Consider the following 60,948-nt stretch of genomic DNA (forward strand, 5'->3'; position numbering starts at 1 on the left):
AGATATTCCGAGCTACCATCTCCTAGCGGAAAGACCCAGTAACCAAATGCTCCCTGGCCTCCATCTGGGTGAGTAGCGACCACGAACGGATCAGTGCCGTAGTTCGGAATATGACCTGCAAAAAATGTATACATGATATTCTGTTAAAGACCAAATCATTTCTACTAGTCCAGATAGTCCACAGCAAAGCACAAACTCCAACCCGAATATGTCTCGCTAAGCCAGGCTCAATCCCATTAAGCCAAGTCCCAAATAACAGAATTCGGTGGATTGATATTAAAAACAATGTGGACTGTCTGCCAAAATACCTTGGCCAACGGGCAATCAAAAAAGAGGTGTTTGATAGTCTCATCTCGATCGCAGAAACTACACCTAGTAGGTCCTGACCAATTACGCTTTATTAGGATAGCTCAGAGCCCGCTAAGGCAATGTGTGTGTGCATGGGTTTGTTCTAGTTGTAGTGTAGGTGGAACAGGCGTGCTTCCCTTATGAGGATTACACTCTGGACAATGGCATAAAACGTAATTAGTAGTTTTCTTAAACCGAGATTGTTCATTAACTTCAGCTGAAGACAAAAATGCGTTGGTCCATAGTAATTGAACTGCGTGAGCACTTAATTTAAGTCGAGATCTGAAACCATTTGCCGGCAGAAAGTATCCCCACTCATTTGTTAACCAATTTCTGTTGCCATGATTCCGCGTGAACTCCTCCACATCTGCATTGCAGTGTGTTAGTTTTGCTTTACCGAGTTGTTCGTTTGTACTAAGTTCTGTTCAAGATCAATGTATAGCCAGTCAGTCAATCAATCCTCTTTGTGACTGAAGCCCCTGCTTGCCTGCCTCTGGTTGATCTTTATGCAGTAGTCGTGGTTACTGCTTTTATTAAAAACTTTTTTGATGAATAATTCTGTAGTATAATTTCTGTGACACATATTCTACATTTTATTGATCAAATTGATAGTCAAAACTTGATCCCTAGAATACATGGCACGACAAAAGTTGAGACGGATGTAGCAACAATGCATTGCTTTTGAAGAAGTTCATCACATCGGTTGAGCAGAAGTTGTGTCCGACTCGAGATTGCCAGTTATAATTAACCTCAAAGAAGGGGGAGAAGGCATCAAATTGTGAAGCTGCCCCTGTAGAGATACCAAAAGCCATTTTGCCAACACGCTTTCAGCAGAGATTCGTTTGGCAAGGTTGCCCCCATGTGAACTCTCCTCTAGATCTCTGCATGCATGGCAGTATTACTAGTTTTCTTCCCCCGATCGTCACTGGTAGAAAAAGGGTCTATAGTCTCGGTTCGTAAGGACCTTTAGTCTCGGTTCCTGAACCGGGACTAAAGTGTCGGTACTAATGCCCCGACCCTTTAGTCCCGGTTCAATCCAGAACCGGGACTGATGGGCCTCCACGTGGGCAGTGCGCAGAGCCCAGTCAGGAGACCCTTTGGTCCCGGTTGGTGGCACCAACCGGGACCAATAGGCATCCACGCGTCAGCATTTCTGTGGCTGGGGTTTTTGTTTTTTTTAAAGGGGGGGGGGGGGTTGGGGGTTTTGGGGGGTTAATTTAGGTGTTTCATATATTGTCACTACAAGAAATATGTCAACTTATGACCTTCTGTCAGTGACTCTCAAAGAATTGGTCATAAATTTATGACCATTTTAGAGCAATTGGTCAAAAGCTGTTCAGGGGGCTCCAAACCCTAAACCATTGCGACCATTTTGGTCAGAAAGGTCGTAATTTCCTTACACGAAATGCTCACAAAGCAAACAGTGCTAGTCCGCTGCCCTTATTTCTAGTTGTTAATGACCAATATAGATGGTCATAGCCTTGTAGATTGTGGTGGGTTGTGATGACTAGGCGCCATCTCATCAGTTTTGCCTATGTGTCATGTCCATGTGGCAGTTTTTGCCCTAGGTTGTGAAGCAACCTATATTTCTATCATTCCCAAAATCCCAAAAAAATCTCATAAATTCTTTGGGGCATATCTTCATCAAATATGTAAAAATCCTTCCTTGCCTAGTTCAAAACTAATTCAACAATATTCATTTTCCTATTCTGTTCACAACAACACTTTATGAAGGAAGTGCTATTTATATATTCTTGATTTCCCTCTGAATTTTTGGGCACTCTTTCCTATCCAAATCATTACCGCATGACAAAATTCAGCTCCATTTGCCTAGCAAATCTTCCTCGGCAAATTTCCAAAGTTTTTGTCCACTTAGAAGCATTGTGAAGGAAGTACCTTTTTTATATCTCTAAATGACATGAATTTATACAGTTCCTTCATATGCCCAAATTATCACCCTCCTCCAAATTGCAGCTCAGTCAAATCATCTATGTGAGCCCAGGTTCAATTTATATTTTATGGCCAAATTGGCACGTTGCAAAGCAAGTGTTATATATACCCCTCCTATTACCCTCAAACTTTTCGGGCACTCTTCCATACCCAAATCATTGCCACATGCTAATATTCAGCTCAATTTTCCTAGTAAATCTTTCTCGGGAAATTTCCAAAGTTTCTACCTCGAGAGAAGCTTTGTGAAGTAAGTACTAGCTAGGCTTACCCAAATGATCTGAAAATTTACCAGCGCATGACCATACCTAAGTAACTTACCTACACCAATTTTGAGCTCATTTCATTCATCCAATCTCTCTCACTAGTTTTCCCAAGTTTCTGTCCATAGAAGAGCATTGTGAAGGAAGTACTACTTTGGCATGTCCAAATGGTATCAATTTTCTACAATGCTTTCCTATGTCCAAATAACCATCCTCCACAAAATTTCAGCTCACTCCATTCATTATTTTGAGCCTAGCTTCAACATTCATATTTTTGTCCAGCGTGGTACTTTGCAAAGCAAGTACCACCTAGGATCCTCCTTTTGAGCTAAAAATTTGTGAAGACATTCTTCTTAGTAGATGATCATCTTCATCCAAAACTCATGCCCATTGGCCATGTGCATTTCCCATACCGCTAATCAAACACTTGGCTGCTAATTCATGTTAGAGCATCGATCGGTCTCCTCGTGAGAATCTTATGTTGTAATTTTCTTTCTAGCACCAACCTGGGGAGTTCCCAACCTACTAGACATGCCTAGGCCGCCTAGAACACATGGCAACATTACGGTCACGCGGTGACCACGCGACGGGCATGCGAGTTTACGCGCTCTAGAGTTGGGGCCCTCGGCCACCGCCCAAACCTCGACGTATTGCCACCAAACCATGTATTTATGATTAAATAGGTCCTTATGTAACTAGAAATGATTTTTGGAAAAAATAAATAGCAAACTATGAGGCAGCTGCAGTTCAAATTTGACTCGCTTCCAACTAAATCGGCGAAAATTTGTCTTTTTCACGAGAGGTGGATCAAAAAAATTTACACCCAACCATTTTGTCAATTGTGCATCAAATATGGACTAGTATTTTATAAAAATGATTTGGTCCAATTTTGCAACAATTATTTGGTAGTTCCTTCAGAAAAAAACCTCCTTTCGGGCACTCGAAAAATGGAAAATGGTTTTTTCGTCCAACTAAAATGAAAACTTCCTTAGACAACATTGTTTGCCATTCCAATATGCACTCTTGTGCACAATATGAGATCATTTGAACAAACTATGCCATGAATGTGGCCATAAGATTGATCATTTGGCTTGAAAGCCATTGATCTCCACACATGATAGCTCGTTTTTGAGAACACTTTTTTATAATAATTGCCGTATTACAAGTTTGTTATTTTTCCTAGGAACTTGGACACATATGATGACACAATGCGAAGGTTTCCCAATTTTTTGATTTTTTTTGAATTTTTTATGCCCGTTTCAAAATGCGGTCAAAACGGCGGGAATGACCGTTCCTAGCTAGTGGTTGAATCTTGGAATTTTGTTGGTGTTTCTCTGATTAAAAGATACTTATGTACCTAGAAATGATTTTTGGAAACAATAAATAGCAAAGTATGAGGCAGCTGCAGTTCAAATTTGACCCGCTTCCACCTGAATCGGCGGAAATTTGTCTTTTTCACGAGAGGTGGATCAAAAAAATTTACACCCAACCATTTTGTCAATTGTGCATTAAATATGGCCTAGTATTTTATAGAAATGATTTGGTCCAATTTTGCAACAATTATTTGGTAGTTCCTTCAGAAAGAAACCTCCTTTTGGGCACTCGAAAAATGGAAAATGTTTTTTTCGTCCAACGAAAATGAAAACTTCCTTAGACAACATTGTTTACCATTCCAATATGCACTCTTGTGCACAATATGAGATCATTTGAACAAACTATGCCATGAATGTGGCCATAAGATTGATCATTTGGCTTGAAAGCCATTGATCTCCACACATGATAGCTCGTTTCTAAGAACACTTTTTTATAATAATTGCCGTATTACAAGTTTGTTATTTTTCCTAGGAACTTGGCCACATATGATGAAACAATGCGAAGGTTTCCCAATTTTTTGATTTTTTTTGAATTTTTTATGCCCATTTCAAAATGCGGTCAAAATGGCGGGAATGACCGTTCCTAGCTAGTGGTTGAATCTTGGATTTTTTTTTGGTGTTTCTCTGATTAAATAGATACTTATGTACCTAGAAATTATTTTTGGAAAAAATAAAGAGCAAACTACAAGGCAGCTACAGTTCAAATTTCACCCGCTTCCAACTGAATCGGCTGGAAATTGGCTTTTTCACCAGAGGTGGATAAAAACTTTTTACACCCAACCATTTGGTCAATTGTGCATTAAATATGGCCTAGTATTTTAGAAAAATGATTGGGTCCAATTTTGCAACAATTATTTGGGAGTTCCTTCACAAAAAAACCTCCTTTTGGGCACTCAGAAAATGGAAAATGGTTTTTTGGTCCAAAGAAAATGAAAACTTCCTTAGGCAACATTGTTTGCCATTCCAATATGCATCCTTGTGCACAATATGAGATCATTTGAACAAACTATGCCATGAATGTGGCCATAAGATTGATCATTTGGCTTGAAAGCCATTGATCTCCACACGTGATAGCTCGTTTCTGAGAACACTTTTTTAAAATAATTGCCGTATTACAAGTTTGTTATTTTTCCTGGGAACTTGGCCAGATATAATGACACAATGCGAAGGTTTCCCAATTTTTTGATTTTTTTGAATTTTTTATGCCCGTTTCAAAATGCGGTCAAAACGGCGGGAATGACCGTTCCTAGCTAGTGGTTGAATCTTGGATTTTTTTTGGTGTTTCTCTGATAAAATAGATACTTATGTACTTAGAAATGATTTTTGGAAAAAATAAAGAGCAAACTAGAAGGCAGCTACAGTTCAAATTTGACCCGCTTCCAACTGAATCGGCGGAAATTTGTCTTTTTCACGAGAGGTGGATAAAGAATTTTTACACCCAACCATTTAGTCAATTGCGTATTAAATATGGCCTAGTATTTTAGAAAATTGATTTGGTCCAATTTTGCAACAATTATTTGGTAGGTTCTTCACAAAAAACCTCATTTTGGGCACTCAGAAAATGAAAATTGGGTTTTTGTCCAAAAAAATGAAAACTTCCTTAGGCAACATTGTTTTCCATTCCAATACGCACCCTTGTGTATAATATCAGATTTTTTTTGAATTTTTCATGTGAAAAAGTAGAAGAAAAACAAAAGAAAAATTATAATTATAGCCTAGTTTGGCAGCACTATCTTTCTAAAACTGTGGTAATCCAAAACCTCAGTTTCTTAACGCGAGGGCAACATCAATACCTCAGTTTGTCTAAACCATGGTTTTTCTCTGTTTTGCGGAAACCATCTATTCGTTTGGCAAATGTTGTTTTCTTGTAATTTTTGACTGACTACAACTAACTCAGCTACACTTAAGCTAGCTGATGCATGCACCCATGCCAGGCAAGCCAAGTCCTCTCGACCACTTCTAGATGCTATCGCGACTCCCTAGATGCATGCTAGATCCCTGATCGGACGGAGGAATCGCTGGCAACGACGGACAGAAGAACATGGACTCGAGAGACCAACGGAACACAAGTTATTCATCTAACCAAAAATGCCTAATAATCAGGATATAAATTACACTATGATTAACAGATAATGACGAGGAGTTGGAGGCACAGACTTTTCGCTTGGTTCAGTTTTTAAAAAAGAGGTCGGGACCTCTTTTTTAGATACTGCAAGAAAACCACGGTATGAAAAATACCACAGTATCTTAAACTACAGTACTTCTTTCATCCAAACACCTTAAAGTATTTAATACCATGGTATTTTTCTGGAACCACGGTATTTTCAAAAAATTGTAAAAATACTTTGCATCCAAACGCACCCTACATGTGCTCCATTCTCATTGGTGGAATGAGTTGTCACACGGATCGATGACATGGCGCTCATCCATCCATCCATCTATCCATCTCTCCATCCCACGTCCATCCATCCATCTATCTACAGAAAAGAAGAAAAAGAAAAGAAAAAGGGAAACCCCACCCGCAGTGCAAACCCTAAATCAGATCCAATCGCCCCCTCCTCCCATCGCACTCCTCCCTCGTCCCCATCTCCCCGCCGCCGCCGCTGCCACCGCCGGACCCGTCCTCGCCTCCCGCCACCGCCCCTCTTCCTCGTATTCTCCGGGCATCGATGCCGCCCCTGCCTCTCAGGAGGATAGAGGAAGGCCCCCGCCGCCGCCACGCTCCTCCGTCTCCGAGGCCATGGAAGGGGCGGGAGGGCCCGTGGCCGCGCATCTACACCGGGACATGGAGGCGGCGCGCGCGGCGTGCGAGCGGCGGATCGCGTAGTACCGTGCCCGCTAAAGGAAATATGCCCTAGAGGCAATAATAAAGTTATTATTTATTTCCTTATGTCGTGATAGATGTTTATTATTCATGCTAGAATTGTATTAACCGGAAACATAATACATGTGTGAATACATAGACAAACAGAGTGTCACTAGTATGCCTCTACTAGACTAGCTCGTTAATCAAAGATGGTTATGTTTCCTAACCATGAACAAAGAGTTGTTATTTGATTAACGAGGTCACATCATTAGTTGAATGATCTGATTGACATGACCCATTCCATTAGCTTAGCACCCGATCGTTTAGTATGTTGCTATTGCTTTCTTCATGACTTATACATGTTCCTATGACTATGAGATTATGCAACTCCCGTTTGCCGGAGGAACACTTTGTGTGCTACCAAACGTCACAACGTAACTGGGTGATTATAAAGGAGCTCTACAGGTGTCTCCAATGGTAGATGTTGGGTTGGCGTATTTCGAGATTAGGATTTGTCACTCCGATTGTCGGAGAGGTATCTCTGGGCCCTCTCGGTAATGCACATCACTTAAGCCTTGCAAGCATTGCAAATAATGAGTTAGTTGCGGGATGATGTATTACAGAACGAGTAAAGAGACTTGCCGGTAACGAGATTGAACTAGGTATTGGATACCGACGATCGAATCTCGGGCAAGTAACATACCGATGACAAAGGGAACAACGTATGTTGTTATGCAGTCTGACCGATAAAGATCTTCGTAGAATATGTAGGAGACAATATGGGCATCCAGGTCCCGCTATTGGTTATTGACCGGAGATGTGTCTCAGTCATGTCTACATTGTTCTCGAACCGTAGGGTCCGCACGCTTAACGTTACGATGACAGTTATTATGAGTTTATGCATTTTGATGTACCAAAGGTTGTTAGGAGTCCCGGATGTGATCACGGACATGACGAGGAGTCTTGAAATGGTCGAGACATAAAGATTGATATATTGGAAGCCTATGTTTGGATATCGAAAGTGTTCCGGGTGAAATCGGGATTTTACCGGAGTACCGGGAGGTTACCGGAAACCCCCGGGAGCCATATGGGCCTTATTGGGCTTTAGTGGAAAGGTGAAAGGGGCTGCCCATGGTGGGCTGCGCGCCTCCCCCCTCCCCTAGTCCTATTAGGACTAGGAGAGGTGGCCGGCCACCTCTCGCTCTCTCTTTCCCCCTTGGGAATCCTATTTGGAATAGGATTGGGGGGGGGAGTCCTACTCCCGGTAGGAGTAGGACTCCTCCTGCGCCTCCATAGGGCTGGCCGCACCCCTCCCCCTTGGCTCCTTTATATACGGAGGCAGGGGGCACCTATAGACACACAAGTTGATCCTTGAGATCGTTCCTTAGCCGTGTGCGGTGCCCCCTGCCACCATATTCCACCTCGATCATATCGTTGTAGTGCTTAGGCGAAGCCCTGCGTCGGTAGAACATCAAGATCGTCACCACGCCGTCGTGCTGACGGAACTCTTCCCCGACGCTTTGCTGGATCGGAGCCTGGGGATCATCATCGAGCTGTACGTGTGCTAAGAACTCGGAGGTGCCGGAGTAACGGTGCTTGGATCGGTCGGATCAGGAAGAAGACGTACGACTACTTCCTCTACGTTGTGTGATCGCTTCCGCAGTCGGTCTGCGTTGGTACGTAGACAACACTCTCCCCTCTCGTTGCTATGCATCACCATGATCTTGTGTGTGCGTAGGAATTTTTTGAAATTACTACGTTCCCCAACAGTTGCATCCGAGCCTAGGTTTTATGGTTTGATGTGATTTGCACGAGTAGAACACAAGTGAGTTGTGGACGATATAAGTCATACTGCCTACCAGCATGTCATACTTTGGTTCGGCGGTATTGTTGGGCGAGACGACCCGGACCAACATTACGCGTACGCTTACGCGAGACCGGTTCCCCCGACGTGCTTTGCACATAGGTGGCTTACGGGCAACTGTCTCTCCAACTTTAGTTGAACCAAGTGTGGCTACGCCCGGTCCTTGCGAAGGTTAAAACGGAGTCTATTTGACAAACTATCGTTGTGGTTTTGATGCGTAGGTGAGATTGGTTCTTGCTTAAGCCCGTAGCAGCCACGTAAAACTTGCAACAACAAAGTAGAGGACGTCTAACTTGTTTTTGCAGGGCATGTTGTGATGTGATATGGTCAAGGCATGATGCTGAATTTTATTGTATGAGATGATCATGTTTAGTAACCAAGTTATCGGCAACTGGCAGGAGCCATATGGTTGTCGCTTTATTGTATGCAATGCAATCGCGATGTAATGCTTTACTTTATCACTAAGCGGTAGCGATAGTCGTGGAAGCATGAGATTGGCGAGATGACAACGATGCTACGATGGAGATCAAGGTGTCGCGCCGGTGACGATGGTGATCATGACGGTGCTTCGGAGATGGAGATCACAAGCACAAGATGATGATGGCCATATCATATCACTTATATTGATTTGCATGTGATGTTTATCCTTTTATGCATCTTATCTTGCTTTGTTTGACGGTAGCATTATAAGATGATCTCTCACTAAATTATCAAGAAGTGTTCTCCCTGAGTATGCACCGTTGCCAAAGTTCGTCGTGCCCAGACACCACGTGATGATCGGGTGTGATAAGCTCTACATCCATCTACAACGGGTGCAAGCCAGTTTTTGCACACGCAGAATACTCAGGTTAAACTTGACGAGCCTAGCATATGCAGATATGGCCTCAGAACACAAAGACCGAAAGGTCGAGCGTGAATCATATAGTAGATATGATCAACATAACGATGTTCACCATTGAAAACTACTCCATCTCACGTGATGATTGGTTATGGTTTAGTTGATTTGGATCACGTGATCACTTAGAGGATTAGAGGGATGTCTATCTAAGTGGGAGTTCTTAAGTAATTTGATTAATTGAACTTAAACTTATCATGAACTTAGTACCTGATAGTATCTTGCTTGTTTATGTTGATTGTAGATAGATGGCTTGTGCTGTTGTTCCGTTGAATTTTAATGCGTTCCTTGAGAAAGCAAAGTTGAAAGATGATGGTAGCAATTACACGGACTGGGTCCGTAACTTGAGGATTATCCTCATTGCTGCTCAGAAGAATTACGTCCTGGAAGCACCGCTGGGTGCCAGGCCTGCTGCTGGAGCAACACCAGATGTTATGAACGTCTGGCAGAGCAAAGCTGATGACTACTCGATAGTTCAGTGTGCCATGCTTTACGGCTTAGAATCGGGACTTCAACGACGTTTTGAACGTCATGGAGCATATGAGATGTTCCAGGAGTTGAAGTTAATATTTCAAGCAAATGCCCGGATTGAGAGATATGAAGTCTCCAATAAGTTCTATAGCTGCAAGATGGAGGAGAACAGTTCTGTCAGTGAGCATATACTCAAAATGTCTGGGTATAATAATCACTTGATTCAGATGGGAGTTAATATTCTAGATGATTGCGTCATTGACAGAATTCTCCAATCACTGCCACCAAGCTACAAGAGCTTCGTGATGAACTATAATATGCAAGGGATGAACAAGACTATTCCCGAGCTCTTCGCAATGCTGAAAGCTGCGGAGGTAGAAATCAAGAAGGAGCATCAAGTGTTGATGGTTAACAAGACCACTAGTTTCAAGAAAAAGGGCAAAGGGAAGAAGAAGGGGAACTTCAAGAAGAACGGCAAACAAGTTGCTGCTCAGGAGAAGAAACCCAAGTCTGGACCTAAGCCTGAAACTGAGTGCTTATACTGCAAGCAGACTGCTCACTGGAAGCGGAACTGCCCCAAGTATTTGGCGGATAAGAAGGATGGCAAGGTGAACAAAGGTATATGTGATATACATGTTATTGATGTGTACCTTACTAGAGCTCTCAGTAGCACCTGGGTATTTGATACTTGTTCTGTTGCTAATATTTGCAACTCGAAACAGGGACTACGGATTAAGCGAACACTGGCGAAGAACGAGGTGACGATGCGCGTGGGAAACGGTTCCAAAGTCGATGTGATCGCGGTCGGCACGCTACCTCTACATCTACCTTCGGGATTAGTATTAGACATAAATAATTGTTATTTGGTGCCAGCGTTGAGCATGAACATTATATCTGGATCTTGTTTGATGCGAGACGGTTATTCATTTAAATCAGAGAATAATGGTTGTTCTATTTATATGAGTAATATCTTTTATGGTCATGCACCTTTGAGGAGTGGTCTATTTTTGATGAATCTCGATAGTAGTAACACACATATTCATAATGTTGAAACCAAAAGATGCAGAGTTGATAATGATAGTGTAACTTATTTGTGGCACTGCCGTTTAGGTCATATCGGTATAAAGAGCATGAAGAAACTTCATACTGATGGACTTTTGGAACCACTTGATTATGAATCACTTGGTACTTGCGAACCGTGCCTCATGGGCAAGATGACTAAAACACCGTTCTCCGGTACAATGGAGAGAGCAACAGATTTGTTGGAAATCATACATATCGATGTATGTGGTCCAATGAATATTGAGGCTCGTGGCGGATATTGTTATTTTCTCAGCTTCACAGATGACTTAAGCAGATATGGGTATATCTACTTAATGAAACATAAGTCCGAAACATTTGAAAAGTTCAAAGAATTTCAGAGTGAAGTTGAAAATCATCGTAACAAGAAAAAAAGTTTCTACGATCTGATCATGGAGGAGAATATTTGAGTTACGAGTTTGGTGTACATTTGAAAAATTGTGGAATAGTTTCGCAACTCACGCCACCCGGAACACCACAGCGTAATGGTGTGTCCGAACGTCGTAATCGTACTTTACTAGATATGGTGCGATCTATGATGTCTCTTACTGATTTACCGCTATCATTTTGGGGATACGCTCTAGAGACGGCCGCATTCACGTTAAATAGGGAACCATCAAAAACCGTTGAGACGACGCCTTATGAACTGTGGTTTGGCAAGAAACCAAAGTTGTCGTTTCTTAAAGTTTGGGGCTGCGATGCTTATGTGAAAAAGCTTCAACCTGATAAGCTCGAACCCAAATCGGAGAAATGTGTCTTCATAGGATACCCAAAGGAGACTGTTGGGTACACCTTCTATCACAGATCCGAAGGCAAGACATTCGTTGCTAAGAATGGATCCTTTCTAGAGAAGGAGTTTCTCTCGAAAGAAGTGAGTGGGAGGAAAGTAGAACTTGATGAGGTAACTGTACCTGCTCCCTTGTTGGAAAGTAGTACATCACAGAAAACTGTTTCTGCGACACCTACACCAATAAGTGAGGAAGTTAATGATCATGATCATGAAACTTCAGAACAAGATGCTACTGAACCTCGTAGATCAACGAGAGTGAGATCCGCACCAGATGGTATGGTAATCCAGTTCTGGAAATCATGCTACTAGATCATGATGAACCTACGAACTATGAAGAAGCGATGGTGAGCCCAGATTCCGCAAAGTGGCTTGAAGCCATGAAATCTGAGATGGGATCCATGTATGAGAACAAAGTATGGACTTTGGTTGACTTGCCTGATGATCGGCAAGCAATTGAGAATAAATGGATCTTCAAGAAGAAGACTGACGCTGATGGTAATATTACTGTCTACAAAGCTCGACTTGTCGCAAAAGGTTTTCGACAAGTTCAAGGGGTTGACTACGATGAGACCTTCTCACCCGTAGCGATGCTTAAGTCTGTCCGAATCATGTTAGCAATTGCCGCATTTTATGATTATGAAATTTGGCAGATGGATGTCAAAACTGCATTCCTGAATGGATTTCTGGAAGAAGAGTTGTATATGATGCAACCGGAAGGAATTGTCGATCCAAAGGGAGCTAACAAAGTGTGCAAGCTCCAGCGATCCATTTATGGACTGGTGCAAGCCTCTCGGAGTTGGAATAAACGCTTTGATAGTGTGATCAAAGCATTTGGTTTTATACAGACTTTCGGAGAAGCCTGTATTTACAAGAAAGTGAGTGGGAGGTCTGTAGCATTTCTGATATTATATGTGGATGACATATTACTGATTGGAAATGATATAGAATTTCTGGATAGCATAAAGGGATACTTGAATAAGAGTTTTTCAATGAAAGACCTCGGTGAAGCTGCTTACATATTAGGCATAAAGATCTATAGAGATAGATCAAGACGCTTAATTGGACTTTCACAAAGCACATACCTTGACAAGATTTTGAAGAAGTTCAAAATGGATCAAGCAAAGAAAGGGTTCTTGCCTGTGTTACAAGGTGTGAAGTTGAGTCAGACTCAATGCCTGACCACTGCAGAAGATAGAGAGAAAATGAAAGATGTTCCCTATGCTTCAGCCATAGGCTCTATCATGTATGCAATGCTGTGTACCAGACCTGATGTGTGCCTTGCTATAAGCTTAGCAGGGAGGTACCAAAGTAATCCAGGAGTGGATCACACTGGACAGCGGTCAAGAACATCCTGAAATACCTGAAAAGGACTAAGGATATGTTTCTCGTATATGGAGGTGACAAAGAGCTCACCGTAAGAGGTTACGTTGATGCAAGCTTTGGCACTGATCCAGACGATTCTAAATCGCAAACCGGATACGTGTTTACATTAAACGGTGGAGCTGTCAGTTGGTGCAGTTCTAAACAAAGCGTTGTAGCGGGATCTACATGTGAAGCGGAGTACATAGCTGCTTCGGAAGCAGCGAACGAAGGAGTCTGGATGAAGGAGTTCATATCCGATCTAGGTGTCATACCTAGTGCATCGGGTCCAATGAAAATCTTTTGTGACAATACTGGTGCAATTGCCTTGGCAAAGGAATCCAGATTTCACAAAAAGACCAAGCACATCAAGAGACGCTTCAATTCCATCCGGGATCTAGTCCAGGTGGGAGACATAGAGATTTGCAAGATACATACGGATCTGAATGTTGCAGACCCGTTGACTAAGCCTCTTCCACGAGCAAAACATGATCAGCACCAAGGCTCCATGGGTGTTAGAATCATTACTGTGTAATCTAGATTATTGACTCTAGTGCAAGTGCGAGACTGAAGGAAATATGCCCTAGAGGCAATAATAAAGTTATTATTTATTTCCTTATGTCATGATAAATGTTTATTATTAATGCTAGAATTGTATTAACCGGAAACATAATACATGTGTGAATACATAGACAAACAGAGTGTCACTAGTATGCCTCTACTAGACTAGCTCGTTAATCAAAGATGGTTATGTTTCCTAACCATGAACAAAGAGTTGTTATTTGATTAACGAGGTCACATCATTAGTTGAATGATCTGATTGACATGACCCATTCCATTAGCTTAGCACCCGATCGTTTACTATGTTGCTATTGCTTTCTTCATGACTTATACATGTTCCTATGACTATGAGATTATGCAACTCCCGTTTGCCGGAGGAACACTTTGTGTGCTACCAAACGTCACAACGTAACTGGGTGATTATAAAGGAGCTCTACAGGTGTCTCCAATGGTAGATGTTGGGTTGGCGTATTTCGAGATTAGGATTTGTCACTCCGATTGTCGGAGAGGTATCTCTGGGCCCTCTCGGTAATGCACATCACTTAAGCCTTGCAAGCATTGCAACTAATGAGTTAGTTGCGGGATGATGTATTACAGAACGAGTAAAGAGACTTGCCGGTAACGAGATTGAACTAGGTATTGGATACCGACGATCGAATCTCGGGCAAGTAACATACCGATGACAAAGGGAACAACGTATGTTGTTATACTGTCTGACCGATAAAGATCTTCGTAGAATATGTAGGAGCCAATATGGGCATCTAGGTCCCGCTATTGGTTATTGACCGGAGATGTGTCTCCGTCATGTCTACATTGTTCTTGAACCGTAGGGTCCGCACGCTTAACGTTACGATGACAGTTATTATGAGTTTATGCATTTTGATGTACCAAAGGTTGTTCGGAGTCCCGGATGTGATCACGGACATGACGAGGAGTCTCTAAATGGTCGAGACATAAAAATTGATATATTGGAAGCCTATGTTTGGATATCGGAAGTGTTCCGGGTGAAATCTGGATTTTACCGGAGTACCAGGAGGTTACCGGAACCCCCCGGGAGCCATATGGGCCTTATTGGGCTTTAGTGGAAAGGTGAAAGGGGCTGCCCATGGTGGGCTGCGCACCTCCCCCCTCCCCTAGTCCTATTAGGACTAGGAGAGGTGGCCGGCCACCTCTCTCTCTCTTCCCCCCTTGGGAATCCTATTTGGAATAGGATTGGGGGGGGGAGTCCTACTCCCGGTAGGAGTAGGACTCCTCCTGCGCCTCCATAGGGCTGGCCGCACCCCTCCCCCTTGGCTCCTTTATATACGGAGGCAGGGGGCACCTCTAGACACACAAGTTGTTCCTTGAGATCGTTCCTTAGCCGTGTGCGGTGCCCCCTGCCACCATATTCCACCTCGATCATATCGTTGTAGTGCTTAGGCGAAGCCCTGCGTCGGTAGAACATCAAGATCGTCACCACGCCGTCGTGCTGAGGGAACTCTTCCCCGACGCTTTGCTGGATCGGAGCCCGGGGATCGTCATCGAGCTGTACGTGTGCTAAGAACTCGGAGGTGCCGGAGTAACGGTGCTTGGATCGGTCGGATCGGGAAGAAGACGTACGACTACTTCCTCTACGTTGTGTGATCGCTTCCGCAGTCGGTCTGCGTTGGTACGTAGACAACACTCTCCCCTCTCGTTGCTATGCATCACCATGATCTTGTGTGTGCGTAGGAAATTTTTTGAAATTACTACGATCCCCAACACCCGCACCACGGCCACCTCTGCCTTCTCCGGCACGGTCCTCTCCGCCCGCTCGCTCGCCGAGCACAGCGTCGCGCACCGAGGTATGCGCCTCCCCTATCGTTGTTCCTCTTTCGTTCAGGTAGTAGTACAGAAGGACATCCATCACAGCACCAGTTACGTAGATTCAGGGGTAGTAGTACAGAATGATGGATGCATGCATCCATTACAGGACCAGTTACGTAGAGGTATTTCTAGGGATTGTGCAACTTTAGCAAAGATCGTGTAGGCATCTTGAAGCCTTGGGGATATACTACTACTGGTACTAGTACTTGTAGTCGATGGATGGAACTGCACGTTCCTCTGCGTTGTCGATTCAATTTCCCGGCCGCGAGTGCTGCTTCTTGTATTTTTCTGCCAAGTCCTCTAGACGCACAGAAGCTACTTGTAGTCGATGGACAGTAGACTCTGTTGTATTTAGGAATTAGTTGTGATTACTAGTTAGATTCAATGTTTCTGGCCATGGAATAGAACTATGAACCACTTTGATATCTTATCTTGAAATGTTTTATTTGTGCCTCCTGATTGATTACTAGTGTTTCCTGGTTAGCACTGATGTTCCAAACCTAGGTGTACTCATGTGCTTCTCATGGATATGTCTTTCAGGTGTACATCAAGAACCAGAAGACAAGGGCGTACTCCAAGCATTTCCAAGTCCAGTTCAAGAGAAGGCGCTGTATGTGTTAACATCTGCCTCTCCATGAATCTGCTACTTCTGTCATTTGACAGCGATTCTGATTGGCTGATTTTCCCTTCTCCCTTGTTTTCTCAGGGGGAAGACTGACTATAGGGCCAGGCTGAGACCAACCAGGACAAGAACAAGTACAATACCCCCAAGTACCGTTTTGTTGTGTGATTTGTATCCTTCAAAGATTCTTCATCATAGTTTGTGCACTTCTCAATCATCTATATATGTTGCTTATGTTGCTTATTATTACCATGGAGTCATGCTGTATCTCTTAACATTAGTACTTTAGACCAACAAGGATGTTACTGCCCAAATTGTTTACGCTACCATTGCTGGTGATGTCGTAATGGCCGCTGCCTACTCCCATGAGTTGCCTTGCTATGGTCTTGAAGTTGGTCTCACCAACTATGCTGTAGGTTGATTTTAGCTACTGAATGAATGTGCAAATGCATGATGTGATCGTATGCATGCCTCTTTTCTAATCTATTTTTCTGAATGCATGATGTAGCCTACTGCAGTGGTCTGCTTTTGCGCCATAGAAGGTCGTTCCCCTGCTCCCTCCTGCCTTCCCCCATCATGGGCATGTAGATCCCCTTACAGATTTCCAAATTTTAAGGAGGCTATAGGCATGGGGAATTTCATGGAGGGGCAATTGGTTTATAATTTCAGACACTACTACTTACTACCTTCAATCATACAGACGAGCTTGGTCATACTATTAGTTAGTTGTTGTGCTGGTAGATTTAATTCGATTCCACCTATATTCAACCACAAATATATGCCTGCTAGTACAACTAATGCAACAATGGTGTCACTAAACTGATTTAATTCAGGTTCCAGGACAGTTGCTAGTTTGAACCATGTTATAGGAACGGTCAGTTTCATTTTATGGATGGTTACTTGCATAGCTATGCCACTTCCTGCACTACGACACTTAATCCTTATTAGCACACGACTCATGTATTTAAGTCTAGTACTTTTCATCATTGCACATTACTTCACATGTACTACTTGTATAATTGATAACTCACGGTGTTCCTTGATTGCATGCTGCTTTCTCTGGCAGCAACAATGCAGGAGTAATGGCAACCCCTTTCTCCCTCTCAAAGGATGGCATCGAGATGCAGTTTTCAACTAACCATGTCGGTATGAATTGATTACCAGCTCAACTCCCATGTACTACTTGACGAGCTGATGAACCAGCTACATACCCTGATATACAACGACTGATTGTTTCCAAATGAACTAGTCCGTCATAATTTTCTAAAACACTAATACTCGATGATTACAAGCAGAAGTAGTCCTTGTTTTTGCGTTACTCACTCTTCTTGAAAGTTGCATACACGTTTTTTTAATTCAGATGTGTGTATCACTGGATATGCACTCGTAGTACAGCACAGATCAGTAAACACTTGGTCAGGAGTATGTTATCCTTGTTATCCTTTTTTAATTCAGAGGTGTTTTCACTTTTTGGTGCTGAGAATAGTAGCAAGTAGTGTCACCTGAGATGGAATTCTTGCTTCAAGGGTGAATGCTTGTCATTTTCTGCAGAATGCTAACACGAGTGCTACTTGAATCCTTAGAGTTGGTTTATATTTCAGTACATCAAGTATCAAATATGGTATTTGTCATAACTAACGAATTAGGAGCCAATTACCTTGCCCTTCTTGTTGTTTTTAAGAGTCGGATCACTTGCAGAATTGTTCTTTAGATAGGCTACTCGCTTCAGCTGCAACTCTCTGTTTAATTCCATGCCTGGGATTACTAATTGAGTTGGTCTACTACATCCTGTGATGAACTAAAGAAGATGATTTCGTTTTTTGCAGATAGCGTGCAAGAATTTCCCTCACTCGCGGCATTTATGTTCCAAATTGCCCTTCAGCACCACTGCTCACCCAAAGCATTGTGGAATGGCAAGTCACAAGCATTGTCACCCCCTGTACATGTGTTTGTAATATGATTACAATAGAAGAGTTGACAACAGAGCGTTTGTAATGCGGCCTCATTGATGTTCTCTTTGTCATATGCAGTGCTACTGTTATGTGTGTGATGCTCCAGCTCCATTCAAGCACTGGGGCAAAGGGCTCTGTCAAGCAGGTCTCCGTGGTAAGCGTCTCGGTTCAGCTCCGTCCCCCATCATCCTCTGTTAGTTCGTTCGAACTGGTGGTGCTACGAGATGGATTTGCTTGTGGATTCTTGTTTTGGTAGTAGTTTGCTTTGCTATGAGTAAATTGCTGGTACTTTGCTTGCCATGCCTGGTTCTTGTTTTGGTAGTAGTTTGCTTTGCATATCCAGTAGTATCAGTCAATTGGCCAGCCTATAGCAGCTTGCTGTTGTACATGATGGTGTTAACTGTGAAGATGCCAAGTGTGAGAAAATTAGACTAGCTGTGCATTTCTTGCCTGAATGCATTCTTTAAATGAGATGATGTGCTAGAGGCATGCTACTATATTGCCTTGCTATAAACAAGATGGTGTTTACTGTATTGTCTTTCATGCACATTTGTTGTATTATCTTCTGACCTGTTGGTGTCATGTGTACTGTACACATAGAAGGTGGAAATTCAAGAACTGTCTTCACTATTTCTCCTTCTATCTTAGTCTTGATATAACTCTGCAGTTTACTTGAATCCGCAATTCCTTTCAAAAGTATATGCAAAGTGTGTGTATCCAGTGAGCAAATCTGTAGTAATTATTGAATATACTATTTTCTGCTCAGTTCTCTTTTGACATATAGTTTGTTCTCTTTGAATGTGCAGATAGTATGCTGTGCTGGTGATGTTTTTTCGTTGCTGGGATCATTTGAACCTGGATGTCATTTGTCATGTGATCTGAGCCATATGGCATATTGTAAACGTTTTATTGCTGTTTTTATGTATGATGTCATGAAGATGTACGTTTGAAATGCTGCTTTGACAGCAAAATTGTATTCCTATGTACATCCAACTTTGACAGCAAAATTATGAAAACTTGTCAACAATATATATTGGTTAAATATCTATTTTCCAATTTTCTGTGCCTAAATTTGTACTGCACCTAAAAAGGCTACAGCCTAACTAATGATGTTGTTGTGGAATTGTTTATTTTATTTAAAATAGCAAAAATAATAATAATTCTGCCTAAAGTTATAAAAACAAAATGTAAAGGCTAGCAAAAAAATGAAAAGGCAAAAAAAAAGAAATTTACAAGAAAAAGTAAAGGGCCCAAAAAAGAAAAGGCCTGCAAAAATTGGGCTTGGCCCATTTAGTTGACCATAAAAAACATAAATCTGTTGGAATTAGTGGGCTAGGCCCATGTAGAAAACCGAATTGGACCGGGCAGAATCTTGTGCCACATCAGCTTGCCACGCTGGATGCCTACGTGGCCTGGGGAGGTTGCTAGTGACCAAAACGCCACAGTGGACTTATTTTGGTCATAAACGTTTGCGACCATTCCAGAAGAAAGGTCGCTATTGTCAGTTTACGACGGCCAGCTTTTGACCTTATGTTTTTGGTCACAAAAAGGTCACAAATGGAAATTTGTGACCATTCAGTGACCAATAGTGGTGGTCACAAGTTGACATATTTCTTGTAGTGTGTGTTAGCTAGCTATAATTAATAGAGAGAAGTGTCCTCTCTTATGTCCGTGCTTGGTGGACGCTACATACTATACATACGTATAGAGAGGACTAGACACGCTGGCTAGCTAGTAAGCAAACGAAGGAAACAGAAGATCATGATGAACATATATGCATACAGAGAGAAGTGATATCGACCACCTCTCTTTCTCTGAGAGATTGGTCGAACAACAAGTTCTCGTATATCTATCTGACACTGCCGGCTACATATATACAATAATTATCTCTTACAAATATAATCATACGGACTCAGGGTCAACATAGAATTCTCCGTCTTCAGGGATCACGTGGTCAAGAAAGAATGCCGCCAATTCCTCTTGAATTGCTCGCATGCGAGCTGGTGCTAGGAGTTCATCCCGCTTCCGAAACATCTAATTTAAAGAAAGGGGTCAATACATATATATATGAATGAATGAAACTCAACACAAATGATGGTAATAAAATAAAATTGTGAATGTTGTTATTTACGTACTTCATATTGTTCGTCAGTGTAGCCCCGCTCACAGGTCGTGTGGCGGATGGACTCGCAAACATAGTATCCACAGAAATCATTCCCTTGTTCCTGCCACAACCACTTTACAAGAAATAGAGGTTAATCAAACTGATAAGCAAGAATGCCAAATGGTATTAATGAAACTAGCGCTTGAATGACTAGTAGATGCGCTTAAAATGCTACTATAGCTAGTACTTACTTTCGGGTGTCTAAATTGCAGCTCCTTTGACAGTCCCGGAGCTTTTCTGGTGAATTTTCTCCAAACCCTGCCGGACAAAGAAAACAATTACTTGATATATCAGGAAATGAACAAAGTTGCTGATATGGTGGATAATGATCGATTTAACTTACTTCTCGAGTATTTGAGTCATGTCTGCATAGTCCTTGGGATCTTTTCGTCTTGAGTCTAAGACGGTTACTAGTCCCTGCTCAAGCTTAATATGTAGGAGAATATAGTGGAAACTGCACACGCATGCATAACTCATCAATTACATTACTATAACCTTGACTAATATATATAAGGGAAACCGAATACGCACAAGACAGTAACACTCACTTGAATTTGTAAGGAAAGAGTATTATATCTTTGTTTTGATTTATTATCAACGATTGTAGCATGCTGGCCTCGGTTTCTACGGCATGAAATTTAACCTGAGTTGCATCTATGAGATATGTGTTAATGAACCCAATATCACCGACTTGTCTTTTCTTCAATTCGACGATCTTCAATCTGCATAATATAGTGAGGATGATTATAAATACATGCAATGAAAGAGCTAAGCTATATAGAGAAACTTAATGACAGAAGTAGTACTACTTACAGACAGTAGCAGGCGACCGTTGTTTTATCGAGGGCCAATTGATTGAAAAACTGATAGAACTCCTCAAATGGAACAGGAAACAGATCAATTCCAATGAGGTCATGCTCCTTTTTAACTTTCAAATACAAAGTACTCCTCCCCCACAGTCTCTGCAGATTTTCAAGTACCAATCATGCAATCTTCGCATCATCGTTGATAGAGATCTTTCATCTTTGACGAGAGGCTTCCCGTACTCGTATCTTTGTATCTGCATCTCCATGGGTTCATAATGTACTTCGTCGGGCAGGTAATCTGCAAGACTGCTATAACCGGGCACCATCCTCGGATCATTAGCGACGTTGTGGCTAGGCACCTTGAGCGGGGGCACGATTGCTTCGCTTGTTCGCCGAGCTGGGCAATTTGTTTCCCAGCTCGTCGTTCTTTCAGCCTTTGATCACTGACAGTACTTCCCGACCGCTCCGCTTCGGCAAATTCCTTTCCAATAATGCGGTCATAGTTTCCTTTCGGCGGATCAGACTTCGGTGGTTTTGTCAGGGCAGCCAGAGTGTGCTTCACTTTCACCCGATCTACCTTCTCCTCCGGAGGTGGATGTTTCTTTGCTTTCACCCCTTCAAAGAATTTCCTCACTTCTTCTCGCGCGATCTCGGCGTTCTCCTCCTGGGTCCTCTCGTATGATAACTTCTCTGGAGTCTTCAGAGAAGGACCGAATCTGTATGTCCTCCCGCCTCTGGTTGTACTGCTAGACGCCGACCGAGCAGACGGAGCGGTTGTCTTCTTTACTTGCTTAAGAGGCGGAGGAGAAGGACTACGACGCGCCGGAGCAGCTGGAGCGGCGGTAGGTCTCTTCCGCCCTTGCTGACGAGGCGGAGAAGGAGGAGGCTGGCTGCTCGAGCGCGTCGGCGCAGGCAGAGAAGGAGGCAGAGTACCGCCACGCGCCGGAGAAGGAGCCGGCCGAGGGCCCTGATCGTCACTCGCCGGAGGAGGAGGCGGTGGAGGAGGCGGAGTGCCCTGACTCGCCGGAGGAGGAGGAGGAGGCGGAGGCGTCCAGTTCGGAAGGTTGATGAGCTCCTTCCGCCATAGGCATGGAGTCTTCAAAGCAGACCCCAGCCGAGTCTCCCCTTCACCGGTAGGGTGGTCAAGTTGGAGGTCCTCAAATCCCTCTGTTATCTCATCCACCATCACCCTAGCATATCCTTCTGGAATCGGCCGGCAGTGAAAAGTTGCGCCGGGTTCAGTAGGATAAACAGAGCCAACAGCCGCCTTGACCTTCAAATTCATCCATTGCGTCATAAGGTGGCAATTTTGAGACTCCGTGATAGCATCCACTGGATAGCTGGCAGGAGCCGTCAAGGCATGCTCCGGCTGAAGCAGCTCGGTGGAAGCCACGCTGCTTCTGCGCTGAGATGGCGGGGTAGCTTCGGGGGAGGCTTCGGCAGTACGTTTGCTGCGATTTGCTTCTCGTTCCTCTATCGCGTCTACCTTTGCTTCCAGCGCCTGCATTTGGGTCTGCAGCACTTTTTTCCTCCTCTCATGGGATTTGTAACCGCCTGCGTCCGGAAACCAAACCTTCCACGGAATGGAGCCTGGCGTGCCTCGTGTCCGTCCAGGGTGCTCAGGATTCCCGAGGGCCATTGTGAGCTCGTCGTTCTCTCTGTCTGGAAAGAACGTCCCTTCCTGTGCTGCTTCGATATACTGCTTAAGCTTACTGACTGGTATGTCCATTTGATCGTTCGTCCAAATGCACTTCCCTGTTTCAGGGTCCAAGGTTCCGCCAGCCCCGAAGAACCAAGTCCGGCAACGGTCTGGCCAGTTATTTGTCTCTGGTTCGATCCCTTTATGAACCAGATCATTCTCAATCTTGGTCCACTTAGGCCAGGCTACGAGGTAGCCACCTGACCCCGTGCGATGATGAAGCTTCTTCTTCGCAGCATTTTGCTTGTTTGTCGCCGACATCTTCTTACTCTTTTCCGATGTCTTGTGGGCCACAAATGCGGGCCAGTGATCTCTGATCTTCTCATATCTGCCCTTGAATTCTGGTGTCTCATTATTTTTGACAAACTTATTCAGCTCTTTCTTCCACCTCCTGAATAGTTCTGCCATCCTCTTCAGAGCAAAAGACTTGATTAATTTCTCTTTAACTGGGTTCTCTGGATTATCCTCTGGCGGTAGGGTGAAATTTGACTTCAGCTCAGTCCAAAGATCATTTTTCTGCATATCATTGACATAAGACACCTCAGGGTCTTCTGTAGCCGGCTTAAACCATTGCTGGATGCTTATTGGGATCTTGTCCCTAACCAGAACCCCGCACTGAGAAACAAATGCGCTCTTTGTCCGGAGGGGTTCAATAGGTTGGCCGTCGGGCGCGATTGCTGTGATCTCAAGCTTTTCATCCGAGCTCAACTTTTTCTTCGGGCCTCGTCTCTTTACCGAAGCTGTGCTCGATCCGGAGGGCTAGAAAAAAGAACAAAGACTTAATTAATATGTGTACATACCAAAACAATGAATGCATCAATCAGCTAGTCAGCATAGGCTTAACTAATATATATACCTGGCCGGACTCGGTTCGGTCACCGGAGCCGTCATCACGGTCTCCTTCTTGCACCGGCATTGGGTCACCGGAGCCGTCCTCATGTTCTTCTTCTTGCACCGGCATTAGGTCACCGTAGCCAGCTTGTTCACCCTCTCCTTCTAGACCATCGGTGTCGTTGAGAAACAACGAGACGGCATCACTTCCTTCTGCGATGTCCATAGTTTCTTTTGCTTCGTCTCGGGCGGTGTCCATAGTTTCTACAAATATTTACAACATGGCAATTATTATTCAAACATGACAGATGGATATATTAGTGCCAAACGTACAACTAGCTACCTAATCATAGCAAGCTACCAGGGAGGGGGTATATATCGACAACGACGACACTACATCTATGTCCCTCGATGACCCTCGTTCCCGATAAAAAAAAGAGGAAGAAGAAGAAAAAAAAGAGGAGAATCCTCTTCTTCCTCTCATGTTCGAGAGGATCGCCGAGGGGTCGGGAGGTTGCGTACGTGGAAGAAATCGACGATGGCCCAGGTACACATTCTTCCTGCATTTGTCCAGGTATATACTTTCAGTGTCATCTAAACAGTGCGTGCATGCGTGGTATCCTTTGTTTGTCTGTCCTGAAAGGTTACTGAGAGCGGTCCAATCGTTGATGGTCACGAACAGCAACGGCTTAAGGTTAAATTCCTCCTGTCTGTGCTCATCCCACGTACGTACACCGTTTCCATTCCACAGCTGTAAAAGTTCTTCAACTAATGGCCTTAGGTACACATCAATTTTGTTGCCGGGTTGCTTAGGGCCTTGGATGAGAACTGGCATCATAATGAACTTCCGCTTCATGCACATCCAAGGAGGAAGGTTATACATACATAGAGTCACGGGCCAGGTGCTGTGATTGCTGCTCTGCTCCCCGAAAGGATTAATGCCACCCGTGCTTAAAGAAAACCATACATTCCTTGGGTCCTTTGCAAACTCATCCCAGTACTTTCTCTCGATTTTTCTCCACTGCGACCCGTCAGCGGGTGCTCTCAACTTCCCATCTTTCTTTCAGTTCTCACTGTGCCATCGCATCAACTTGGCATGCTCTTTGTTTCTGAACAGACGTTTCAACCGTGGTATTATAGGAGCATACCACATCACGTTCGCAGGAACCCTCTTCCTGAGGGGCTCGCCGTTAACATCACCAGGGTCATCTCGTCTGATCTTATACCGCAACGCACCGCATACTGGGCATGCGTTCAGATCCTTGTATGCACCGCGGTAGAGGATGCAGTCATTAGGGCATGCATGTATCTTCTCCACCTCCAATCCTAGAGGGCATACGACCTTCTTTGCTGCGTATGTACTGTCGGGCAATTCGTTATCCTTTGGAAGCTTCTTCTTCAATATTTTCAGTAGCTTCTCAAATCCTTTGTCAGCCACAGCATTCTCTGCCTTCCACTGCAGCAATTCCAGTACGGTACCGAGCTTTGTGTTGCCATCTTCGCAATTGGGGTATAACCCTTTTTTGTGATCCTCTAACATGCAATCGAACTTCAGCTTCTCCTTTTGACTAATGCATTGCGTCCTTGCATTGACAATGACCCGGCGGAGATCATCATCATCGGGCACATCGTCTGGTTCCTCTTGATCTTCAGCAGCTTCACCCGTGGCAGCATCATTGGGCACATCGTCTGGTTCCTCTTGATCTTCACCAGCTCCCCCCGTTGCAGCATCACCGTATTCAGGGGGCACATAGTTGTCATCGTACTCTTCTTCTTCGCCGTCTTCCATCATAACCCCTATTTCTCCGTGCCTCGTCCAAACATTATAGTGTGGCATGAAACCCTTGTAAAGCAGGTGGGAGTGAAGGATTTTCCGGTTATAGTAAGACCTCGTATTCCCACATTCAGTGCATGGACAACACATAAAACCATTCTGCTTGTTTGCCTCAGCCGCATCGAGAAACTCATGCATGCCCTTAATGTACTCGCGGGTGTGTCTGTCACCGTACATCCATTGCCGGTTCATCTGCGTGCATTATATATAATTAAGTGTCCAAATTAATAGAAGTTCATCATCACATTAAAACCAAAGTGCATACATAGTTCTCATCTAACAACATATAGCTCTCTAGAGCATCTAATTAATTAAACCATACATTGAAACTATGTAAAACATTTCAATGCGAAAACAAATGCGATCATAATCGCAACCAAGGTAACAATTGATCCAACGGCATAATGATACCAAGCCTCGGTATGAATGGCATATTTTCTAATCTTTCTAATCTTCAAGCGCATTGCATCCATCTTGATCTTGTGATCATCGACGACATCCGCAACATGCAACTCCAATATCATCTTCTCCTCCTCAATTTTTTTTATTTTTTCCTTCAACAAATTGTTTTCTTCTTCAACTAAATTTAACCTCTCGACAATAGGGTCGGTTGGCATTTCCGATTCACATACATCCTAGATAAATAAAATATATGTCACGTTGGTCGGCATAATTTTCATAAACAATAAATGAACCAATAGTTATGAAGATAATATACATACCAAATCCGAATCATAGACAGGACGAGGGCCGATGAGGGCGGATACCAAAACCATCGCACTATATAAGATGCAATAAAAAATGTAAGAAAATGATACAAGTATCTATCTAAACAGACAAGTAAGAATATTTTTCCTTTCAGAAAGAAGATAAGAACAAGAGGCTCACCACGGTGGTGTCGGTGATGAGATCAGCGCGGGTGATCGACGGCGGTGAAGACGGGGACGGGGCGTGACGGACCGCTAAATCTAGACAAATCTCGAGGAAAATGGAGCTTGGAGGTCGAGCTTCGAGAGGAGAAAGTTTAAGTAGTGTGGCTCGGGCATTCCATCGAACACCTCATGTGCATAGGAGGTGAGCTAGAGCACCACAAACCCCTCCCCTCGCCGGCCAGAAAAAACAGAGCACTGGAGTGCTCTGCTCGCGGGCGAGGGTATATATAGGCACCTCATTGGTCCCGGTTTGTGGCAAGAACCGGGACTAAAGGGGAGCCTTTGGTCCCGGTTCAGGCCACCAACCGGGACCAATGGTGGTGGGCCAGGAGCGAGGCCCATTGGTCCTGGTTCGTCCCACCAACCGGGACCAAAAGGTCCAGACGAACCGGGACCAATGGCCCACGTGGCCCGGCCGGCCCCCTGGGCTCACGAACCGGGACCAATGCCCACATTAGTCCCGGTTCTACACTGAACCGGGACTAATGGGCTGAGCCGGCCTGGACCATAGCCCTGTTTTCTACTAGTGTGTGTCAGCATTACCTTGACCGCTAAGTTCGCTAAGAATAGCCCTTAGGATATTTATAATGTCTGGATTTCGCGACACGGATATGAAAGCATGTCTCTCGAATTTTCCTTTGAGTTCTTCATAGACTTGCTTTGCAAGAGTTGTCTTGCCCATACCTCCAGATCCAACGATGGAGACAATCTTCCGTTGTTGTGTTGACGCACGTCCATCCTCTTGTGTCAATAGCTTGATTATCTCAGCCTTGGGTCCATCAATCCCAACGAGCTTTGAGGCATGCTCAAAGATAGCAACAGCTCTAGGGTTAACGGTATCATTTTGTGTGTTATTGACGGTCTGGCGACCGTTGTACCTTGCATTTGTATTGCCCGCCTCATCGATCTGTTTTTTTTTCAGATCCTGAATCTCTCTCCCGATCCGACGGCGAGTCTTCATCTTCCCCAGCTTCCCTAGTGAGCTCTTGATCTTCTCAATGAAGCCATCTGGCTTTTCGTCTTTGTCACCTATGCTCTGCATGAAGTCGTTGATGGCATCGTCCAAGTCATAGGAGAGCTCCCGCACCTCATTCATCCACACCTTATCCCGCACATCAGGATCCTCCTCCTCCGACATCTTGAGGAGAAAAGGATCCATAGCAGCCAGCTCATGAGCGAGGGACTTGATCTCCTTGCGAACTGACTTGAAACGCTTGTACTCGTTGCCGAGCAGAACAAACAGCTTCGCTATGACAGGCTTGAGGACCCCTGTCGCCACGCTAACAAGAGCCACCTCCATGGCCATGCTAGCTGAGAGCTGGCTCAATTAATGCAACGACAGTGTTCTCAATCTACAACCTGACAAAAGCATTGATGGAAGTAAGCCACTATGCCCAAGCATTATAACACTGAACAAGCTAGCTACAAATCGCTACTGCGCCCGCCGCCGCGAGATCGAAGCAGAGTAGTAGAGATGGGGTCGTACCGGTCGTGGAGCCTGGAGTTTTATTGGGTGGCAGCAACTCAGAGACAGCTCGCTGATGGTGTCCGTCGACATAGCTGATTACCTCAGAGAGTAAATAGCTGGTTACCTCTTTTGCTCGTGGTGGATCTGAACCCTGTGGGAAGAGATTGGATTAATGGAAGTGAGGCCAAGCATCGCTGCGCCGAAACTGAAGCGGCATAGGAGGAAACAGAAGCACGGCAATGGGAGACGGGGCGTACAGTACGTACCTAGCGGGAAGGATCCGCGGCGGCGCGTGCAACGTGAGACAAGGGCGAGATAGCAGTGGGCAGGAGAAGGGCAGATCCGATCTGATTAGTTAGTGGGTAGGAGAGGTCTGGGAGTGGGATCTGATTAGTTAAGTCGCTCGTCAGCCCTTGTCTCTCTCGTTTAGTGGGACAATAGATGTATCATCACAACTAAGACGCGTTGTTATATTTTTTTGTAAAATACAAAACAATGCGTGTTCATCCGCTGGTCCGTCTCGTCTCCGATTGCCTTAGAGCCATGAGGCGATGGATCCCGGCCTTTGCCGACGGGAGGGCTCAATTTTCAGATGTTTCTTTGAGTTTTGTTAAGGCTTGTGTGTCCTGTTCTGAAAGACGAGACGGCGGCGGCTTTCTGAAGATGGAATAAGATTCTCCCCGCCTACCCCCATCTTGGTGGTGCGCCAACCATCGTCGGTGGCGTGTGGATGTGTGTCTCCAGCGGATCTGTCTTTGGTGAATTTGTGCCGATCTGGTCATAGTTCATCTACGTTCATGTGTTTTCAAGTTGGGTCATTCCAATCTATGCCGCTCTTCTTCGGCGGCGGTTACTGTTCTGATGCGCTGGTCCTATGAGGTCTTAGCACGACAATTTCCCGACTGTCTAACATAACAATTTTTGCCAGACTCCGGCGAGGGAGGGACGATAACGGCGGCACGCCTTAGGCTCGCTTCAATGCTTGTAGTCGTCCCTAGATGGTTTATGGATGTAGATACAATTTTTATTATTTCTAGTGTTCGTTATACTTTCATGATTAAATATGAATAGATGAGAATTTTTCCAAAAAAAAAGGTAAGAGTGGGCTATCACTACAAAGTTGAACGGGTGCTCTCATGCTCTTCCAACCCGGCCATATAGTTGCATTTGCTTGCCGATAAACATATGTGTCGTCATTCTAATTAAATAAGTAACCCTCTTGATTGCAAAAGCCTTACCATTTAATTTGGTCTCCCGAATTGTTAATTAAGCTTAGATACCCTACCACGCTGATTTGACCAACACTCAACAAAAACAAACTGAAAAATACACGTATATATGATTGCGAAGCATCAACTAAATGTTTTTGGCGGACTTGTTCTGTTGAAGGAAACAGCTAGTGCATTTCCAAACCAGTAAGGCGTGTACGTCCACCCCCTGCTAGTTGCAGGATGATGAGTGAAAGCTGATATAACTATGTATATATTTGATTTGCAGATCACCATCCATCGTCCACCCTTGACAGCAGGATGATGAGTAATAGCCTTCTTGCCAATTAAAAGCAGCCGCCAAAGTCGCCGTTCAAAATTCAACCATATACTAAAAATTTCCTCTAAAGGTAATGAAATTTCCAAAAACATATACAGATAGTTTAAATCTACCAAGCCACACAAATTTATGTCAAAACTACACCCACATACTAAAAAGAAAAAAACCTGCTATGAATGGTATTTGTATCTAATTTGGCTGTGAATATTATTTTCCCTGCCGACAAGCAAGAGCACATCACGCCACCGGTTTATTAGTATTGTGTGGTTACGTCATGAATATTTTTATGGTAATAGAAAAAGGGTAAGAAGAGGCAACTAGCTAGCTGGTACCATACACTGGATCATTGCGTCTATTGTTGTCTTGTTGACCTGCTGCTTGGAGAGTTCTCTCGCAATGCAACTCTAGTTCCTGCAACCTTGCATCCGCGCGCCTTCGTCCTTCTGATTCTGAGGTTCATCATCTCATCCATGTAAGCTTCAGACCATTCCTTAGCTGTTCTAACTTTCTAAGATTTCCGGCTTCCAGAAATACTGATGTTCGTGTTTCTTTTTTTCCTTCAGGAATTCACTGATTTATCTAGCTGCTTGTTTCCCACTTCTACAGGTTCTTCATCCACCAAAATAGGGGGAATTATTTTTTGCTCCTGTTTGTGATTCATTTACCTCTCGTAAGTCAAAGGGAACAAGCAGAACACTGATTTTTTTTGCTATTCCATGGAGCGGGTGGCGCTGGTTGGTTTACAATTGGTAGTGTCGCCGATCCTGAAGAAACTCATCGCGGATGCCTCAACTTACCTTGGGGTTGACATGGCGAGTGAGCTCCATGAACTGGAGACCACCATCATGCCGCAGTTCGAGCTCATGATTGAAGCAGCTAGCAAGGGCAACCACAGGATCAAGTTGGAAAAATGGGTCCAAGAGCTCAAAGAAGCCATCTGCAAAGCCGAAGACCTGCTCGACAAGCATGAGTACAACCTCCTCAAGCACCAAGCAAAGAGCGGGAGTGCCTCCACCAGCACTTGTATGCATCCTGCATGTAACTGGCTGTCCAATCTGGGCACCAAGAACAGGAAGGTACTTCACCAGCTCAAGGAACTAAAGGCCATTCTTGCGAAAGGCAAGGAGCTCCGTGAACTTCTTTGCTTACCAGCTGGTAATAATAGTGCAGAGGGCCCTGCTGTTCCTCAAGCCACATCATTACCACCTCTGAAAGTAATAGGTCGTGACAAGGATCGCGATCGTATAATAAACTTTCTTACCGAGCCTGTTGGTGCTGCCACCGACTCTATATATTCAGGTCTGGCTATTGTTGGAGCAGGAGGCATGGGAAAATCCACCTTGGCACAGCATGTTTACAATGACAAGAGGGTACAAGAACATTTTGATGTCCGGATGTGGGTGTGCATCTCACGCAGACTTGATGTCCATCGTCATACACGGGAGATCATCGAGTCCGCGGCCAAGAGGGAGTGTCCGCATGTTGATAATCTGGATACTCTCCAGTGCCAACTAAGGGACATGCTGCAGATATCAGAGAAAGTCTTGCTTGTGTTGGATGATGTTTGGTTTGATGATTCGAGCAGTCAGATGGAATGGGACCAGCTGTTAGCACCTCTGGTTTCACAGCTCAAGGGGAGCAAAGTTTTGGTAACTTCTCGACGGGATACATTTCCCTGTGCTCTTCGCTGCGAAAAGGTGCTCCGGTTGGATACCATGGAAGATACTCAGTTCCTTGCACTCTTCAAATACTATGCCTTCGCTGGGGCAGAAATCATAAACCTTTCATTGCTTGAAAGGCTAGAAGAGATTGCAGAGAAGATAGCTAAAAGGCTTGGACAGTCTCCCTTGGCTGCAAAAGTGGTGGGTTCGCAGTTGAAAGGGAAAATGGATATCTCTGCCTGGAAAAATGCTCTAACTTTAAAGATTGAAAACTTAAGTGAGCCCAGGACAGCCCTGTTGTGGAGTTATCAGAAGTTAGATCCACGTCTTCAGAGGTGCTTTGCATATTGCAGCTTGTTTCCAAAAGGGCACAAATATGACACTGATGAGTTGGTTCACCTGCTTGTAGTGGAGGGACTTGTTGATTCAAGCAACCAGAATAGGAGAATGCTAGATATTGGAAAGGATTACATCAATGAGATGGTCTCTGGATCTTTCTTGCAACCAGTTTCTAGTAGATTTCAGGGCACATACTACATCATGCATGATCTTCTTCATGATTTGGCAGAGTCACTCTCTGAACAAGACTGCTTCAGATTAGAGGATGATAAGGTGACAGAAATACCATGCACCGTCCGACATCTATCTGTATGTGTTGAGAGTATGAAACGACATAAGCACAATATCTGCAAGCTACGTAATTTACGCACTGTTATCTGCATCGAACCACTTACAGATGACATAAGTGGTATTTTCGATCAGGTTCTGCAATATTTGAAGAAGTTACGTGTGCTCCATTTGTGCTTTTACAATAGCAGCAAGCTACCTGAATCTGTAGGTGTGCTGAAGCACCTTCGGTATTTGAACCTCGTGAAAACTTCTATTGCCGAGTTGCCTGGATCATTATGTGCTCTTTATCACCTACAGGTACTTCAGTTAAACGATAAAGTTAAGAGCTTGCCTGACAAACTCTGCAATTTAAGCAAGCTACGGTATCTTGAAGGGTACCGCGATCTGACATACAGGATGTATGAAGTAGCTCTGCCTCAAATCAGTTATGTAGGCAAGCTAACTTTGCTCCAACATCTCAAAGAATTTTGTGTGCAAAAATAGAAGGGGTCTGAGTTGCAACAGCTCAGTGACATGAAAGAGCTTGGTGGCAGTTTAAGTGTCAGAAATCTGGAGAATGTCAGTGGAAAGAATGAGGCCATAGACTCTATGCTGTATCAGAAAAGTCACCTTGGAACCCTGTGTCTCGTGTGGAGTTCCAATAATGACGCAAGTGTAGAGGACAGTTTACAGTTGGAGATTATAGAAGGTTTGATGCCGCCGCCTCAACTTCAGTGCCTCGAAATTGAGGGTTACAACTGTGCCACGTATCCAAGTTGGCTACTTGAGGGTTCGTATTTTGAAAATTTGCAATCTTTTAACCTTGTGAACTGCAGTGCGTTAGAAGGCCTACCACTCAATACCGATCTCTTCAGGCATTGCACTAAACTGCAGCTCCAGAATGTGTCAACTCTGAAAACATTATCTTGTCTTCCAGCAGCACTTACTCACTTAATGATTGGCAGTTGTCCATTGCTTACGTTTATTACTGATGGTGAGCTAGAACAGCGTGATGAGAGAGAGAACATCATGAGGACAGACACCTTGGCATCACAACTTGCCTTCATATGGGAGGTGGATTCCGGATCAGAAATTAGGAAAGTATTATCATCAGAACATTCATCTCTGAAGCAGTTGATGGATGCTGACAAGTCACATCTTCAAACCATTGCAAGTGCTGTAGAAAGAGAAAACAACGAGGTAATGCTGAAAGAGGATATCATCAAGGCGTGGATATGTTGCCACGAGCAGAGGATTGGATTCATTTACGGAAGAAGCATCGGGATGTCATTGGTTCCACCGTCGGGGCTTTGTCGACTTCACCTTTCTTCGTGCAGCATTACTGATGGGGCATTAGCTGTTTGCCTTGATGGTCTCACTTCACTGACAAGGTTGGCTTTAGAGGAGATCATGACTTTAACTACACTTCCGTCGCAAGAGGTACTCCAACATTTGACAAAGCTTGACTACATGTTCATCAAATCTTGCTGGTGTTTGAGGTCACTAGGAGGCTTAAGAGCTGCTACCTCTCTTTTGGAGGTTAGGTTGATTACCTGCCCTTCGTTAGACTTGGCACGTGGAGCAGATTTATTGCCATTATCTCTTGAGAAGCTCCATATATCCCGTTGCGTTGTCGCAGCCAATTCCATCAGTGGTGACTTGCCGCAGCTGGTAGACCTTTCCATGTTTGGGTGCAGAAGCTCTGCATCCTTGTCGATTGGCCATCTGACCTCCCTTGAATCATTATCTCTAGGAGGTTTCCCGGATCTGTGCTTTCTTGAAGGATTGTCTTCCCTGAAAGTTCATCATGTGCATTTGACAAATGTTCCGAAGCTAACTGCGGAGTGCATCGCACAGTTTCGGGCCCAGAAATCACTCTATGTTAGCAGCCCTGCGATGCTCAACCACATGCTCTCGGCTGAAGGCTTTACAGTTCCATCATTTCTTTGTCTTGAAGAATGCAAAGATCCATCCGTTTCATTTGAGGAATCTGCAAATTTCACTTCAGTCAAGTGCCTGAGATTATGCGACTGTGAAATGCGTTCCCTGCCAGGAAATCTCAAGTGCTTCTCCAGCCTGATGACACTTGAAATCCATATGTGCCCCAATATATCATCGTTACCAGATCTGCCATCCTCCCTCCAGCACATAGTCATGTGGCATTCCGAACTCCTCAAGAAGAGCTGCCAAGCCCCGGATGGAGAAAGCTGGCCAAAGATTGAGCATATTCGCTGGAAAGAATTCAGAGAATTTTGATCCAGCTTCACAGCTACAATGAAAATGGGAAGGTAAAGATCCCACCAATGCACTCTCCAAGATAATAACTTGTAATATTTATTTCATAGAATTTTACTGTTTAAACTTTAAAGTGCTTTATTTAAACAGCTGGCCCGAGACCTGCCCTCTCCAGTGACCTCGTCCACCTGTGATCAAGCCGAGTACCTCAAACTCGTCTTACCCCAGTTCAACTCTCTCCTATCTGTCGCCGAATACTCCATCGACTTCACCGAGACATGTCTAACTTTGCATCCTGATGTACTATCATTGTAGTTTTATCTGTACCAATGTTCTGTGTTGGGTCGCTACTCACTCCAACAGATGCCAGGGAGCGTCTATCTGTTGGGAGACGGTAGCGCGGACTATCTTCAACCGGTTTGAATGGCGGTCATGTAATAGGATAGTGTAGTTTCCTATCTATCTTTATTCCGCCGGTTGTGGCTATCCTGCTTTTCTATTTGTGGCTCTTTGAGAGCCCTTTTGCTGTTTGAGACTTGGACACTTTATTAAACTATTTGCTTTTTAATAAAATGGCCACATGCATCATTCTGATGCAGAGGCCGGAGGATAACCTCATTTTCGAAGAAAAAAAATGTTTTGTGCTGGGTGCATCATTCATACTGTGAACGAATGTCCGCCCCAGCCCCGGGTGCACCCAGTCTCAGCTCACATGAATCTGTGTTGTACGTACCATCAATCTATCATGCATGTGATTTCTTGTCTGTACGTTATCTTAGACAAATATACAAGAACTGATAGAGACTTAATACCATAATGGTATTTCGTTTTGCCATTTAGCGTCTCTATATACCATTGTTGACATCTTTTAATTGGCATATAAGATGGTCAAACCAATTCTGAACATGCAAATTCAAACAAAAAATAGTTGAAAAATGCTACTGCGCTGCAGATCTGTATCACAATTATGGATCATCAAGCTAGTAAACCAATACCATCTGCAACTTTGTCAGAAGACTGCATTTTTTTTCCAGTCAAATTTGTTTCATAGGTTGCTCTTTTCACATAATCTAACAGAGAACTGAAAGTCCAGTAAGTCCAAACAGTAAAATGTGTTCGACTATTGAGAGAGATGACATACATACTCCCTCCGTCCCATGATATAAGAACATTTTTGACACTAGTGTAATGTAAAAAACGTTCTTATATTATGGGACAGAAGGAGTACTTTTGAATAACAACCTGGATGATGTAGAACCAGAAATTTACGACATTCAACTACATAGGGCAAGGAGCCAATTTTTAAGGAGTAACATATCTCAAAAGCTAAAAAGAGAGGGCTGGCCTGGTGCATTATTTGCTCGTCGTTGAGTTCAGGATGACCCTTGGCATGCTTTGAAACAGAGTCTCAACGCCATCATCTTCATGCAACCCATTCATGAAACAGAGTCTCCTTTCCAAAATTAGATATGCCACTGAAATGATCATCCAGAGAGTAGCACTGCAATGGTCAGTCCATAATTTTTTTATCAGTGCTTATTAGACTGTGGAAGAATGGAAGCTTGTATAAAAATATCCAAATTGCTGAAAAAGATAAGAAGAGTGTATATGTAAAATCACACATCTTCATTACTGAAAAATGCAAAACCTGCTGATGCAAAAACATAATGTCCGCCCCGGCCCAGTTTCAGTTCACATGGATCTGTATTGTACTATCAATCTATCATGCATTGATTTCTTGTCTGTACGTTACCTTAGACAGATTTACAATAACTGACAGAGACTTAATACCATAAGGCTGGTTGTAATGGGGAGTATCATATACTAGTATCATGCATATGATACTAGTGTATGATACTACCTCCCTAATGCATAGTATCATATATTAGTATCATGTAGTACTCTATTTATTGCCATGCATGACACAAAGTAGCATTGCATTTATTAGATACGGTATCATGATATGATACTCCATCCTCTCTTTCTTCATTTAATGCTATGACACCTCATCAAAATTGCTTAGTTGGCATGCATGATACTAGCTATGATACTACCATTACGACCTGAAGGAAATATGCCCTAGAGGCAATAATAAAGTTATTATTTATTTCCTTATATCATGATAAATGTTTATTATTCATGCTAGAATTGTATTAACCGGAAACATAATACATGTGTGAATACATAGACAAACTTAGTGTCACTAGTATGCCTCTACTTGACTACCTCGTTAATCAAAGATGGTTATGTTTCTTAACCATGAACAAAGTGTTGTTATTTGATTAACGAGGTCACATCATTAGTTGAATGATCTGATTGACATGACCCATTCCATTAGCTTAGCACCCGATCGTTTAGTATGTTGCTATTGCTTTCTTCATGACTTATACATGTTCCTATGACTATGAGATTATGCAACTCCCGTTGCCGGAGGAACACTTTGTGTGCTACCAAACGTCACAACGTAACTGGGTGATTATAAAGGAGCTCTACAGGTGTCTCCAATGGTAGATGTTGGGTTGGCGTATTTCGAAATTAGGATTTGTCACTCCGATTGTCGGAGAGGTATCTCTGGGCCCTCTCGGTAATGCACATCACATAAGCCTTGCAAGCATTGCAACTAATGAGTTAGTTGCGGGATGATGTATTACAGAACGAGTAAAGAGACTTGCCGGTAACGAGATTGAACTAGGTATTGGATACCGATGATCGAATCTCGGGCAAGTAACATACCGATGACAAAGGGAACAACGTATGTTGTTATGCGGTCTGACCGATAAAGATCTTCGTAGAATATGTAGGAGCCAATATGGGCATCCAGGTCCCGCTATTGGTTATTGACCGGAGACGTGTCTCGGTCATGTCTACATTGTTCTCGAACCGTAGGGTCCGCACGCTTAAGGTTACGATGACAGTTATTATGAGTTTATGCATGTTGATGTACTGAAGTTAGTTCGGAGTCCCAGATGTGATCACGGATATGACGAGGAGTCTCGAAATGGTCGAGACATGAAGATTAATATATTGGATGACTATATTCGGACACCGGAAGGGTTCCGGAGAAGTATCGGATAAAACCGGAGCACCGGGGGGTTACCGGAACCCCCGGGGGGTTAATGGGCCTCATGGGCCTAATGTGGAGAAGAGGAAGGGGCTGCCAGGGCAGGCCGCGCGCCCCCTCTCCCCCTAGTCCGAATTGGACAAGGAGGGAGGGGCGGCGCCCCCCCCCCCCCCCTTCCTATTCTCCCTCCACCTCTCCTAGTTGGACAAGGATTGGGGGGAGTCCTACTCCCAGTAGGAGTAGGACTCCTCCTGCGCGCCTCCTAGGGCCGGCCGCACCCGCTCCCCTTGGATCCTTTATATATGGGGGCAGGGGGCACCTCTAGACACACAAGTTGATCCACGTGATCGTTCCTTAGCCGTGTGCGGTGCCCCCTGCCACCATATTCCACCTCGATCATATCGTTGTAGTGCTTAGGCGAAGCCCTGCGTCGGTAGAACATCATCATCGTCACCACACCGTTGTGCTGACGGAACTCATCCCCGAAGCTTTGCTGGATCGGAGCCCGGGGAGCGTCATCGAGCTGTACGTGTGCTAAGAACTCGGAGGTGCCGGAGTAACGGTGCTTGGATCGGTCGGATCGGGAAGACGTACGACTACTTCCTCTACGTTGCGTCAACGCTTCCGTTGCGGTCTACGAGGGTACGTAGACAACACTCTTCCCTCTCGTTGCTGTGCATCACCATGATTTTGCGTGTGCGTAGGAAATTTTTTGAAATTACTGCGTTCCCCAACAGTGGCATCCGAGCCTAGGTTTTATGGTTTGATGTTATATGCACGAGTAGAACACAAGTGAGTTGTGGGCGATATAAGTCATACTGCCTACCAGCATGTCATACTTTGGTTCGACGGTATTGTTGGATGAAGCGGCCCGGACCGACATTACGCGTACGCTTACGCGAGACCGGTTCTCCCGACGTGCTTTGCACATAGGTGGCTTGCGGGTGACTGTTTCTCCAACTTTAGTTGAACCGAGTGTGGCTACGCCCGGTCCTTGCGAAGGTTAAAACGGAGTCAAATTGACAAACTATCGTTGTGGTTTTGATGCGTAGGTGAGATTGGTTCTTGCTTAAGCCCGTAGCAGCCACGTAAAACTTGCAACAACAAAATAGAGGACGTCTAACTTGTTTTTGCAGGGCATGTTGTGATGTGATATGGCCAAGACATGATGCTAAATTTTATTGTATGAGATGATCATGTTTTGTAACCGAGTTATCGGCAACTGGCAGGAGCCATATGGTTGTCACTTTATTGTAAGCAATGCAATCGCGATGTAATGCTTTACTTTATCACTAAGCGGTAGCGATAGTCGTGGAAGCATAAGATTGGCGAGACGACAACGATGCTACGATGGAGATCAAGGTGTTGCGCCGGTGACGATGATGATCATGACAGTGCTTCGGAGATGGAGATCACAGGCACAAGATGATGATGGCCATATCATATCACTTATATTGATTGCATGTGACGTTTATCTTTTATGCATCTTATCTTGCTTTGATTGACGGTAGCATTATAAGATGATCTCTCGCTAATTATCAAGAAGTGTTCTCCCTGAGTATGCACCGTTGCGAAAGTTCTTCGTGCTGAGACACCACGTGATGATCAGGTGTGATAGGCTCTACGTTCAAATACAACGGGTGCAAAACAGTTGCACACGCGGAATACTCAGGTTATACTTGACGAGCCAAGCATATACAGATATGGCCTCGGAACAGGGAGACTGAAAGGTCGAGCGTGAATCATATAGTAGATATGATCAACATAGTGATGTTCACCAATGAAACTACTCCATCTCACGTGATGATCGGACATGGTTTAGTTAATTTGGATCACGTGATCACTTAGAGGATTAGAGGGATATCTATCTAAGTGGGAGTTCTTAAGTAATTTGATTAATTGAACTTAAACTTATCATGAACTTAGTACCTGATAGTATCTTGCTTGTTTATGTTTGATTGTAGATAGATGGCTCGTGCTGTTGTTCCATTGAATTTTAACGCGTTCCTTGAGAAAGCAAAGTTGAAAGATGATGGTAGCAATTACACGGACTGGGTCCGTAACTTGAGAATTATCCTCATTGCTGCTCAGAAGAATTACGTCCTGGAAGCACCGCTGGGTGCCAGGCCTGCTACTGGAGCAACACCAGATGTTATGAACGTCTGGCAGAGCAAAGCTGATGACTACTCGATAGTTCAGTGTGCCATGCTTTACGGCTTAGAATCGGGACTTCAACGACGTTTTGAACGTCATGGAGCATATGAGATGTTCCAGGAGTTGAAGTTAATATTTCAAGCAAATGCCCGGATTGAGAGATATGAAGTCTCCAATAAGTTCTATAGCTGCAAGATGGAGGAGAACAGTTCTGTCAGTGAGCATATACTCAAAATGTCTGGGTATAATAATCACTTGATTCAAATGGGAGTTAATCTTCCAGATGATTGCGTCATTGAAAGAATTCTCCAATCACTGCCACCAAGCTATAAGAGCTTCGTGATGAACTGTAATGTGCAAGGGATGAACAAGACTATTCCCGAGCTCTTCGCAATGCTGAAAGCTGCGGAGGTAGAAATCAAAAAGGAGCATCAAGTGTTGATGGTCAACAAGACCACTAGTTTCAAGAAAAAGGGCAAAGGGAAGAAGAAGGGGAACTTCAAGAAGAACGGCAAGCAAGTTGCTGCTCAAGAGAAGAAACCCAAGTCTGGACCTAAGCCTGAAACTGAGTGCTTCTACTGCAAGCAGACTGGTCACTGGAAGCGGAACTGCCCCAAGTATTTGGCGGATAAGAAGGATGGCAAGGTGAACAAAGGTATATGTGATATACATGTTATTGATGTGTACCTTACTAATGCTCGCAGTAGCACCTGGGTATTTGATACTGCTTCTGTTGCTAATATTTGCAACTCGAAACAGGGACTACGGATTAAGCGAAGATTGGTTAAGGACGAGGTGACGATGCGCGTGGGAAACGGTTCCAGAGTCGATGTGATCGTGGTCGGCACGCTACCTCTACATCTACCTTCGGGATTAGTATTAGACCTAAATAATTGTTATTTGGTGCCAGCGTTGAGCATGAACATTATATATGGATCTTGTTTAATGCGAGACGGTTATTCATTTAAATCAGAGAATAATGGTTGTTCTATTTATATGAGTAATATCTTTTATGGTCATGCACCCTTGAAGAGTGGTCTATTCTTGTTGAATCTCGATAGTAGTGATACACATATTCATAATGTAGAAGCCAAAAGATGCAGAGTTGATAATGATAGTGCAACTTATTTGTGGCACTGCCGTTTAGGTCATATCGGTGTAAAGCGCATGAAGAAACTCCATACTGATGGACTTTTGGAACCACTTGATTATGAATCACTTGGTACTTGCGAACCGTGCCTCATGGGAAAGATGACTAAATCACCGTTCTCCGGTACTATGGAGAGAGCAACAGAATTGTTGGAAATCATACATACAGATGTATGTGGTCCGATGAATATTGAGGCTCGTGGCGGATATCGTTATTTTCTCACCTTCACAGATGACTTAAGCAGATATGGGTATATCTACTTAATGAAACATAAGTCTGAAACATTTGAAAGGTTGAAAGAATATCAGAGTGAAGTTGAAAATCATCGTAACAAGAAAATAAAGTTTCTATTATCTGATCGTGGAGGAGAATATTTGAGTTACGAGTTTGGTGTACATTTGAAAAATTCTGGAATAGTTTCGCAACTCACGCCACCCGGAACACCACAACGTAATGGTGTGTCCGAACGTCATAATCGTACTTTACTAGATATGGTGCGATCTATGATGTCTCTTACTGATTTACCGCTATCGTTTTGGGGATACGCTCTAGAGACGGCCGCATTCACGTTAAATAGGGCACCATCAAAATCCGTTGAGACGACGCCTTATGAACTGTGGTTTGGCAAGAAACCAAAGTTGTCGTTTCTGAAAGTTTGGGGCTGCGATGCTTATGTGAAAAAGCTTCAACCTGATAAGCTCGAACCCAAATCGGAGAAATGTGTCTTCATAGGATATCCAAAGGAAACTATTGGATACACCTTCTATCACAGATCCGAAGGCAAGACTTTTGTTGCTAAATTCAAAAACTTTCTGGAGAAGGAGTTTCTCTCGAAAGAAGTGAGTGGGAGGAAAGTAGAACTTGACGAGGTAACTGTACCTGCTCCCTTATTGGAAAGTAGTACATCACATAAAACTGTTTCTGCGACACCTACACTAATAAGTGAGGAAGTTAATGATAATGATCATGAAACTTCAGAACAAGATACTACTGAACCTCGTAGATCAACCAGATTGAGATCCGCGCCAGAGTGGTACGGTAATCCAGTTCTGGAAGTCATGCTACTAGATCATGATGAACCTACGAGCTATGAAGAAGCGATGGTGAGCCCAGATTCCGCAAAGTGGCTTCAAGCCATGAAATCTGAGATGGGATCCATGTATGAGAACAAAGTATGGATTTTGGTTGACTTGCCCGATGATCGGCAAGCAATTGAGAATAAATGGATCTTCAAGAAGAAGACTGACGCTGACGGTAATGTTACTGTCTACAAAGCTCAACTTGTTGCAAAAGGTTTTCGACAAGTTCAAGGGGTTGACTACGATGAGACCTTCTCACCCGTAGCGATGCTTAAGTCTGTCCGAATCATGTTAGCAATTGCCGCGTTTTATGATTATGAAATTTGGCAGATGGATGTCAAAACTGCATTCCTGAATGGATTTCTGGTAGAAGAGTTGTATATGATGCAACCGGAAGGTTTTGTCGATCCAAAGGGAGCTAACAAAGTGTGCAAGCTCCAGCGATCCATTTATGGACTGGTGCAAGCCTCTCGGAGTTGGAATAAACGTTTTGATAGTGTGATCAAAGCATTTGGTTTTATACAGACTTTTGGAGAAGCCTGTATTTACAAGAAAGTGAGTGGGAGCTCTGTAGCATTTCTGATATTATATGTGGATGACATATTACTGATCGGAAATGATATAGAATTTCTGGATAGCATAAAGGGATACTTGAATAAGAGTTTTTCAATGAAAGACCTCGGTGGAGCTGCTTACATATTAGGCATAAAGATCTATAGAGATAGATCAAGGCGCCTAATTGGACTTTCACAAAGCACATACCTTGACAAGATTTTGAAAAAGTTCAAAATAGATCAAGCAAAGAAAGGGTTCTTGGCTGTGTTATAAGGTGTGAAGTTGAGTCAGACTCAATGCCCGACCACTGCAGAAGATAGAGAGAAAATGAAAGATGTTCCCTATGCTTCAGCCATAGGCTCTATCATGTATGCAATGCTGTGTACCAGACCTGATGTGTGCCTTGCTATAAGCTTAGCAGGGAGGTACCAAAGTAATCCAGGAGTGGATCACTGGACAGCGGTCAAGAACATCCTGAAATACCTGAAAAGGACTAAGGATATGTTTCTCATATATGGAGGTGACAAAGAGCTCACCGTAAAAGGTTACGTTGATGCAAGCTTTGACACTGATCCGGACGATTCTAAATCGCAGACCGGATACGTGTTTACATTAAACGGTGGAGCTGTCAGTTGGTGCAGTTCTAAACAAAGCGTCGTAGCGGGATCTACATGTGAAGCGGAGTACATAGCTGCTTCGGAAGCAGCGAACGAAGGAGTCTGGATGAAGGAGTTCATATCCGATCTAGGTGTTATACCTAGTGCATCGGGTCCAATGAAAATCTTTTGTGACAATACTGGTGCAATTGCCTTGGCAAAGGAATCCAGATTTCACAAGAGAACCAAGCACATCAAGAGACGCTTCAATTCCATCCGGGATCTAGTCCAGGTGGGAGACATAGAGATTTGCAAGATACATACGGATCTGAATGTTGCAGACCCATTGACTAAGCCTCTTCCATGAGCAAAACATGATCAGCACCAAGGCTCCATGGATGTTAAAATCATTACTATGTAATCTAGATTATTGACTCTAGTGCAAGTGGGAGACTGAAGGAAATATGCCCTAGAGGCAATAATAAAGTTATTATTTATTTCCTTATATCATGATAAATGTTTATTATTCATGCTAATATTGTATTAACCGGAAACATAATACATGTGTGAATACATAGACAAACTTAGTGTCACTAGTATGCCTCTACTTGACTAGCTCGTTAATCAAAGATGGTTATGTTTCCTAACCATGAACAAAGTGTTGTTATTTGATTAACGAGGTCACATCATTAGTTGAATGATCTGATTGACATGACCCATTCCATTAGCTTAGCACCCGATCGTTTAGTATGTTGCTATTGCTTTCTTCATGACTTATACATGTTCCTATAATTATGAGATTATGCAACTCCCGTTTGCCGGAGGAACACTTTGTGTGCTACCAAACGTCACAACGTAACTGGTTGATTATAAAGGAGCTCTACAGGTGTCTCCAATGGTAGATGTTGGGTTGGTGTATTTCGAGATTAGGATTTGTCACTCCGATTGTCGGAGAGGTATCTCTGGGCCCTCTCGGTAATGCACATCACATAAGCCTTGCAAGCATTGCAACTAATGAGTTAGTTGCGGGATGATGTATTACGGAACGAGTAAAGAGACTTGCCGTAACGATATTGAACTAGGTATTGGATACCGACGATCGAATCTCGGGCAAGTAACATACCGATGACAAAGGGAACAACGTATGTTGTTATGCGGTCTGACCGATAAAGATCTTCGTAGAATATGTAGGAGCCAATATGGGCATCCAGGTCCCGCTATTGGTTATTGACCGGAGACGTGTCTCGGTCATGTCTACATTGTTCTCGAACCGTAGGGTCCGCACGCTTAAGGTTACGATGACAGTTATTATGAGTTTATGCATGTTGATGTATTGAAGTTAGTTCGGAGTCCCGGATGTGATCACGGACATGACGAGGAGTCTCAAAATGGTCGAGACATAAAGATTAATATATTGGATGACTATATTCGGACACCGGAAGGGTTCCGGAGAAGTATCGGATAAAACTGGAGCACTGGGGGGTTACCGGAACCCCCGGGGGTTAATGGGCCTCATGGGCCTAATGTGGAGAAGAGGAAGGGGCTGCCAGGGCAGGCCGCACGCCCCCTCTCCCCCTAGTCCGAATTGGACAAGGAGGGAGGGGCGGCGCCCCCCCCCCTTCCTATTCTCCCTCCACCTCTCCTAGTTGGACAAGGATTGGGGGGGGAGTCCTACTCCCGGTAGGAGTAGGACTCCTCCTGCGCGCCTCCTAGGGCCGGCCGCACCCCCTCCCCTTGGATCCTTTATATACGGAGGCAGGGGGCACCTCTAGACACACAAGTTGATCCACGTGATCGTTCCTTAGCCGTGTGCGGTGCCCCCTGCCACCATATTCCACCTCGATCATATCGTTGTAGTGCTTAGGCGAAGCCCTGCGTCGGTAGAACATCATCATCGTCACCACGCCGTTGTGCTGACGGAACTCATCCCCGAAGCTTTACTGGATCGGAGCCCGGGGAGCGTTATCGAGCTGTACGTGTGCTAAGAACTCGGAGGTGCCGGAGTAACGGTGCTTGGATCGGTCGGATCGGGAAGACGTACGACTACTTCCTCTATGTTGCGTCAACGCTTCCGTTGCGGTCTACGAGGGTACGTAGACAACACTCTCCCCTCTTGTTGCTGTGCATCACCATGATCTTGCGTGTGCGTAGGAAATTTTTTGAAATTACTGCGTTCCCCAACACGACCAGCCTAAGGCTGTTCCGTTTTGCCATTTAGCATCTCTATACACCATTATTGACATCTTTTAATTGGCGCACAAGAATGGTCAAACCAGTTCTGAACATGCAAATTCAACCATACAGAAGCATGATAAGCAGCAGGCAACAGAAAAAAGTTTGAAAAATGCTACTGTGCTGCAGATCTGCATCTTGTTTATGGATCATCAAGTTGCATCTGCAACTTGGTTAGGAGACTGCATTTGTTTTCAGTCAAATTTGTTGCATAGGTTCACCCGCAAAAAAAATAATTTGTTGCATAGGTTGCTCTTTTGACATATCTAAAACGGCACTGAAAGACCAATAAGTCCGAACTGCAAAATGTTTGCGGCTACTGAGAGAGACGACATATATTTTTTGAATGACAACCTTGATGAGCCAGAATTAGAAATTCACAACATTCAACTGCATATATGTGACAGGGCAGGGAGCTAATTTTTAGCGAGTAACACCTCTCAAAAGCTAAAGGGGGAGGGCTGGCCTGCTGAATTATTTACTCGTCGTTCAGTTCAGGATGTTCCGTGGCAAGCTTCGGCGACAACTTGTGGTGATTTCAAGGCCCAAGCCACCATCTTCATGCAACCTTACCCAGTAACAAAACAGAGTCGCCTTTCCAACATTAGACAAGCCACCAAAATAATCATCAGGAGAGTAGCACTGCAACGGTCAGTCACATAATTTATTTTTTTTATCACGGGGCTAAGCAATACAGCAACAATTCCACCAATCTCCTCTCTAATCCTTACAGACTGTAAAAGACTGCAGGCTTGTATAACAACATCCAAATCGCTGAAAAAGATGAGAAGAACATATATGTAAAATCACGCATCTAGTCATAACTGAAAAATGTAAAATGTACTGTTGCAAAAACATAACTGCCTGCACCTCACATATTTGTTTTATAACTAATCTCTAACTGAAGGCTGAAGCATCCAGCAGTTATCTAGGGATGACCAGAGAAACAGCCGAACAGAAAGATAGATTTGAATAATTACATACCCATCTAGTCATAGATTTGAAGATAGATCTGAACACAGCCGAACACAAAGGCTGACCATCCTGCCTGCACCTCCCAGCAAGTTTTAGTGATTTCGATGCCCAATACCATCGGCGATTGTGCGTCATCTTCAGGCATGCAGTCAGCGGTCCAACATCAGCCAGGACAAATAGATAATCATCTGCTGCGTAGGCCCTCCAGCATCCAGAGATCAAGTAGCAGCGCAAATTATCAATCGGTAAAATAAGATTGTAACAGTGAGATATTGATCTGTAAGCATACATAACAGCATCCAGATCAAAAGTTGAGAAAAACGTAGTTCAAGGAAAATGTAACCGCATGATCGATGCATGCCTAAGCTAGCTTGCAAAAGAACTTGTTGAATGAAAAATCAAAGAAGAAATGGCAGTATTCTGAGCACCTACCTCACAACTCACGTCGTTGCAGCGGCACTATCAGCATCAGTAAACAAGTCAAATTATGCGGCATGTCAGCTGCATAATCAAAGTTTTGCTCCCAAGCTGAAAAGTCACAGAGACAGTTAGCCTCGCCATACAAGGCAATGAAATTGTGAAAGAGTGATTACTACTAGTGCCACAATAAAATCTACGGAAGAAGTAACGCACTATATGTGGTCTTAGTTCATGGAGCACCATGATTGGAGTGATTGAAGATTAGAGTAAGGTGTTTGTTGGGATGTGCGCTGACTGCTCTCTCCAGAGATGCCTTTACTGCATCAACAGTGGTGCTCCTTAAGCCACTCCAGGTAGAAAGTGATTCATATTTGGATGTTACAAGGCTGCAGAGGTTTTCGATCCCAAAATGGAAAGCACCAGGACTGCTAAGAGACTCAAGTTGACTTGTGCAATGGCAGAAAAGCATGGAGCAAGGAGAGGATCCAAGTATCTGTGTGGGGGGGTTTATTAGCCAGCAAAACGTGTACCTAACGTGAGCTGCACTTGACTTGACTTGTCTTCCTGACCACACACGTGAGCTGTGGCTGATGGTAATCCTATCGGAATGCCAATCTTGTGCAGCCAATCGATGTGAACAGAACGAGTAGAATAGTCTCCAGAGTAGAATAGAGAATGGTTATTGCAAAAAAGATACTTGGGGGCCTGGTCGCATCACCCCCCTCCCTCGCGTCGCCCGCTCGGGCGACTCGAGGGGCGAATCCGAATCCCGCCGCCGCACCTCCCTCCTCCTCGATCTCCCCTCGCCGCCACCAGAGGCAGCCGCCGGGCCTTCTTGGTGTGCTGCTGATGATGGTGGCGGCGGGGTCCTCGCTGCCTCGCCTCGCGCGCGGGGGGCTGCGGGATCTGGGGCGGCGGCCCGTCTGGTGTGGCGCCTCCAGCCCTTTGGCTCCTGGTGGCGCGGGCGTGGGCCGGCTGTCTTGACCGTGAGGACGGTGAGATCTCCGGAGGATGCGGGTCTGGGCTCGGCGTCGGCTCCGGCTTCCGCGGTGTCAGATCTGGCCGCCTCCACACCACCTCTCCAGCGGCGTGCTCCTCCCCCCCTCCAGATCCGGTCTGCTACGACATGGGGGGCTGGTTTCGGTGGGTGGGAGCGGATGGAGGGGTTCCAGGACCGGGGGAAACCCCTAGCCAGCCTTGCTGGCGCGACGGCGGCGACGCCCGTGGGCGCCGCTCACCTCCTTGGAGGCGCCGGTCAGGTCCTGTCCTCCCCATCCCATGCCCCCTTGCTTCCTGGGTGAAAACCCAAACTTTGTTGGATGGCGGCGACGCCCCAGGCGCCGTAATCTTCTTGAAGACGCCATTTTTGGGAACAAGTGGAGCGGCGGGCTTCGGTGTGGTGCGGTTTGGTGTGCGGCGGCGGCGACAGCAAGCCTCCAGCGGCAGCCATGCCTTCCCTGGTGCGGGGTTCTGTTATGGTGGTGCTCTTCGTGCGGCTTTGAGGGCCTCCGATGCCGTGGATCTCCAGGAAGGGAGGGGATAGGGTTCCCCTCCTCCGGTGGTTTCCCTCCAGCTCGCCGAGAGTGTCGAGCTTCTGTGTTTTGGTCTTGGCCCTTGTTGTTGCCCTTCATCCTGGCAGCTCCACCTCTTTCTCGCCCGATCTTCGGTTTTGGGGCTGCTTGGCTCTAGGTGAGTCGCCGTCGACATGTGAGGAACGCCTGGTTCCGCTCCTGTGGCTTCCTTGGGTGCCATTCAGATAGGTTCTAGGGTGAACTAGTCCATCGCTCAACGGTGCGGCGCCTTTTGAGCCAGGCGAGGAGGCAGGGGCCTTCTTTGACGATGGCACTGTCTGATTGTGTTCTCCACAAGCCCCTGGTGTTCTGGCAATGGCTTGCCTCTCATCGTCGTCGTTTCCTTGCCCTGAGCTGGTAGTTGCCTTCCCCTTGGTTGTGTGTGTGCTAGAGGTCCCTAGCATCTCCTAGCTATTAGCTTCATGTTGATCTGGTATAGCTGGTTGTGTGCTATGTGAGCTGTCTCCCAGCACCTTTGTATCTTTGCTGTGTTTTTTTTTCTTTCTTTTCTTTGTGTGGTTCGTGGTTGTAATCTCTGTAATCCTGGCCGGTTGATGGCTTTGTTAATTCAAAGCCGGACTCTTCCGGAGCCTTCGTTCTAAAAAAGAATAGAGAATGGAGAAAATTCTCAAGATTTTGATTATTGCCGGTAGAATAGTCTCCAGAGTAGTACAAATACAGGAACTATTCCAGCGCCCATCACTGTCAAGATTCAGCAACCAATCATCGCAGAAAATGTAGAACAGCTAAGCTAGGGTTGCTTAACATAAGCTCGCATTGTTATGATAAACAAGAAACTAAATGATTCTCTCACCAACAACAGCCAGGGCACCAAAAACTAACATCTGCCACTGAAGCTAGCATACATACCGAGAGCTGCACTGCAATTCATCGGTAACATCAAATTTTAACACTGACATATATATAGCAAGTGTCTAATAAACTGTGAGCAGCATTAATTCAAACCGTCGAGAAAAATACAAGGGATTAATTGTGAAATGTTTTGCCTATGAATGTAGCATAACAGGCCGGGGCATCAACGTTCCTTGATGTCTAGCTTGCTGAAGACAAGATTTTTCTTTTCTTTTTCCAAGCAAATAGTGCGCAACGAATAGTACTAGCTCGTTCATCACTCTTCTGTTTTTGTTATGGAAATGGCGTCTTTGTCAGTAAGCCAAAGAACTTGTTGATGGAAATAACCAAGAAAGCATACATGCATAATAAACTAATTAAAGAGGACAAAAAACGATGGAAAATCATACGGTATACTAAGCAAGACGAGAAAGTGTTATACCAATAAAGAGTGTACATTCGGTACATTTATCTACTAAACAAAACTCCTAGCCTGCAAAGCATGTTTTTTTTTTCCTGTCTGAATTCGTCAGGCAAAGTTGGGATCTGCCGGGTGAGCCGGAGCAGATCCAGGCAGCTCTTGGCAGAGAGCTGGTGATGCATTAACTGTTTACTATTTGTTATGGGCGAGCTTCCGGTTCCAGGCAGTGGCGGCTCCAGAAATTTGCAACCGGGTATTCATGTGTATTCATTTTGCCAAAATCATTGCTATTTTCAGAAAATTGTCACTCTTTTGCCAAAATCAACACTGTTTTGTAAAAATCATGGGTATTCACATGAAGACCCAAGAATACCCCTAGCGCCGCCCCTGGTTCCAGGAGAGGTTGTGGCATTCTCGATGCCCAACACCATTAGCATCATCTTCATGCTGATGCAGCCCAATCAAAAAGAGAAGAGTGTCCAAATCATCATATTCAGCCAGGGACAGAAATTATCATCGGCTACGTCCTGAAGCATCCATCTAGGAGAGTAACTAGCACCGCAAATTAATGATAGGTAACAGCAAGAATTAGCTGTGATATGATATGTATATATAACAAGCATAACAGAGCATCATCATCCTCCAACAGCACTTGCTTATACTGAAACTTATCAGGTAGTGAAACTTTAATACAAATGCCTCGCCTCCTCAAGAGATCGAGAACTGGTGCTGCCTTCTCCGAGTTCAGGTCCTTGGTGATCTTCTGGTATGTCAACTGCCATTGCGAAAGGGCATGTCAACAGAAACTCTGAAAATGGACATAAACTTGAGTTTCCCCAAAACTCTGAAAATTAACTTGAGAACTCTCGTATTTCGTGGTGTTTCTGGGTTTTGGATTGGTGTTATACTGATGTGAGCAATAGAGGCCCCTGTTATGCAGTGTCACCATCATGCAGTGTTAGTGCAGCATCAGGAGAGTAGTCAGCAACGGTCATCTGCTACTGCAAATTAATTGATGACTGATAACATCAAACTTTAACAGCAATATATAGCACTGTAATCATATACTCCCTCCATTCCTTTTTGTAGTGCGTATTAGTTTTTTGGCAAAATTCCTCAATGTAGTGCGTGCATGCAGCCCAAGCCTCCCCTGGACGAATTCACCCTTCACAAAAATCACAGGAAACACAGCAGCGAGCGCACATGGGGTGGGACAGTACTTGCATGCAGGGTTGGTCTAGTACAAACCACGTCTCCAGCGCATGCATTGGTATAAGAGCTGAGAACTATGCGCATTATAAACTGGAACAGAGGGAGTATAACAGCATCCAAATCGTCGAGGAAACAAGAAAGGTTCATCAAGTGTTCAGTTCTGGAACTTCTAACAGGGTCACCGAGCGTCCTTGAAGATAGCTAACTTCAGAAATAACTCACCAAGAATGCAATGGCATTACCCAATTTAAACAACTGGCAACACTTATTTCTAACTGAAGGCAGTTTACCAATTCAGAAAGAGCACATATTTTCTGAATGACAACTTGGATGCTGCATTACTTAATCGTGTGCATAGATACTCTGTACTGGAATTGTTGACTGCACGAATTAATCCGGTCTCAAGCTTGTAATGAACTAGTATGTTACCAATGCAAATGATTGACAGATGAACTGTAAAGTCAAAATTTAATTTGACAGTAATACATACCGAGTGGCAGGCTTATATTAAGCTGTAAACAACCATACGCAGGCATATATAGCAGCATCCGACTTGTTGAGGACTAATCGGAAGAAGCAGAGTGTATCAATTTTTTTTCGAAAATGGGGATCTCCCCGACCTCTGTATCAGGACGATGCATACGGCCACCTTTATTACTAAGCAAATCAGTTCGACAGAGGTCTTAAAGTCTCAACAAAGGAAAAAAAATATGCTCACAAAGAGCTAAAGAGTAAAAATAAAGCCACAACCGGCTGGGAAGAAAAAGATAGGAAAACTAATCGTCTATGCTATTACGTGACCGCCATCCAAACCGGTTGAAAATAGCCCGTGCTACCATCTCCCATCGGATAAATCCAGTAACCAAACGCTCCCTGGCTTCCGTCGGAGTGAGTAGCGACCACATACGAATCAACACAGTGGCTCGGAAGATAACCTGCAAAAAATGAGTATTTGTTGTTCTGTTAAAGACCAAATCATTTCTGCAATTCTAGATAGCCCATAATAAATCACATGCTCCTACACGAATGTGTCTCGTTGTTACGGGCGCTATCCCATGAAGCCACGTTCCAAATAACGTGTTGATATTATTCGGAGGAGTAACATTAAAGGCTACGTGAACTTTCCGCCATAAATTTTTTGCCAATGGGCAATCAAGAAAGAGGTGTTTGATGGATTCATTCAGATCACAAAAACTACATCTAGTAGACCCAGTCCAGTTGCATTTTACCAAGTTGTCTTTAGTTAAAATGACTTGTTTGTGTACAAACCACATAAACACTTTAACTCTCAGGGGAACTTTGACATGCCAAATATGTTTCGACGTAGGAATAGAGCTAGAATTAATAACATCCAGATATATGGATTTAATCATAAACTCTCCATTCCTAGTTAGCTTCCAACACAACTGATCGGGTCATTGAGAAAGATGTACATCCATCAGTCTTCTCATAAGATGAAGCCAAGCTTCTCAATGGTTTCCTACTAGCGCTCTCCTGAAGTGGATATTGAGAGGCGTGGACTGAAGCACTGTCTCAACGGAAGCGTCTCTCTGTTGAACAATGCTATAAAGAGAAGGATATTGAAGCGCGAGGGGCGTGTCCCCTAGCCATGTATCCTCCCAGAATCTTATAGAAGTACTGTTACTGATCACAAACTTTGTCCAATTGAAAAAAACTGATTTAACTCTCATCAGTCCTTTCCAAAAAGGCGAGTCCATTGGCCTCACTGTGACCTGGGATAAAGTTTTGGAATGAAGGTACTTATTACACAGAATCTGTGCCCATGTAGCCCCCGTCTCACCAGATAGCTTATACAGCTATTTGCTGAGAAGACATCTGTTCTTCACCTCAAGATTTTCGATACCTAGACCCCCTTAGTCTTTTGGTCGACAAATAATATCCCATTTAGCGAGTCTACATTTTCTCTTCAGATCATCACTCTGCCAGAAGAAACGGGATCGATAGAAATCTAGTCTTTTCCGAACTCCAACTGGTACCTCGAAAAAAGACAAGAGAAACATGGGCATGCTTGTGAGAACCGAATTAATGAGAATTAAACGGCCTCCATATGACATGAGTTCGCCCTTCCAGCAACTGAGTTTCTTCTTAAATCGATCCTCAATGCACTTTCATTCTCTGTTTGTTAGCTTACGATGGTGAATTGGTATGCCCAAATAAGTGAAAGGCAAAGCCCCCAATTCGCATCCGAACAATTGCTTACATGCCTCTTGTTCCTCATCGGCTCTTCCAAAACAGAACAATTCGCTCTTGCGGAAATTAATTTTTAGTCCGATCAATTGTTCGAATAAGCATAACACCAGCTTCATGTTTCTCGCTTTTGCCAAGTCATGCTCCATGAAGATGATAGTATCATCGGCGTACTGTAGAACAAACACACCTCCATCCACTAGATGAGGTACCAGGCTACCTACTTGAGCAGCATCCTTAGCCCTTCCTATTAGAATCGTCAACATGTCTACTACAATGTTGAACAGAATAGATGACATCGGATCTCCTTGTCTCAGACCCTTATGTGTTTGGAAGTAGTGACCTATGTCGTCATTCACTTTAATTCCAACACTCGCTTTTTGCATGAAAGATTCTACCTGTTGTCTCCAAGCCTGAACAAATCCTTTCATATGCAAAACATGTTGAAGGAAAGACTATTTGACTTTGTCGTACGCTTTTTCGAAATCCACTTTCAAAACAACCCTGTCTAGTTTTTTCGTATGAATTTCATGGAGCGTTTCATGAAGGACCAACTGTTCAGTCCAACTGTAAAAGCCTGCAGAGAGAACAGGAAAAATGTATTCCAGTTTTTTTTCCCGAGAACTATTGGCTAGCTTTATTGATCATTCATAATGTTTACAGGTATGATCATAGGATCATGGAGAGATCCCAACCAAATATGCCTACCTTGATCTATCGGAACACCATACCTAGCCAATCTATCTGCCTTAAAATTCGAGGAACGAAGTTCATGAACAAAGTTACAAGTTGTTCTGACAGCTACGAATAGTGGCCCAATAATATTAAATCATCAGCACGGATGACTGAGTATTACAGAAAAAAATGCAACTAATCCAACGACCAAAACAATGCCCATGAGGTTGTACAGTAGCCATCTTAACTAATTCTACATTTTTGTATCACACGGACTCCATAGTACATTATCCGACAGAGGAAATACAATGAATTGGTGTATCATAAAAGAGAGATGAATCAAGCCAAACACTATTAAACTTCAGAATCGGCCAGCCGGACGACTAGCAGAAGCAACTCCCCTGTTGTTGGCTTATTTTTTCAAAGTATCAGCAAAATCTCCCAAAGTGAACTGGTGTATCATAAAAGAGAGATGAATACAGATAAACACTATTAAACTTCAGAACATGCAGTGCCGGCCGGATGTTGGCTTGTATATTCAAACTACTGAAAGAGTAGAGTAGGGTGGTTTGGATGTGTGCTGGCTGCTCTTTCCATGGCAGTCTTTACGGCTTTAAAATTGCCGGCTTCTTTACATTCAACAGTACTAAGGCAGGGGAGGTTCCCGATTCCAAAGTCCAGACAGTCAGCTTCAACTATGCCCAGATGCTTAAGCACGAGTTTTTCAAGCTTTGGCATGGACCCTGCCCCAAACATCAGATCTACAGGTTCATAACATGCATCATAAATAAATATCTTCAAGAGTTGGAACCCAACTTCTCCACTGACTCTGAGCTTTTCGTTTGACATTGTTTCTTCATCCAGATGCAGACCGAGCAGACTGGGTAAAGCCCCAAGGGTGCAGAGGTCGTCCTGCTTGAGCCCCTCCACTTCAATGCGTAGCCGTTGGAGGTTTCTGAGGGAACCCATCCATGTCGGAACCTGTGGGAAGGCCAGAGAATAGATAGAAAGGTCCTCGAGGGTAGGCAGGCACAAAGATTCCTCATGTAAGAGGCTGCTCCCAACCCCAATACTAATTTTCAGGGAGCGGAGGTTATGGGTGCCTAGCTTACACAGGGAGGAGACATAATCTTTGTTGTGCAACCCAACCCCAACCATGTTTGTATCATCAGTGTCAGGATCTAATTCGAAATCAAGGGCAAGCCGCAGATTCCTCAAATTCTTTAGTTGGCCAAGGCCGCACAGGAAGTCTAATGGCTGAATGGAGGCATCCACATAATCCAACGTCTCCAGTGCTTGCATCTTCGCAATCCCATCAGGAAATTTAACACTAGGCTCAATAAGTAGATGTGACAATTTTCTGAGATTAACAATAGATGCAGGTAATTCCCGTACGCGAGTGCGTGTTAGATCCAGTATCTCTAAGCACCCTAAACGCCCGATTTGTTCTGGGAGCTTGCTTATTCCTGTGCCATGGAGGTTCAGGTACCTCAGCTGGAACAACCTCACTATATTTTCAAGATGATGATCTTTCAATGGTTTGAAGCTCATGTCGAGAACACACAAATGTCTGAACTCTTCCAAAGAAAGGATTTCCAACAGACCTCTAACCACAATAAGTGATCGGACATGGGACAACACGAGACCTGCTGTCAGTACTGTTGAATTCAGACAGAGTCGACGAACAACTTTGTTTTGGTTCCCAATTGTCAGAATGGAAACACCAAGTAAAGTAATGAAGTTCTCTTCTATGGACTTGGATGTGATGAAATCAAGAATCGTGTCATGAACTCGACAACTCTCCACCCTGCCATAGTGATCTGTCACCCCAGGCTGGATCAAACCCCTATTGAGTAGTTCATTAAAACACCTTTCTCCTAACTCATATGCCATGTATCTGCCTTCTCTATGAATGAAGCCTTCAGCAATCCATCTTCTTATCAGTCCATTCTTCTCAATAGTAGAATCTTCTAGATAGATGCTCAGGTATAAGAGGCAAGTTCTTAAATAAGGAGGCAGATCAAAATAACTAAGTGACAATATCTTCATCATTCCTTCGACATTAGGATTTCTTTCAAGTGCACGGCCAATTGAATTTTTTACTTGATTCCATAGATCTTCTGTTTTTTCTTTGGTGGCCAACAAACCAGATATAGCAATGATCGCTAAAGGTAACCCATGACATTTTCTCAATATCTGCTCAGAAACTTTTTGAAGGTATAAAGGGCAATCTTCATCAGACTTGAATAACCTTCTGTGAAATAACTGTCTTGAGTGCACCATATCAAGAGCCCTTATATTGTAAATACGGCCATTGAATGATGAACAACATGACTGAGCGACATTGTTTATACGAGTAGTCGTGATTATTCTACTGGTAGAACTTGTAGCAGGGAATGCACACTTAATAATATCCCAGGTATCCATGTCCCATATATCGTCAACAACAACAAAGTACCTGTACATGGACAAATAAATATTAGCATAGCTGTAAAATAAAGTGTGATGCGTAGACAAACAAAGAATAAACGAAACACATTAACATTGACAAAATGAAAAATATAAGCAGACAAGTGCTAAAAGGGCACATGTTACATAATCAATTCATTTTTCATGTGGGATAAGCAATTGTTTAAACAAGAGGCATGACCACAGAAAAGATCAAGACTGGAGATGTATAAGAAGATGTCCTGTATAATTATATGTAGGCATCGATCAGGTGGTCATGAGCAACAAAGCAAGAATCTGGGTGTGGACCGAAAGATCCAGTGAGTTATAATAAAAACAGAGTAAACTACATATAATATATAAATATATAGAAAATGTATGTTTTCCCTCCTAGACTACTGATTTGGGTATGCTTTCCACTAAAAAAAATAGGCTCACTTAACCTAGTAAACTATAGTTCTTTCAATTGTGGATGCCTACATCGTCGGTGATGTATGTCCGTGTAGGGCAACAACAGTGGCTGATGCCTAGCGGGTCTCAACAGAGCTGGTCTCAATAGAGCAGTCTGGCGTTTGGTTGGCGGGATGAGAGAAAAGAGGAAGAAGAGTGTATCAAGGCACAATGCATCTTGTCTGAAGAAAAAAGGGAGCCAGAGAAGAGAGAGGTAGAGGTGGAAAAAGGTGATGTGTGTGACAACCTTCATGTGAAAACCAGGGTAACATGGATGCCACACTTGCAAAACCGGCCATGAGGTAAAGTGCACAGAAAATTATGAATTCAGGATGCTAAGGGAGCTCAAGGAGAATTAGAAAGAAAAGTGAGCCAAGTTAGTATGGGGCTCTACTCCTGAAACAGACTTATGCCATATGTATTGAAGTCATAGAATATCAAAAAGGAGGAAAACAGATCTCGCCCCCGCGTTGCTCTCCCAGGAGCGGCTCGGGCGGACCTGCACGCCGCCGCGGCCGGCTCCCTCCCGCCTCCTCCCCCACCTTGCCGCCGCCATAGGGCGCCGCGGGCAAAGCCCGCACGGCGTCGGCGGCGGCGGGGCTGTCTTCTCTCGTGCACCTCGACGGATCTCGAGCAGCGGCGGCTGATGCGTGTATGTCGGCGGTGCGGGCCTAGGAGCATGGCGCGGTCTTGTGCCTTATCTCGCGTGCCAGGGTCGCCCTCAACGCTGCTGGAGGCTGGCAGCTGCGGCTGGGGGCGGTGGCCGGTTCTCGCGGCGACCGGATGACGGGGCGGCGGCCCCGGAGCTTGGCGGTGTTCCTGCTCGGCTCTCGGCGAGCGGTGGCAGGGCGTGGGGCACGCGGCGGCGAGCCTCGGCAGGTGGTGGCGGGCGCTGGGCTCGCGGCGGCGCTCCGGCGTGTGCAGGCGGCGGCGGCCCCTGTGCGCGGTTGACGGCTCCCTCTCCGACCCGGACGGCACGGGGGGTGGCGGCGGCCCGGCGTGGCCGGCGATATGGATGCGGTTGGGCCGGCGGCTCATTGGTCTATCGGAGATCCAGGGGCATCATCGTCTCCGACTCGATCTGCTTTGGTTCGTGCTAGATCCGGTATAGGGAGATAGTCGTCATCTCCCGGTGCTGGCTACATGGATCTGGCGGGGACGGCTGGACCCTTGGTCTAGTCTTCGACAGAGAAGGCGGCAGTCCGAGCACAAGAAGCGGATGGAGTTCTTCGAACAGATCTGGGTGAAAACCTGCTCTTGGCTAGAAGCCAAAGCCGGCGATGGCGGCGCTCTACGGTGTCGTTCCCTTCTTGAAGGCATCGCCGTGGAGAAGTTCTAGACTACGATCTGCTACCTCCCGGGGAAACCCTAGATCGATAGATCAGAAGACGGCGGCGCGTTTGTGTCTTTTCACCCTTGGGGGCGTCTTTCTTGGAGGTGTACGCGGGCTCGAGGGACTAGTGGACGACGTGTTTGGTGGAGCGGTGCTTCATCATGCACATTGATGGTGACAGGTCTCGATGGCTTGGCGCTCTAGAGATTAGGCGTCTGATGGGCGATGATGGACTCGCGCAGGAGGGTGACGATGTCTGGCGCCGTGGTGGCGTCGACGGCAGCTAGACCGAGCAAGGTAGATGTAGCAGTACAACACTAAAAATAGATTGGTGGCAGGTGGCTACGGCGGCCTCATACCCGGCAGGCGTCCTGGGTGAGGAGTGTGTCGGACTGGTGGGTGCCCCATACCCGGCAGACGTCCTGGGTGAGGAGTGTGTCGGACTGGTGGGTGCCCCATACCCGGCAGGCGTCCTGGTTGGGACCTCAGGTCTTAGATGTTAGGTTTGGCTGTGTGGTCTGTTTGGTATTTAGGCCAGACTATCAGCATCCCTTCATCAACTGGATAGGAGTAGCGACAGATGTTACCTAGACGGTGGCTTTAGTCTTACTGTTGTATGACTTTGTAAGGTCTTGTGTGAATAATTAATAAAGTGGCTACATGCATCATCCAGATGCAGAGGCCGGGGGTCCTCCATTTTAAAAATAGAATATCAAAATAAAAGGACATAAATCATGAACGGAGGCTCCGAGGACATGGTTTTGTTTGTACTCTCTCCACCTATTTCTCTTCTTTTTTAGAACATCAACGGTCTTTAATACAAACATTTGACTATTATTTTTTCTAACAATATACAGAGAACTGTGAACATAGAATTGTATGGAACTTTTTAACAAATTCCACTAGTACAATCTTCCTATGACATCTAAGTAACTATTTTATACATTCAAAGATGACAAGTAGAAATGAAAAAATATTAAAGACAAAATGTACCTTTTGTCTGCTAGAAAATCTATGATCTTGCTGATGAGTTGTTGTATATTCCCGGCTTCAGTGGTAGCATAGTCTTTCTTAGCCACTTCACTTAGAATGGTTCTCAAGATATTGGTCATGTCTGGATTTCGTGAAACTGAGACGAAAGCCCAACACTCGTATTGTCCTTTGAGCTCTTGATACACTTGGTTTGCAAGAGTTGTTTTGCCCATACCTCCAGATCCAACAATGGAGACTATCTTCAGTTGTTGTTGCGTTGACGCACGGCCATCCTCTTGTGCCAATAGCTTGATTATCTCAGCCTTGGGTTCATCGATTCCAACAAGCTTTGAGGCATGCTCAAAGATAGCAAGAGCTCTTGGGTCAATGGCTGCATTTCTGGTGTTTGAGACGATCTCACGACTCTTGTACCTTGCATTCCTCTCACCCACCTCTTTGATTTGTTTCTTCAGATCCTGAATCTCTTTACCTATCCGACGACGAGCCTTCATCTTCCCCAACTTCCCTAGTGAGTTCTTGATCTTCTCAATGAAGCCATCTGGCTTTTCATCTTTGTCACCGATGCTTTGCATGAAGTCATCGATGGCATCCTCCAGGTCATAGGACAGTTCCCGCACCTCATTCATCCAAACTTTATCCTGCAAATCGGGATCCTCCTCTTCAGACATCTTGAGGAGAAAAGCCTCCATGGCAGCAAGTTCATGAGTGAGGGACTTGATCTCCTTGCGAACTGTCTTGAAACGCTTGTACTCACTGCCGAGCAGAAGGGTCAGCTTCCCTATGACAGGTTTGAGGACCCCCGTCGCCACGCTGACGAGAGCCGCCTCCATGGCCATGCAAGCTCAGAGCTCGGGCAGTCAACTGTGCGTGGAGGACAGGTTGCTGAATGCACAGACAGTAAACAACTAGCTACAAATCGACAACCTGAGAAAGAGGAGAGCATGGGTTAGTAAACATCTAGCTGCAGATCCTCCCATGGAACCTGAATTTTTAGTTGTATCGGAGAGGCAGAGATATGGGCTCATACCAGATTGTGGTGCAACCCAGCGCCACAGCTCGCTCGATTCGCAGTGCAGGTGAAGAGTGGATTTGATTTATTTTCCGCGAGGCAGAGATATGGGCTCATACCAGATTGTGGTGCAACCCAGCGCCACAGCTCGCTCGATTCGCAGTGCAGGTGAAGAGTGGATTTGATTTATTTTCCGCGTCGTCGATCTGAACCCTGAAAGAAGATAGATTAATAGAGGTGAGCCCGGCCATTGCTGCACCAAAAATGGTCAAAAATGTGCGTGGTTGCAGAATGCACTGACAGTAAACAGCTAATGCAAATTGATTGATTATTACACTGAACAGCTGAGTTTTTATTGGTTCAGAGTCAGCTCGCTTGGTACACAGTGTCGGCCAAGGCCAAGCGCACTGACGGTGAACAGTGGATTGTTTCTTCTTCTCCGCGTCGTGGATCTGAACCCTGAAAGAGAATGGATTGAGGGAGGTGAACAGTGGAATATTTATTTCTTCTTCTCCGCGTCGTAGATCTGGGCCTGGAAGAGACTGGATTGAGGGAAGGTGAGCCCGACCGCCCATTGCTGCACCACACGAGGTACAGACAGAGCGTCCCCAGTGCCGGCGCAGTCAGTCCAATGCGCGGCGCCGACGGCGGCATGGGAGGAGATCAAAGCAGGGAGAGAGGGGACGGGCCGTACCTCAAAGCATGGATCCGGCCGCGGCGGTCACGAAGTAATCCCGTCGCAGTCGCATCGGCATGCGCCGCCGAGAGAGGTGAAGAGTGGATTAATTATTTCGTCGGCGTCGTGGATCTGGAGCTGAAAGAGGATGGATCGACCGAGGTGAGCGCAACGGTCGCTGCAACGAATGAGCTACGGGCCGACCCCGTGCCAATGCGCGCCTTCATACTAGAAAGAGATGGAAGCAGGGCAAGTGGGGATTCGTACTCGTACCTAGCTAGCGCTAGCAGGATGGATCTGCCGCTCAATGCCGACCCTCGGCGGCGAGGAGAAGCTCGGGCGACGCCGGCGACGCGTGCACGGAGGCGCAGGAGTGAGAGTGGCAGCAGGAAGTGGGAGTGAGAGGAGAGGAGAGGAGAAGGGGATGGATGGATCTGCTCGGCAACGCGTAAACAACGACCGACCGTTGCCAAGTCGTCGTCGTCGTCGTCTGGCCCATCTGTCTCCCACTCTCTGTTCCGTGGGCCCAAAACCACGTGGCCCAACAGAGTGTGTCGGCTCTCTCATGCGCAAAATAGAAAAAAACAGATATTTAAAATATTTTTGGGCACCGTCATTTTTGCATCCAGGAGTAATTTAGAGCACCAATTATTGAGAAGAAAACAAGGATTCGCTACCCCAAATTAACTTCACCCGAAGAAAGAAGTTTCTAGTTTTTTGGACCAAGATTAGGATAAGTTCATCAGCATTGTTGCACAGTATGATTCAACAACGGGTACTCACCGCTTCTGCCGTCGCCGGCCAACGACGCTGATCGGTTGTGTGGATGCCCTCATCAAGCTTTTTTTGGTGGGGCTATTACGAAGCTAATGTGTCTGATTGTGCGCGCGTGTTGCGTCAACGCTGAAACAATCG

At 44.7% G+C, this 60,948-nt stretch overlaps 2 protein-coding genes, 1 long non-coding RNA gene and 1 pseudogene across 4 annotated transcripts; 1 reads left to right on the forward strand and 3 right to left on the reverse strand.

The window, feature by feature from the left end:
• Positions 1–26,943: 26,943 nt before the first annotated feature.
• LOC125515644 (disease resistance protein PIK6-NP) lies at positions 26,944–27,771 on the reverse strand. The gene has a single exon (XM_087529291.1). The coding sequence runs from the start codon at positions 27,746–27,748 to the stop codon at positions 26,966–26,968; it is 783 nt and encodes a 260-aa protein (XP_087385417.1). The 5' UTR covers positions 27,749–27,771; the 3' UTR covers positions 26,944–26,965.
• Positions 27,772–29,796: 2,025 nt separating this feature from the next.
• LOC125546954 (disease resistance protein RGA2-like) lies at positions 29,797–34,058 on the forward strand (annotated as a pseudogene). The gene is made up of 2 exons (XR_015609152.1): positions 29,797–29,930; positions 30,022–34,058. The product of XR_015609152.1 is annotated as a disease resistance protein RGA2-like (transcript).
• Positions 34,059–45,047: 10,989 nt separating this feature from the next.
• Positions 45,048–46,669, reverse strand: LOC147967150 (uncharacterized). Its single transcript, XR_015609156.1, has 4 exons — positions 46,399–46,669; positions 46,198–46,293; positions 45,775–46,042; positions 45,048–45,564 (listed from the first exon to the last, which is right to left on the reverse strand). It is a non-coding gene; the product is annotated as an uncharacterized LOC147967150 (long non-coding RNA).
• Positions 46,670–53,137: 6,468 nt separating this feature from the next.
• Positions 53,138–60,466, reverse strand: LOC125517097 (disease resistance protein RGA5-like). The gene is made up of 6 exons (XM_087529288.1): positions 60,307–60,466; positions 60,052–60,171; positions 59,693–59,816; positions 59,376–59,570; positions 58,349–59,272; positions 53,138–55,582 (listed from the first exon to the last, which is right to left on the reverse strand). The coding sequence occupies exons 5-6, from the start codon at positions 59,182–59,184 to the stop codon at positions 53,668–53,670; spliced, it is 2,751 nt and encodes a 916-aa protein (XP_087385414.1). The 5' UTR covers positions 59,185–59,272; positions 59,376–59,570; positions 59,693–59,816; positions 60,052–60,171; positions 60,307–60,466; the 3' UTR covers positions 53,138–53,667.
• Between the last annotated feature and the right edge of the window lie 482 nt (positions 60,467–60,948).

Source organism: Triticum urartu, chromosome 6A (genome assembly GCF_056163025.1).
Source record: "Triticum urartu cultivar PI428250 chromosome 6A, HENAU_Tu73, whole genome shotgun sequence".
In the NCBI taxonomy this organism is placed as follows: domain Eukaryota; kingdom Viridiplantae; phylum Streptophyta; class Magnoliopsida; order Poales; family Poaceae; genus Triticum; species Triticum urartu.

What these genes read in the sequence shown, in the direction of transcription:
- LOC125515644 (XM_087529291.1), bottom strand. Translation starts at nt 27,748, where the DNA reads ATGGCCATGGAGGTGGCTCTTGTTAGCGTGGCGACAGGGGTCCTCAAG.
- LOC125517097 (XM_087529288.1), bottom strand. Translation starts at nt 59,184, where the DNA reads ATGGCCATGGAGGCGGCTCTCGTCAGCGTGGCGACGGGGGTCCTCAAA. An exon ending in GATTTTCTAGCAGACAAAAG is followed by an intron (nt 55,583 to 58,348) that starts GTACATTTTGTC and finishes GTCCATGTACAG; the next exon opens with GTACTTTGTTGTTGTTGACG.